The sequence below is a fragment of the Rutidosis leptorrhynchoides genome, chromosome 2, assembly GCF_046630445.1.
Source record: "Rutidosis leptorrhynchoides isolate AG116_Rl617_1_P2 chromosome 2, CSIRO_AGI_Rlap_v1, whole genome shotgun sequence".
In the NCBI taxonomy this organism is placed as follows: Eukaryota; Viridiplantae; Streptophyta; class Magnoliopsida; order Asterales; family Asteraceae; genus Rutidosis; species Rutidosis leptorrhynchoides.
In genome coordinates, this window is record NC_092334.1 from 165,294,769 (window position 1) to 165,366,857 (window position 72,089).

General features: G+C 35.6%; 2 protein-coding genes and 1 long non-coding RNA gene across 3 annotated transcripts; 1 reads left to right on the forward strand and 2 right to left on the reverse strand.

Annotated features, from left to right (window-relative positions):
- The first annotated feature begins 43,262 nt into the window (after nt 1–43,262).
- Nucleotides 43,263–46,541, forward strand: LOC139891551 (protein NTM1-like 9). Its single transcript, XM_071874527.1, has 4 exons — nt 43,263–43,537; nt 43,879–44,171; nt 45,598–45,885; nt 45,962–46,541. The coding sequence occupies exons 1-4, from the start codon at nt 43,387–43,389 to the stop codon at nt 46,448–46,450; spliced, it is 1,221 nt and encodes a 406-aa protein (XP_071730628.1). The 5' UTR covers nt 43,263–43,386; the 3' UTR covers nt 46,451–46,541.
- Nucleotides 46,542–50,657: 4,116 nt separating this feature from the next.
- On the reverse strand, nt 50,658–54,123 carry LOC139891552 (uncharacterized). Its single transcript, XR_011773700.1, has 5 exons — nt 53,756–54,123; nt 52,309–52,368; nt 51,390–51,580; nt 51,204–51,272; nt 50,658–50,839 (listed from the first exon to the last, which is right to left on the reverse strand). It is a non-coding gene; the product is annotated as an uncharacterized lncRNA (long non-coding RNA).
- Nucleotides 54,124–57,823: 3,700 nt separating this feature from the next.
- Nucleotides 57,824–59,117, reverse strand: LOC139891553 (soluble inorganic pyrophosphatase PPA1-like). Its single transcript, XM_071874528.1, has 8 exons — nt 59,018–59,117; nt 58,857–58,885; nt 58,698–58,763; nt 58,488–58,595; nt 58,344–58,409; nt 58,139–58,259; nt 57,977–58,058; nt 57,824–57,866 (listed from the first exon to the last, which is right to left on the reverse strand). Exons 1-8 carry the CDS (start codon nt 59,115–59,117, stop codon nt 57,824–57,826), a joined length of 615 nt encoding a protein of 204 aa, XP_071730629.1.
- Between the last annotated feature and the right edge of the window lie 12,972 nt (nt 59,118–72,089).

The following is a 72,089-nucleotide window of genomic DNA, read 5'->3' on the forward strand; positions in this document are numbered from 1 at the left end:
AAGTTCATCGGGGTTGGAATCAGGTTTCTCTATTTTTATACCTTTTCCCTTATTATTTTCTTTCGCTTTATTAAATTGGGTCTAGGTAATTTCTATAACATCATCGGAATTCTCATCGGGATCCGATTCATCGAAAAATTGGTAATCTTCCCAATATTTTGCTTCCTCGGCGGAAACACCATTGACCATTATTAACTTTGGTCCGTTGGTTGAGGATTTTCTTTTATTTAATCGATTTACTATAGGTATCAATATTTCTTCCTCCGGATCCTCTTCTTCTTCTAGTTCCTCCTCTTCCGATTCCTCCTCTTCTGGTTCTACTTCTTCTGGTTCCTCCTCTTCTGGTTCCTCTTCTTCCGGTTCCTCTTCGGGAATTTGTGAATCTTCCCAAAATATATTCGACTCTTCATTATTATTAGGTGAATCAATGGGATTTGTACTAGAGGTAGACATCTATCACACAATATCAAACACATTAAGAGATTAATATATCACATAATATTTACATGTTAATAATATATAGTTTCCAACAAAAAAAATGTTATGCAATCGTTTTTTTTTTTTTTTTTAAGAAAAACACGGTCGAAATCCAGACTCACTAATGCATCCTAACAAACTCGGTAAGACACACTAATGCAATTTTCTAGTTCTCTAAGACCAACGCTCGGATACCAACTGAAATGTCCCGTTTATATTGATTATAAACGTTCCATATTAATTGATTTCGTCGCGAGGCTTTGACCTCTATATAAGACGTTTTTCAAAGACTGCATTCATTTTTAAAACAACCATAACCTTTATTTTATCGATAAAGGTTTAAAAAGCATTACGTAGATTATCAAATAATGATAATCTAAAATATACCGTTTACACACGACCATTACATAATGGTTTACAATAAGAACATATTGCATCAAAAATAAGTTTCTTGAATGCAGTTTTTACATAATATCATACAAGCATGGACTCCAAATCTTGTCCTTATTTTAGTATGCAACAGCGGAAGCTCTTAATAATCACCTGAGAATAAACATGCTTAAAACGTCAACAAAAATGTTGGTGAGTTATAGGTTTAACCTATATATTATCAAATCATAATAATAGACCACAAGATTTCATATTTCAATATACATCCCATACATAGAGATAAAATTCATTCATATGGTGAGCACCTGGTAACCGATATTAACAAGATGCATATAAGAATATCCCCTATCATTCCGGGAAATCCTTCGGACATGATAAAAACGAATTCGAAGTACTAACGCATCCGGTACTTTGGATGGGGTTCGTTAGGCCCAATAGATCTATCTTTAGAATTCGCGACAATTAGTAGATCGGTTTACTAATTCTTAGGTTACCAAGCAAAAGGGGCATATTCGGCTTCGATCATTCACCCATATAATGTAGTTTCATTTACTTGTGTCTATTTCGTAAAACATTTATAAAACTGCATGTATTCTCATCCCGAAATATTAGATTTTAAAAGTGGGACTATAACTCACTTTCACAGATTTTTACTTCATCGGGAAGTAAGACTTGGCCACTGGTCGATTCACGAACCTATAACAAATATGTACATATATATCAAAGTATGTTCAAAATATATTTACAACACTTTTAATACATTTTGATGTTTTAAGTTTATTAAGTCAGCTGTCCTCGTTAGTAACCTACAACTAGTTGTCCACAGTTAGATGTACAGAAATAAATCGATATATATTATCTTGAATCAATCCACGACCCAGTGTATACACGTCTCAGGCTAGATCACAACTCAAAGTATATATATTTTTGGAATCAACCTCAACCCTGTATAGCTAACTTCAACATTACTGCATATAGAGTGTCTATGGTTGTTCCAAATAATATATATACATGGGTCGATATGATATGTCAAAACATTTGCATACGTGTCTATGGTATCCCAAGATTACATAATATATTAGAATACATATATAATACAATATAAGTTAGCTAGGATATGATTTGTATAGAATTGTTAATATTTCCCGTAGCTACAAAAATCAAAAAATATCCAATCTTGTTTTACCCATAACTTCTTCATTTTAAATCCGTTTTGAGTGAATCAAATTGCTATGGTTTCATATTGAACTCTATTTTATGAATCTAAACAGAAAAAGTATAGGTTTATAGTCAGAAATATATGTTACAAGTCGTTTTTGTAAGAGGTAATCATTTCAGTCGAAAGAACGACGTCTTGATGACCATTTTGAAAAACATACTTCCACTTTGAGTTTAACCATGATTTTTGGATATAGTTTCATTTTCATAAGAAAAATCATTTTCCCAGGAGAACAACTTTTAAATCAAAGTTTAACATAGTTTTTAATTAACTAACCCAAAACAGCCCGCGGTGTTACTACGACGGCGTATATCCGGTTTTACGGTGTTTTTCGTGTTTTCCGATTTTAAATCAATAAGTTAGCATATCATATAGATATATAACATGTGTTTAGTTAATTTTAAAAGTCAAGTTAGAAGGATTAACTTTTGTTTGCGAACAAGTTTAGAATTAACTAAACTATGTTCTAGTGAGTTCAAGTTTAAACCTTCGAATAAGATAGCTTTATATATATGAATCGAATGACGTTATGAACATCATTACTACCTCAAGTTTTGTGGATAAACCTACTGGAAAAGAGACAAATGGATCTAGCTTCAAAGGATCTTGGATGGCTTGAAAGTTCTTGAAGTAGAATCATGACACGAAAACAAGTTCAAATAAGATTTCCACTCGAAATAGGATTGTTATAGTTATAGAAATTGAATCAAAGTTTGAATATAAGTATTACCTTGTATTAGAAAGATATCTTACTGTAAATAAGAAAGATTTCTTGAGGTTGGATGATCACTCTACAAGATTGGAAGTAAGCTAGCAAACTTGGAAGTATTCTTGATTTTATGAAACTAGAACTTGTAGAATTTATGAAGAACACTTAGAACTTGAAGATAGAACTTGAGAGAGATCAATTAGATGAAGAAAATTGAAGAATGAAAGTGTTTGTAGGTGTTTTTGGTCGTTGGTATATGGATTAGATATAAAGGATGTGTAATTTTGTTTACATGTAAATAAGTCATGAATGATTACTCATATTTTTGTAATTTTATGAGATATTTCATGCTAGTTGCCAAATGATGGTTCCCACATTTGTTAGGTGACTCACATGGGCTGCTAAGAGCTGATCATTGGAGTGTATATACCAATAGTACATACATCTAAAAGCTGTGTATTGTACGAGTACGAATACGGGTGCATACGAGTAGAATTGTTGATGAAACTGAACGAGGATGTAATTGTAAGCATTTTTGTTAAGTAGAAGTATTTTGATAAGTGTCTTGAAGTCTTTCAATAGTGCATGAATACATATTAAAACACTACATGTATATACATTTTAATTGAGTCGTTAAGTCATCGTTAGTCGTTACATGTATATGTTGTTTTGAAACCTTTAGGTTAACGGTCTTGTTAAATGTTATAAACCCATTGTTTATTATATCTAAAGAGATGTTAAATTGTTACATTATCATGATATTATGATATATTAATATATCTTAATATGATATATATACATTTAAATGTCGTTACAACGATAATCGTTACATATATGTCTCGTTTCGAAATCATTAAGTTAGTAGTCTTATTTTTACATATGTAGTTCATTGTTAATACACTTAATGATATATTTACTTATCATTTAACATAATTAACCAAGTGTATCAATATCTTAATATGATTCATATGTACTTAGTAAGACGTTGTTATAACGATAATCGTTATATATATCGTTTTCGAGTTTCTTAATTTAATAGTCTCATTTTTATGTATATAACTCATTGTTAAAATACCTAATGAGATACTTACTTATCATAAAATCATTTTAACTATATATATAATCATATATATGTCATCATATAGTTTTTACAAGTTTTAACGTTCGTGAATCACCGGTCAATTTGGGTGGTCAAATGTCTATATGAAACCTATTTCAATTAATCAAGTCTTAACAAGTTTGATTGCTTAACATGTTGGAAACACTTAATCATGTAAATAACAATTTAATTTAATATATATAAACATGGAAAAGTTCGGGTCACTATAGTTTACCTAGTCCGTCCCTCGACAAAATTTAAAATTTGTCGTTTTTAAAGCGATTATTTTAAAAGCAAAGATTTTTGGGTTTTTTAATTTTTTTTGGTATACTTTAGATCAATAAAATTAAAAATAATGATAACAAAATTTTTCGCCCCGTCCTTGGGTAAAGCAATTTCGATTCTATGATCTAGTCTTTAACTTACGACGAATTTTAGAAATCATTTTTTAAACTTAATGAAATAAAGTAAATTTTGTTTTTAAATTGACACAAAATTTAAATTTAAAATGCATATTAATTTCATACAAAACCTATAAAACAAAAATTCAGAATGGGGGGAGAAAACTAGTTCTTTAGTGTCTGCTAGTGGAAAAGACCAATCGGATTCCATTCTCGGAAACTACACGAGAACAGAACAACTAACTCTAGACAGCATTTTATTTTTAGAAAATTTGAATCTCCCCACACTTAGGTAGCTGTGGTGTCAAAATTGTGATTAACTTCATCGTCAATTTCTCTTGGACCATAATCAACTTGCATATCTGTGACTTTTGCTTTAAGCCATTGGTCGGATTCTTGTGTAATATCCACAAATTCAACTAGTTTCGCCTTTTCTTTAGGCGATAGATTAGATACTAACCGGTTACACAACTTAAAGTTCCCCTTAATTCTAGCATCGTAAACCCGTTTATAAAGTTTCTTCATTGAACTGTTAATAATAGGGTCATTTAATTTCATATTAACAACGAGGTTCTTTGTTATCAAGTCATCATTAGGTGTTACTTCATCTTCCCCACACTTAGGCGTTTTATTATTGTTAAGCACTACCGTTGGAGTTGGTAAAACAATATGCTTCTCATCGATCGTTTTTATTGGTTCAACGATTTTCGTTGGTGGAGATTTAGACTTTCGAATCACAAAGGTGACCGATTTGTCACCATCACTAAGTGTGATGCCCCGTACAAAACCATCATGTATGAATCATCAACAACAGGATCATTACAAGGTTAAGTACTATATGCTGTAATTAAAAAAGTTGCATTCACGATAAAATGGTGATGTCATAACCGACATCAAATGTTTTACATTTCAAAAGCATGCTTCACTAAGTTGAAGCAAATAATAAGTGTATGTGACCACAATGGTCGTTACAAGTCATAGTTCAAAAGTACAAATGTTTGAATGCAAAGTAAAGTAGTTCATGCGATAACAACTCTAAGCAGCGGGTTCTACAGCACGACTAGTACACAGCGGAAGCTAACCTCAAGCACCTGAGAAAAACATGCTTAAAAACGTCAACACAAAGGTTGGTGAGCTATAGTTTAAGTATAACAGTATGTATGGTAGGCCACGAGATTTCAGTGCTACAAAGAGCGTTTCAAAACAGTATGATAAAGTATATGTTAACCGTGGGCACTTGGTAACTAACTTAACGTTTATACCCCCTGAAAGTACACTTGGCAAGTGCGTATGTTTACGAAGTATTAAACACTCGTTAAATGCTAGCACGACTAGCCCGAGTGGGGATGTCAAACCCTATGGATCCATATCTAGGAATTCGCGTTCACGGTTCAAAAACCAATGATTAAACGTTACCGAGCTAAAGAGAATGTTTATGCCGTTGTATAACCCACACATATATAAGTTTAAGTACTCGTGCCTAGTATGTAAAACATAAAATCCGCATGTATTCTCAGTTCCCAAAATAAGTTAAAGTAAAAAGGGAATGCTATAACTCACAATGATAATGTAGTCGTAAAGTCGGTTCGGAAAAGGTGTGCAAGTAATCGGTCCGAAGGTCCTCAACCTAAGGCAAATAGTACTAAGTCAGTAAATTGTCTTAATAGGTTTAAAAGTATGTATTTAAGGTCATAAAGGTCATCATCATTCATCATCAAACAAAAGGCGTAAAGTAGGTTTCGTTTATGAAAGTAGTTTAAAATAAAGTCTGATTTCAGTCAGTCACCACGGCCTCTACCCTTACTGAATTAACATGAGACCAGTGACCATGGCTCCGTCTATGAGTCCCTTAAGTGTGGTAAAAATTCCAGAAGCAAACTCGTCTTCGTTTGACCGTGGTGACGGTCTAAGTGCGAGTAGGTCAGAAATTTCTGCACAACGTTAAAGGACATAGTGACGATCGGAGGGCCATAAATCTTAAACCGTAACTCAGATTAAGACGAGTCCTATATGAAAAGTTATCTACTCGAAAAGATCTATCTAAAAATCATGTTTATAACAGCCCAGGTCTGCTGGTCTGTTACAGAAACAGCAGGTCAGTAGGTTTGGACAGAAACAGTAAGTTTAAGTGAGTTCCGGTGGTCTTGGTGCTTGATGTTCATCATGGTTCTCATCCTTGATGCATATAGCTTCAAGTGTACAACTCATTGATGTGTCTACATAATCTTAACCAAGTCTTGACCATCATAACTCTAGTGCAAGTCTAAGACATGAAGCACAACTCACTTAAGAGTTGCATGTAGTTTGATGAACCAAAGTTACATCAAAGTCTTAGGTTTGACACTTACATGAACTATAAGACTAATAATAAGTTACAAACTTGAAAATGAACTTATGAAATCAAGATCTTAAAATGTAGAATATAGTTCTTAGTTAGATCTTGAAGATCCAAGACTCAAAAGTCTAGATCAAGAATAAGTATACAAAGTTATAATTAAAAAGTTTCCTTCATATGTTCTTGAACTTTAAAGTTAACTTTAAGTTCAAGATTAATGAGATCAAAGTTAACTAGTAACATTTGACCAATAATAACATAAATCATGAAATTAAAGTGCAAGTAAATGAAGTAAATAGCTAAGTAAACAAGTAATTAAGTTCATGGTTTGCATACTTTAAAGATTCAAGCCTAAGCTTGATCTTTAAGGAAAGTAAACTTTAAAGTTTATTTCATGAATCACAAGTATGCTTTCAACACATGAACTTATAAACTTTTGAAACAATAAAAGTAGAACATAACTAGTAAGTTAGTCCTTATGTGTTCTTGTTATGAACAAGATAAATGAAGAACAAACTAGTAAGTTTGATTCTTGAAATTAGCAAGTAAATAACAACAACATCAAGTAAGTAAATCATAACAAAGAACAAGTAACTAACAATAATATGAAACAAGTAACAACACAACAAAGAATGATGATGATTTGTGTTGTTTGGTTTCGGTTTAGACAAGAGAAAAAGAGGGAAAGAAACTCACACTTGAGAGCAAAAGATGAGAGAAAAAGTTTGAGAAAATGCAAGTTTGATGTGTGTGTGAAAATGAGGGAATTTTAATGAATGAAGTAATGAAAAATTTGAAACAAAAAGAGCTCTTCCTAGGCCATAAAGGCCACGGCCTGCAGCTCATCAAGGGGAAGGCCAAGGTTTGTTGGTCACTAGCAAGTAAAGCTTCAAAAGTGTGGACAATAGATGGGGTTTCATGGGGATAACAAGTGAACTAGATTCCAATTGATGAAACTAACTAGTTCATGATCTAAATGATACTTACATGCAATTATGGGCTTAAGAGTTCATGAATGAAGTAGGGTGGGCTCTTTAAGTCCACTAACAATAATTAAAGCCCAAGTTTCAAGTAGTAACAAGTTAATCCAATTAAAAGTCCATTAACACTACTAAATGCCCAAGTAATTAACCAACAACCTTAGTTAATTAAAATGATTAATAAAACTTAATCATGAATGCAAATAATACTTGAAAATATTATTCGTGAAGTTTCGTGTGTCAAGTACGGGCACTTAAAAGTCAAGTACGGGCAATCATGGTAACATGTAAATGTAATAACATACATTCGTTTAATCACACGTATTAATAATAATAATTATTAATAAATAGACGTTGGAAATTCCAGGGTCGTTACATTACCCACCTGTTAAAGAAAATTTCGTCCCGAAATTTAAGCTGAGGCAGATGGAGGAGTTGGGAAAAGGTGAGGATACTTTCGCATCATTTGATCCTCTCGCTCCCAAGTAAACTCAGGTCCTCGTTTGGCATTCCATCGCACTCGGACGATCGGAATCTTGTTGCGTTTCAAAGTTTTGACCTCACGATCCATAATTTCAACAGGTTCCTCCACAAAGTGGAGTTTGTCATCAATTGTAAGTTCTTCCAATGGTATGATAAGTTCTGGTGCAGCAAGACACTTGAAAGGACCCGTTCATATACATTATAAACGATTCACAATAGTTGATTACATCGCGAGGTATTTGACCTCTATATGATACATTTTACAAACATTGCATTTGTTTTTAAAAGACAAACTTTCTTTACAACGAAAGTTGATGGCATGCACACCATTTCATAATACATCCAACTATAATTGGCTTAATAATAATCTTGATGAACTCAATGACTCGAATGCAACGTCTTTCAAAATATGCCATGAATGACTCCAAGTAATATCCTTAAAATGAGCTAATGCACAGTGAAAGATTTCTTTAATACCTGAGAATAAACATGCTTTAAAGTGTCAACCAAAAGGTTGGTGAGTTCACAGGTTTATCATAACAATCATTTCAATATATTAATAGACCACAAGATTTCCGTTTATAAATATATGTACACTCGCAAGTGTATAAAAGTATTCTATAAGTTGTAGGCACCCGGTAACAAGCCTTAACGTTCATGTTTTACCCTCTGAAGTACACCAGATCAGGTGTGTTTAAAATAACCTCGAAGTACTAAAGCATCCCATAGTCAGGATGGGGTTTGTCAGGCCCAATAGATCTATCTTTAGGATTCGCGCCTACCGTACATAGACAAGTAGTTTAATGTTACCAAGCTAAGGGTATATTTCTGGTTTAAACCCACGTAGAATTAGTTTTAGTACTTGTGCCTATTTCGTAAAACATTTATAAAAACAGCGCATGTATTCTCAGTCCCAAAAATATATATAAAAGGGAGCAAATGAAACTCACAATACTGTATTTCGTAGTAAAAATACATATAACGTCATTTAACAAGTGCAAGGTTGGCCTCGGATTCACGAACGTATCAATATTGAGATTCAATGTTGCAGGAAAGTACGTAGACGCAACGGAGATGATAAACACTAGATTGACCTCACGAGCATACCCATGAACCATACCCATCACCTCCATAGCTATAACCCATAATTTCCTTAGCTTCGACTCATTCAAAAAAACTATTTTGAAATCACTCGGACAGCACTCCGTCGTAATATTTTATGTATACTAATAATATCTTGAAATAATACAAAGAAAATATATATATGTAATTCGATTGAGAGAGTTTAGAGAAATATATTTTCAAGTTTCTATGAAATAATGAAACCTATTGAATTCTATTTATAACATATTTTTGAATTATTAAAGTGAATTATTAAAGTATGAATTATTAAAATGAATTATTAAAGTATGAATTATTAAAGTGAATTATTAAAGTGAATTATTAAAGTATGAATTATTAAAGTGAATTATTAAAGTGAATTATTAAAGTATGAATTATTAAAGTGAATTATTAAAGTGAATTATTAAAGTATGAATTATTAAAGTGAATTATTAAAGTGATTTATTAAAGTATGAATTATTAAATTGAATTATTAAAATATGAATTATTTAAGTTAAAGTAAAATAAAAGTAAAGTAAAGGTAAAGTTAAAGTATAGTAAAAGTATAAAAAACTATGTATGTATAATACGCGTATAAATATATATAATATTAATTTAAATCGTTATATATATTTAATTAAATAAAATATAAATATCGTTATTTATTATACTGGTTAAGTAATGAGTTGTTAAAACTGATTCTAGATATTTATAAAAGTTTTATACGTTTTAATAATAAAGTTCTTTTTAAACTGAAAACGTCTTTGTACGTTTGAAAATAGATTAATAGAATATTATGGAAACCAATTCTCCACTAACTTTTGTCTAACTTTCGTAAATGACACTTTTTGTTTTTATTTATAAATAGCTTTACAAATTATTCTGAATATCGTTAAGAGGAATAGATTTTCTCAAATCATAGTGGACCTCTCAACAGAGACTTGTAATCATAATTCAATGTTTCTGATAATTCAATCATTTAATATATTTTTTTTGTCGAAAATCATATTGAAACAAATACGTTCGTGTAAAGTATTATATGTTTAATACTTTATTAATATTCTCAAGTTATAATATATATATACATATACATATCTATTTATATATAACGGTTCGTGAATCGTCGGAATTTGGTCGAGGTTATAATGAATGTATGAACACAGTTTAAAATTCTTGAGATTTAACTTAACAAACTTTCCTTATCATGTCTGAATAATATAAAGATTAAAGTTTAAATTTGGTCGGAAATTTCCGGGTCGTCACAGTACCTACCCGTTAAAGAAATTTCGTCCCCGAAATTTGATAGAGGTCGTCATGACTAACAATGAGAATGTTATTATAACGATTATAGAGTTTTATCATGTTCAAGAAGAATGGATAAAATAATTCGATTACTCGAAGCGTATGAGTGAAGTTATCGTAAATGAATGAAATAAGATAATAGTGATTCGTCGTATCTTTTGACGTCATCACGATTGATCTCCGAAAAGAAAATCTTTGTAATCTATATTGGATTTGATTATTCAGCGATTAAGGAAATTATGATCCTCTTCGAATTAATGCGATAATCCATTTTGATTTCTCTGTCGAATATTTCACTATAAATCCACCTCATTTGTTTTCTTACAACTCACACCTTCTCAACTCATATTTTAAAGTATTTGTCAATATGCTTCATCCAGTGCTGATTCTTGATATACTCCTCACTTTCATATCTGTCGCTCTTCTTTTTCATCTGCCTTCGAAAGAATCTATTTACTTCTACTATACTCTTGGTTTTATAGTGTTTTTAGTTCTCCCGTGTCTTTATATTGCTATATGCATTGATATATACGGTTTGTGATTTCTGGGTTGTTGTTAGGTTTTATATCTTCCCTTATATTTCAAATTCCTTGCTTCTTCTATAATCATTGTCATCCCCAATTAATGCTCTCTTTTATTTTCTGCGATTTATACCCCAATTTCTATTTCGGAGTTTTGTCCTTTCGTTTCTTCTTCTTGCGATTAAGCACCGCTTGTAATGGTCCAGAATTCGCATATATGAATTTCGGAATGAACATTGTTAATGTTCTAAGAAGGAAATTGTAATGGCACAATCTTGACTTGTCAAATTACTAGAATACCTCGAAAAAGGCCGAATCATCAAGAAATATTTTCTTGATATTTTAGAGGTTAAAGATAATACTAGAGTCGTGTAACATAGCACATGATGACGTTATGATCTGTGAATCATCACGTTCCATTTAGAAACTCAGCATGACTTACTATAATATAATCACGTTGATCAAGTGTCATTATATTATACTAGTTCATGCTTCAGTTCACAACACTACTTCAAAAATATTCCTATTTTAAATTCGAAAGTTTCAGAATTTAGAAACTAAAATAGTTTCTTTTATGATGTAATACAGACAGCACGAAGAGGTAAATGATTTCAGATAAGAATAATTATGGAAATATCTTCATAAATATGGAGGATATTTATAATGAAAGATACGATGATATCTTAAAATTTCTAATATCAGAGGATGATGAAGAATATTGTCCGTAAGGGTTTAAAGTCAGGAGCAAGGTATTCGTTAATGACTTCAGCAAGTACTGAATCATTTGGATTCTTTGAAGGCAGGTTCAGCCTTTGTGATTTGTCCACAGCCTCATTCATACTTTGCTCAATCCGTTTTCCAGTTCCAAAGCTTCTCTTTTTCTGAGCTTTGCCAATATACTATCCTTTATCATCCAACTTTTTACTGTTAAGGTCGTTTACAGTTTTTGCTGCTTCATCAGCATTTTTCAAAATTTCGAGAACTGGTTCGCAGTTTAGGGTGTTTTTCAGAAATTTCTCATTCAAAGAATGTAAGTCTTGGAGGTAGACGTTGTGTGTATATGTAATTGTTGATGTAGACATGCTGCGAGGTTTCAAAATACTGATTGCTGATTCTCAATAATTGGTATGGCAATTCTTGTTATAAGGTACGAATGAGTATATGATAGGGTTTCGATAATTATAATGATTTTTTTTTTGGAAAGTCAAAGATCAATGAAGTTGTTGGTAAGTTTATTGCTAATGCGGTGAATATAAACGATTCCCCGGTAACGTTGGCGAAAGGGCAACGTATCTATCGAGGTTATAATAAGACTGTTTTGATTGAGAAGTCGAAGATGACTTGCTGGAGCTGTGACAAAACTGTCTATTTTGAAACGGAATTGAAAAGTTATTTTAGCTAGTAAATGCCAAAGGGTCTAACACGGATACGTGTCGAACTATGACTTGGGTTTTGAGAGTTTTTCAGGTGTATAACTGTGGGTAACATGTGGTTGGATCATCATCTCGATTGTTCCTTAGTTGAAGTGTCTTCAGGAATTTCGAAGGGTTTGAGCACATATTGTAATCGTTAATACATATGATGTTCTAACACAGTTTTGAAGTCAAAGTATAGCTTTGAAAGATATAGAAGAGTGATGATACTGGTTATATTTCGAATTGAATTATGCGATTTCAAAATCAGAATATGTAATTGAATTTGAATGAGTATGATTGTTTTGATTTATATGAAAGAATGGATATTGTTGTGAAAGTAGGGAGTATAGTTGATGATTGCTGAATCAGTTTCGAAAAATGTAATATATTAATTGTGAATTTATATATCTCTCGGGTATTACCTACCCGTTAAAAAAATTTCACAATTAATATTTTGTACAAAAGAAGTTTATTACAGTCTTTATGAAAATATATGTGTATATTTTCTTTAGATGTAATATAGATTTAATGAGTTAATATTAAATTAAACTCATTTGTTTTATGGTTGGAACTAGAATTGAGTAATCCCTAAAACTTTATAAATTGCATAAGTATTTCTTCAATAATATTGAAATTATGAATCATTACTTTGTTATTTGTTGGTTTTCGTGAAATTCTTGTGAACTTTGCAAGGTACGAATGATGTTATTTGAAAAGTTTCGAGTACATCGATGATGAAAGCGTAAAATCAAACATATATTCGAATAATACAATTGATTTATTATAAATTGGATTTTTTATTGAATTGAGACAGAGATTGTAATTAACGATGGTTAAGTTGCGGACGAAGGACGTACATCATTGCATATTTGTATTATGAATTAACTGAGTAGTTAAGATTCACACATAATAGCTTAGTACGGGAAGATTTATTATGGTTTAAAAATTTATACATATAAAATATACATATAAATCTTTCGATTGGAAATGAGTTAATACTTCATAACTCGTTGATACAATATATTTGTTGTTGATTCGTAATGATGTCCACAATGATTCTTGAACTGACAGAGTTTGTGATGTTACAGGTGCTGTTGATTCTGACGATACTGACGGCACTGACTGTGTTGATGATGCTACAGTCCTGTTGATGCTGTTGGTAAAACAATTCTAGCTTGTAAATAGTACACCATTTTCGATCAAAGTTTCTACTCTACCATCTCCGTTCACTCATCCGATTTACGGTCAGAATTAAATAATCTCTAAGATTTTGGAGATTACATAACTGCCGCAGAGATATCTCTTCAATGAAGTTTATGAATTAATACTTCATCGTTTGTTGTTGTTGATATTCCTGGATATTTACAGGGCATATGACGTTGATGTTTGAGATACATATTATGATGTTGCGGTATGGGATGTGGATGTTGTTGTTGGTGGTGGTGATGGTACTATTGGTGTTGCTGATGGTGGTACTGTTTATGCTGCTGGTGCTGCTGCTGGTGTTTGTAACCTTTGCACCATATTATCCAAAGCCACTACCCGAGCGCGAAGCTCGTTGACTTCTTCTATTATACCGGGGTGATTGTCGGTTCGGACGAGCGGATAAATAAAATCTAGAATTTGGTGTAGTATGTAATCGTGACGAGATACTCTAGAAATAAGAGAGAAAATGGTGTTTCGGATAGGTTCGTCGGTAAGTGCTTCAGGTTCTTCGCCAAGAGGGCAATGTGGTGGATGGAAGGGATCACCTTCTTCTTGTCTCCAATGATTAAGGAGGCTACGAACCCATCCCCAATTCATCCAGAATAGATGATGACTAATTGGTTGATCCATTCCGGTCACACTGCTTTCGGAACTTGAGTGGGATTCCATTTCGGAATCCGAGGGACTTGAACTAATGACGAATTCCATTTCGTACGATTGAATAAAGAATTTTTCGATATGAAATGATTTTCCGGCTATCGGGTGGTATTCTAATTATATAGAGCAAAAGGTTTCGTAGATTACGGAGGAATTTACGGAATATGTCAGGCAAAGTTCACAGTAACAGATACGCTAAGATATGAATTAGCAGATACGCTAAGATATGAATTTTGTCTATACACTATTCATGCAATCAATGCAATAAGATGTGTCTAGACTAAGAATGATAAGCAGGTAATTTCCGACAAGAATGATGAGCAAAACTTTTGAAATGCAGACACGATCGAAGACCAGACTCACTAATGCATCCTAACGATTATCAGTTAGACACACTAATGCAAACCTGGTTTGCTAAGACCACCGCTCTGATACCAACTGAAAGGACCCGTTCATATACATTATAAACAATTCACAATAGTTGATTACATCGCGAGGTATTTGACCTCTATATGATACATTTTACAAACATTGCACTCGTTTTTAAAAGACAAACTTTCTTTACAACGAAAGTTGACGGCATGCACACCATTTCATAATACATCCAACTATAATTGGCTTAATAATAATCTTGATGAACTCAATGACTCGAATGCAACGTCTTTCAAAATATGTCATGAATGACTCCAAGTAAAATCCTTAAAATGAGCTAATGCACAGCGGAAGATTTCATTAATACCTGAGAATAAACATGCTTTAAAGTGTCAACCAAAAGGTTGGTGAGTTCACAGGTTTATCATAACAATCATTTCAATATATTAATAGACCACAAGATTTCCGTTTATAAATATATGTACACTCGCAAGTGTATAAAAGTATTCTATAAGTTGTAGGCACCCGGTAACAAGCCTTAACGTTCATGTTTTACCCTCTGAAGTACACCAGATCAGGTGTGTTTAAAATAACCTCGAAGTACTAAAGCATCCCATAGTCATGATGGGGTTTGTCAGGCCCAATAGATCTATCTTTAGGATTCGCGCCTACCGTACATAGACAAGTAGTTTAATGTTACCAAGCTAAGGGTATATTTCTGGTTTAAACCCACGTAGAATTAGTTTTAGTACTTGTGCCTATTTCGTAAAACATTTATAAAAACAGCGCATGTATTCTCAGTCCCAAAAATATATATAAAAGGGAGCAAATGAAACTCACAATACTGTATTTCGTAGTAAAAATACATATAACGTCATTTAACAAGTGCAAGGTTGGCCTCGGATTCACGAACGTATCAATATTGAGATTCAATGTTGCAGGAAAGTACGTAGATGCAACGGAGATGATAAACACTAGATTGACCTCACGAGCATACCCATGAACCATACCCATCACCTCCATAGCTATAACCCATAATTTCCTTAGCTTCGACTCATTCAAAAAAACTATTTTGAAATCACTCGGACAGCACTCCGTCGTAATATTTTATGTATACTAATAATATCTTGAAATAATACAAAGAAAATATATATATGTAATTCGATTGAGAGAGTCTAGAGAAATATATTTTCAAGTTTCTATGAAATAATGAAACCTATTGAATTCTATTTATAACATATTTTTGAATTATTAAAGTGAATTATTAAAGTATGAATTATTAAAATGAATTATTAAAGTATGAATTATTAAAGTGAATTATTAAAGTATGAATTATTAAAGTGAATTATTAAAGTGAATTATTAAAGTATGAATTATTAAAGTGAATTATTAAAGTGAATTATTAAAGTATGAATTATTAAAGTGAATTATTAAAGTATGAATTATTAAAGTGAATTATTAAAGTATGAATTATTAAATTGAATTATTAAAGTATGAATTATTTAAGTTAAAGTAAAATAAAAGTAAAGTAAAGGTAAAGTTAAAGTATAGTAAAAGTATAAAAAACTATTTATGTATAATACGCGTATAAATATATATAATATTAATTTAAATCGTTATATATATTTAATGAAATAAAATATAAATATCGTTATATTTATTATACTGGTTAAGTAATGAGTTGTCAAAAGTGATTCTAGATATTTATAAAAGTTATATACGTTTTAATAATAAAGTTCTTTTTAAACTGAAAACGTCTTTGTACGTTTGAAAATAGATTAATAGAATATTATGGAAACCAATTCTCCACTAACTTTTGTCTAACTTTCGTAAATGACACTTTTTGTTTTTATTTATAAATAGCTTTACAAATTATTCTGAATATCGTTAAGAGGAATAGATTTTCTCAAATCATAGTGGACCTCTCAACAGAGACTTGTAATCATAATTCAATGTTTCTGATAATTCAATCATTTAATATATTTTTTTCGTCGAAAATCATATTGAAACAAATACGTTCGTGTAAAGTATTATACGTTTAATACTTTATTAATATTCTCAAGTTATAATATATATATATACATATACATATCTATTTATATATAATGGTTCGTGAATCGTCGGAATTTGGTCGAGGTTATAATGAATGTATGAACACAGTTTAAAATTCTTGAGATTTAACTTAACAAACTTTGCTTATCGTGTCTTAATAATATAAAGATTAAAGTTTAAATTTGGTCGGAAATTTCCGGGTCGTCACAACACTTCTTCAAGTTTGACACATGGAAGGTAGGATGAACTGAGCTCAATTGTGCTGGTAGATCCAAACGGTATGCAACGGGTCCAACACGTTCCATGACTTCAAAAGGACCAATGTATCGTGGGTTTAACTTTTCACGTTTTCCAAAACGGATCACACCTTTCCAAGGTGCAACCTTTAACATTACACGATCACCAACGTTGAATTCAAAGTCTTTACGTTTAAGATCGGCATAACTCTTCTGACGATCGCGGGCAGTCTTAAGTCTAGCTTTAATCTGAGCAATATTCTCCGTGGTTTCGTGGACTACCTCGGGTCCGGTGATTTGCTTTTCTCCTACTTCGGCCCAACAAATAGGAGATCGGCACTTACGGCCATACAATGCTTCGAAAGGTGCAGCATTAATGCTAGAGTAATAAATGTTGTTGTACGAGAATTCGGCGAGTGGAAAATGCCTTTCCCAGGCCTTTCCGAAATCAATGACACATGCACGCAACATGTCTTCCAAGGTCTGAATTGTTCGTTCACTTTGCCCGTCAGTCTGAGGATGATAAGCAGTACTCATGTCAAGACGAGTTCCCATGGCTTCTTGCAAGGAACGCCAAAATCTGGAAGCAAAACGGGGATCGCGATCTGAGATGATCGATAAAGGTACACCATAATGAGATACAACCTCTTTGATGTATAATTGGGCAAGTCTTTCCATTGTATCAGTTTCCTTCATCGCTAGGAAGTGTGCAGATTTGGTGAAGCGGTAAACAATAACCCAAATGGTATCGTATCTGCCCACCGTCTTCGGCATCTTAGTAATGAAATCCATTGTGATCCTTTCTCACTTCCATTGTGGGATTTCCGGTTGCTGAAGTAAACCAGAAGGTCTCTGATGCTCGGCTTTAACCTTCGAGCAAGTCAAACACTTACCAGCATAAGTCGCAATGTCCTTCTTAAGATTCGGCCACCAATACTGTTCTTTAAGGTCATGGTATATTTTGCCTGCTCCAGGGTGAATCGAATATCTCGATTTGTGTGCTTCATCAAGTATAAGGTTTCGTAGATCTCTATAATAAGGTACCCAAATTCTTCCGGCATAACATCGGAGTCCAGACTCCCTAACCTCGAATCGAGAGACAAGTATGTTCAAATGTTCATGAGATATGTTCTCCTCCTTGAGAGCCTCATCTTGAGCTACTCTGATCTGGCTGTTGAGGTTCGAATGGATGGTGATGTTCAGAGCCCTAACACGAAGAGGTGTCGTCCTCTCCTTTCGGCTTAAAGCGTCAGCTACAACATTGGCCTTGCCAGGGTGATAGCGAAGTTCACAGTCGTAGTCGTTGAGCGATCCATCGACGATGTCTCATATTCAGTTGCTTCTGATCAAAGATGTGCTGGAGACTCTTGTGATCGGTGAAAATAGTGCTCTTAGTTCCATACAAATAAGGTCTCCACAATTTAAGCGCAAAGACAATGGCTCCAAGTTCAAGATCATGTGTAGTGTAGTTCCGCTCGTGAATCTTCAATTGTCGGGAGGCATAGGCAATAACTTTTGATCGTTGCATTAGTACACAACCAAAACTACTCTTTGATGCATCACAATAAACAACGAAATCGTCACTGCCTTTGGGAAGCGATAGGATAGGTGCGGAGGTTAACTTCTTCTTTAAAGTTTGAAATGCTGATTCGTGTGCGGGTTCCCAAATGAACTTCTTGCCCTTGTGAGTCAGCGCGGTCAAAGGACGCGCAATCAGAGAAAATCCTTCAATGAATCTTCAGTAGTAACCTGCGAGACCTAGGAATTAGCAAATATGCGTTGGAGTAGTGGGGGTCTCCCACTTGCTGATGGCTTCAATCTTGGCGGGATCAACTTTGATACCCTGGTCGCTCACAACATGACCCAAAAATTGTACTTCCTTCAACCAAAATTCACACTTGGAGAATTTGGCGTAAAGTTGCTCTTGTCTTAAGAGTTCAAGCACTAATCGGAGGTGTTGCTCATGTTCTTCTTCGCTCTTAGAGTAGATGAGGATATCATCTATGAAGACGATAACAAACTTGTCCAAGTAAGGCTTACAGACACGATTCATGAGATCCATGAACACGGCAGGTGCATTTGTCAAACCGAATGGCATCACGAGGAACTCATAATGACCATAAAGGGTTCTGAATGCAGTCTTCATCACGTCACTTTCCTTCACCCTCAACTGGTGATAGCCGGATCGCAAATCGATCTTTGAATAAACGCTCGATCCTTGTAGTTGATCAAAAAGATCGTCAATTCGTGGAAGAGGATACCGATTCTTGATTGTCAATTTGTTGAGTTCACGGTAGTCGATACACATACGGAAAGATCCATCCTTCTTCTTTAAAAACAACACAGGTGCGCCCCAAGGCAAGAAGCTCGGTTGAATAAATCCTCGATCAAGTAGTTCTTGTAGTTGACTCTGTAATTCTTGCATCTCAGAAGGTGCGAGTCTATAAGGTGCGCGAGCTACAGGTGCAGCTCCTGGCACTAAGTCAATCTGAAACTCTACGGCTCTCTGCGGCGGCAATCCAGGCAATTCCTCTGGGAAGACATCAAAAAATTCGTTCATAATTTGAACGTCGTTCACACTCTTCACCTCAGTTTCTACCGCTTTCACATGTGCTAGGACAGCAAAACGTCCTTTCTTCATAATCTTTTGCACTTTCACGCAACTAATGAGGTTCAACTTCGAGGTACATCTCTCTCCATAGATAACCAGTGGTTCGTCATCTCCTTGTGGTATGCGAAGTGCTTTATCTCCACAGATAATATCGGCCTTTATCTTGCTCAACCAATCCATACCAACGATCACGTCAAAGCTTCCCAGTTTGATAGGTATCAAATCAATTTCGAAATCTGCACCAGCTATGTTGATAATAGCTCCACGACTAATATGGTCAACCTTTTCAAGTTTTCCATTGGCGACCTCGACAAGCATACTTTCTTTTAACGGGACTAATGACCAATTAATCTTATCGCAAAAATGTCTACATACATAACTTCTATCCGCACCAGTATCAAACAAGACAGAAGCTAAAAGATTGTTGATTGTGAATATACCTGTCACCAAGTCGGGGTTATCGCATGCATCCCTTGCATTAACATTGAAGGCTCTACCTCGGGGTGGTCCTCCGTCTTTTCGCTTGTTTGGGCACGCATTTCTGAAATGGCCCGTCTGCCCACATTCGTAGCACTTCTTCGGTCCATTGGTGTTCGGTTTCCCATTCAAAGTGGTGACCTTGCAGTCCTTTCCGATATGCCCAGCCCATTGGCACTTCTCACAGACAACATTGCAATATCCAGTATGGTGCTTGTAGCACCGTTTTCATTGTGGTAAGGTTCCTTTGTAGTTCGGGTTGGTGTTGGTGTTGTTGTTGGGATTAGGGTTTCTACCATTGTTGTGCCTCTTGGCGGGGGTCTGATCGTAGTTTCTCCCTCTGTTATTGTTGTTGTTGTTGTTGTTGTTGTGGTTGTTGTGGTTGTTGTGGTTGTTGTGGTTGTTATCCCATTTCCTCTTTTCGCTACTACCAGTTTCAAACTTAGCCTTCTCCGGCTCATCAATAAGAATCTTATTCATGAGAGTATGCGCCATGCGCATTGCTTCGGGAACATTCGGTGGTTTGGATGAGGTGACATTTCCTTTGATGGACTTAGGGAGTCCCGAGAAGTATTTCTCCATGCACTTGAATTCGGGGGTGACCATGGTCGGTAGGGGTGTTCATAATATCCGAATCCGAATCCGCAATCCGAATAATCCGAAAATCCGATCCGAAAATATCCGAAAAATCGGATATCCGAATTTTCGGATATCCGAAAATCGGATATCCGGATTTTCGGATTCGGGTTTCGGATAGCGCTTTTCAAAAATTTCGGATATTCGGATATCCGAATATCCGAAAATGTATATATTAAAAATTAAATAGTTTATATAATTGTAATGGGCTGTATAATTATCTCTCTCTCTCTCTCTCTGTGAGTCACATCTTCATCTCATCTCTTCAGTCTTCATCATCAACCCTAGATCTATATGATAATTTTGCACTTCTAAAAAATCGATGGGTAGTGGATCTAAAAAATCGATGGGAGTCAATAATTAAAGTCCACGATTGTAAATAAGAATTCTAATGAAAAAAGATAAACAATTTAAATAATTGTTCTCAAGGGAAAGAAAAGATACACGCTGCAGGTAAATTAAATAGGATGGGGAGTGGATCTACAATTGGGAAAAGAGCAAGCAACTTCCATACTTCTAGATCCAAAGTTTCGAGAAGCTTGGATAATAAAGGTGTGGTATTTTCATTTAAAATCGAAAAGTTTAATAATATTAAAGAAGTTAAAGATTCATGGAAAAATTGGATTTGGGTTGCAACTGAGAAATCGAAGTGATGATGGACATAAGAAGAAAAGTGGCAGAATCTTGATTCAACAAAAGCAAGATAATTAAGTGTTTTTTAAGATCACTTTTATTTTCTCAATAAAAGAGGTGTTTTTACTCTTTCTTTCATTCTTATTGTTAATTGTTATAGTGATGTTGTTGTGTTGTTTATAACATCATTATGTATATTCTAAGGCGAATCTCACTGTAAATATTGTATTCCCAGGTATATATTTGTAAGTAGTATGATTAAAGTTTGCTTTTCAACAAAAAAAAAAGTTCGGATATTTGGATAATCCGATATCCGAATCCGAATTTTCGGATATCCGAAAATTCGGATTCGGATATCGGATGGCCAAAACCACTATCCGAATTTTCGGATATCCGAAGTTCGGATATCCGAATTTTCGGATATCCGGTTTTGAACACCCCTAATGGTCGGACACATCAGTGCTAACTCCAAAAACCTACGATTGTAACTGTTAAGGTCGTTCCCTACGGCCTTCAACTGCATGAATTCAATTTCCATCTTCTGAATTTCGGTTCTCGGACAATACTCATCAATCATAGCCGCCTTGAATTCCTCCCATGGCATATCATACGCCTCATCGATACCTTTCGCTTGAGCTAACGTGTTCCACCACGTTAGCGCGCCGTCAGATAGCGTGCAAGATGCAAACTTGGTCTTATTGTCCTCCGAACAGTTGCTAACTCGGAATACTGATTCAAGTTTCTTTAACCATCTGGTGAGACCAACTGGTCCCTCGGTGCCGCTGAAGTTATGCGGTTTGCAGCTCTGGAATTCCTTGTATGTACACCCATTTCGAACGGGTGGAATAACCGGTGGTGGTGGCGGTGGAGCTTCGAGATTTCTTTCTGCTAGGGCTGCAGCGACCCGTTCGTTGATCATGTCCTCAATCTGGGCGGCGGTAGGTGTGGATCTTCCGTTAGCCATGGTATTCTAAACAAAAATTTTGACTCAAGTCAAAATCCAGTATGCAAGTAGTAATAATACAGTATATAGTGACCAACACGGAATCAAAACATCACATGTTATTAAATAATGCATCTAGGTACAAATACCACAGAATCATCGTACAGCAATGTAAATAGAACATCGTGCAAGAATTAAATAACGTAAAGTTCCATTCATTAATAATAATAAGTTTCATACATCTGAATAAGTTCGTACAATACATATGAAATACATGAAACTATAGCTAGGTTACATCATGAAATCTAAATACAAAGTCCTACGGTGAAGGCGGGTGAACTGCTCCTCGAGCCCAGTGACTCGAGCTCGGAGAGTCTCAATCTCCCTCATCAGTTCCTCGTTAGAGGGAGCTGGTGGGGCAGGCGGTGCAGGTGGGGCGGGTGGTGCTGATGTAGATGGTCCGGCTCCGGATGTAGACGGTACGTCCCTAGATGTAAGTGGTCTGTATCTAAATCTAGGTGGTATGGTTCCAGGAATAGTCAATACGTAACGGGGAACCTTACATATCTGTGGGTCGGCAGGGTATGGCACAACTCGTTTACGAGCAGTAACCCTATGACGATGGCCAAATGCGTCATTAAAGTACGACCTCCATTTACCCCTGGAATGACGGTGCCGTCAAAACGGTACCGCTTCTTCGGCGGGGTGGAGGGTGCCTGAATAGGTCTATCAGCAGGATGCTCATCATCGCTGGAGTCGTCTGATGATAAAGAATCGGCGGATGATGAGTCATCCGAATCGTGTGGTGGTGACACTGGTGGCTGATCTGGTAATCCGAAGCGTCCGAAGGCGGCCAACATCTGTCTGTGTCTGCCTGGCGGAATCATGACTAAACGTCCGTCGGGAGTGCGTCGGCAAGGCGTGCGCATGTGGTTACGAAACGGCCCTTCCCCGAAATCCGCGGGGATCTCAATACCACCAATGCGGGGCTGTGACCTCGAGGGTCCAGGAGCAGACACTGGGGCAGGTGCACTAGTACCAACTCCGGAAGTAGAAGCGCCGAGATCACTAGTGGGTGCCGGGGCCGGTGTATCGGCAGTAGCAGTAGCAGGTGTAGCAGTAGGTAGGGCGATGGGGTCTGAGTCTGTACTGCCCGAAATGCCAGCAGGTGGAACATCCGACATCTGAACAAGGAAAAATAAATTTTCCATGTCAGTATGTCATAAAGCAAGCAAATAATAGGCCAACAGTTTAAATCATGTATAACGGTAACTAGCATGGCAATAACAGTAATTCGTATGTAAGTAGCATGCAATCGAAAGCAAGTAGCATCATGCAGTAGTGAAATCATGTAGTAGCATACGGCATATAGCGGAAAAAGTAAGCAGTAGCATGCAGTAAATTCAGCGGAAACAAGTAAACTAACAAGTTGTAGATTAGTCCTATTAGTGAATCCTACTCGGGTCGGTCTTAGACTCACTAATGCAACCTAATTCCCTACAACCAATGCTCTGATACCAAATGTGATGCCCCGTACAAAACCATCGTGTATGAATCATCAACAACAGGATCATTACAAGGTTAAGTACTATATGCTGTAATTAAAGAAGTTGCATTCACGATAAAAAGGTGATGTCATAACCGACATCAAATGTTTTACATTTCAAAAGTATGCTTCACTAAGTTGAAGCAAATAATAAGTGTATGTGACCACAATGGTCGTTACAAGTCATAATTCAAAAGTACAAATGTTTGAATGCAAAGTAAAGTAGTTCATGCGATAACAACTCTAAGCAGCGGGTTCTACAGCACGATTAGTACACAGCGGAAGCTAACCTCAAGCACCTGAGAAAAACATGCTTAAAAATGTCAACACAAAGGTTGGTGAGCTATAGTTTAAGTATAACAGTATGTATGGTAGGCCACGAGATTTCAGTGCTACAAAGAACGTTTCAAAACAGTATGATAAAGTATATGTTAACCGTGGGCACTTGGTAACTAACTTAACGTTTATACCCCCTGAAAGTATACTTGGCAAGTGCGTATGTTTACGAAGTATTAAACACTCGTTAAATGCTAGCGCGACTAGCCCGAGTGGAGATGTCAAACCCTATGGATCCATATCTAAGATTCGCGTTCACGGTTCAAAAACCAATGATTAAACGTTACCGAGCTAAAGGGAATGTTTATGCCGTTGTATAACCCACACATATATAAGTTTAAGTACTCGTGCCTAGTATGTAAAACATAAAATCTGCATGTATTCTCAGTTCCCAAAATAAGTTAAAGTAAAAAGGGAATACTATAACTCACAATGATAATGTAGTCGTAAAGTCGGTTCGGAAAAGGTGTGCAAGTAATCGGTCCGAAGGTCCTCAACCTAAGGCAAATAGTACTAAGTTAGTAAATTGTCTTAATAGGTTTAAAAGTATGTATTTAAGGTCATAAAGGTCATCATCATTCATCATTAAACAAAAGGCGTAAAGTAGGTTTCGTTTATGAAAGTAGTTTAAAACAAAGTCTGACTTCAGTCAGTCACCACAGCCTCTACCCTTACTGAATTAAGGTGAGACCAGTGACCATGGCTCCGTCTATGAGTCCCTTAAGTGTGGTAAAAATTCCAGAAGCAAACTCGTCTTCGTTTGACCGTGGCGACGGTCTAAGTGCGAGTAGGTCAGAAATTTCTGCACAACGCTAAAGGACATAGTGACGATCGGAGGGCCATAAATCCTAAACCGTAACTCGGATTAAGACGAGTCCTATATGAAAAGTTATCTACTAGAAAAGATCTATCTAAAAATCATGGTTAGAACAGCCCAGGTCTGCTGGTATGTTACAGAAACAGCAGGTCAGTAGGTTTGGACAGAAACAGTAAGTTTAAGTGAGTTCCGGTGGTCTTGGTGCTTGATGTTCATCATGGTTCTCATCCTTGATGCATATAGCTTCAAGTGTACAACTCATTGATGTGTCTACATAATATTAACCAAGTCTCTACCATCATAACTCTAGTGCAAGTCTAAGACATGAAGCACTACTCACTTAAGAGTTGCATGTAGTTTGATGGACCAAAGTTACATCAAAGTCTTAGGTTTGACACTTACATGAACTATAAGACTAATAATAAGTTACAAACTTGAAAATGAACTTATGAAATCAAGATCTTAAAATGTAGAACATAGTTCTTAGTTAGATCTTGAAGATCCAAGACTCAAAAGTCTAGATCAAGAATAAGTATACAAAGTTATAATTAAAAAGTTTCCTTCATATGTTCTTGAACTTTAAAGTTAACTTTAAGTTCAAGATTAATGAGATCAAAGTTAACTAGTAACATTTGACCAATAATAACATAAATCATGAAATTAAAGTGCAAGTAAATGAAGTAAATAGCTAAGTAAACAAGTAATTAAGTTCATGGTTTGCATACTTTAAAGATTCAAGCCTAAGCTTGATCTTTAAGGAAAGTAAACTTTAAAGTTTATTTCATGAATCACAAGTATGCTTTCAACACATGAACTTACAAACTTTTGAAACAATAAAAGTAGAACATAACTAGTAAGTTAGTCCTTATGTGTTCTTGTTATGAACAAGATAAATGAAGAACAAACTAGTAAGTTTGATTCTTGAAATTAGTAAGTAAATAACAACAACATCAAGTAAGTAAATCATAACAAAGAACAAGTAACTAACAATAATATGAAACAAGTAACAACACAACAAATAATGATGATGATTTGTGTTGTTTGGTTTCGGTTTAGACAAGAGAAAAAGAGGGAAAGAAACTCACACTTGAGAGCAAAAGATGAGAGAAAAAGTTTGAGAAAATGCAAGTTTGATGTGTGTGTGAAAATGAGGGAATTTTAATGAATGAAGTAATGAAAAATTTGAAACAAAAAGAGCTCTTCCTAAGCCATAAAGGCCACGGCCTGCAGCTCATCAAGGGGAAGGCCAAGGTTTGTTGGTCACTAGCAAGTAAAGCTTCAAAAGTGTGGACAATAGATGGGGTTTCATGGGGATAACAAGTGAACTAGATTCCAATTGATGAAACTAACTAGTTCATGATCTAAATGATACTTACATGCAATTATGGGCTTAAGAGTTCATGAATGAAGTAGGGTGGGCTCTTTAAGTCCACTAACAATAATTAAAGCCCAAGTTTCAAGTAGTAACAAGTTAATCCAATTAAAAGTCCATTAACACTACTAAATGCCCAAGTAATTAACCAACAACCTTAGTTAATTAAAATGATTAATAAAACTTAATCATGAATGCAAATAATACTTAAAAATATTATTCGTGAAGTTTCGTGTGTCACAAAGACGTTTCGGGCACTTAAAAGTCAAGTACGGGCAATCATGGTAACATGTAAATGTAATAACATACATTCGTTTAATCACACGTATTAATAATAATTATTATTAATAAATAGACGTTGGAAATTCCAGGGTCGTTACATTACCCACCTGTTAAAGAAAATTTCGTCCCGAAATTTAAGCTGAGGCAGATGGAGGAATTGGAAAAAGGTGAGGATACTTTCGCATCATTTGATCCTCTCGCTCCCAAGTAAACTCAGGTCCTCGTTTGGCATTCCATCGCACTCGGACGATCAGAATCTTGTTGCATTTCAAAGTTTTGATCTCACGATCCATAATTTCAACAGGTTCCTCCACAAAGTGGAGTTTGTCATCAATTGTAAGTTCTTCTAATGGTATGATAAGTTCTGGTGCAGCAAGACACTTCTTCAAGTTTGACACATGGAAGGTAGGATGAACTGAGCTCAATTGTGCTGGTAGATCCAAACGGTATGCAACGGGTCCAACACGTTCCATGACTTCAAAAGGACCAATGTATCGTGGGTTTAACTTTCCACGTTTTCCAAAACGGATCACACCTTTCCAAGGTGCAACCTTTAACATTACACGATCACCAACGTTGAATTCAAAGTCTTTACGTTTAAGATCGGCATAACTCTTCTGACGATCGCGGGCAGTCTTAAGTCTAGCTTGAATCTGAGCAATATTCTCCGTGGTTTCGTGGACTACCTCGGGTCCGGTGATTTGCTTTTCTCCTACTTCGGCCCAACAAATAGGAGATCGGCACTTACGGCCATACAATGCTTCGAAAGGTGCAGCATTAATGCTAGAGTAATAACTGTTGTTGTACGAGAATTCGGCGAGTGGCAAATGCCTTTCCCAGGCCTTTCCAAAATCAATGACACATGCGGCCAACATGTCTTCCAAGGTCTGAATCGTTCGTTCACTTTGCCCGTCAGTCTGAGGATGATAAGCAGTACTCATGTCAAGACGAGTTCCCATGGCTTCTTGCAAGGAACGCCAAAATCTGGAAGCAAAACGGGGATCGCGATCTGAGATGATCGATAAAGGTACACCATGACGAGATACAACCTCTTTGATGTATAATTGGGCAAGTCTTTCCATTGTATCAGTTTCCTTCATCGCTAGGAAGTGTGCAGATTTGGTGAGGCGGTCAACAATAACCCAAATGGTATCGTATCCGCCCACCGTCTTCGGCAGCTTAGTAATGAAACCCATTGTGATCCTTTCCCACTTCCATTGTGGGATTTCCGGTTGCTGAAGTAAACTAGAAGGTCTCTGATGCTTGGCTTTAACCTTCGAGCAAGTCAAACACTTACCAATATAAGTCGCAACGTCCTTCTTAAGATTCGGCCACCAATACTGTTCTTTAAGGTCGTGGTACATTTTGCCTGCTCCAGGGTGAATCGAATATCTCGATTTGTGTGCTTCATCAAGTATAAGGTTTCGTAGATCTCCATAATAAGGTACCCAAATTCTTCCGGCATAACATCGGAGTCCAGACTCCCTAACCTCGAATCGAGAGACAAGTATGTTCAAATGTTCATGAGATATGTTCTCCTCCTTGAGAGCCTCATCTTGAGCTACTCTGATCTGGCTGTTGAGGTTCGAATGGATGGTGATGTTCATAGCCCTAACACGAAGAGGTGCCGTCCTCTCCTTTCGGCTTAAAGCGTCAGCTACAACATTGGCCTTGCCAGGGTGATAGCGAAGTTCACAGTCGTAGTCGTTGAGCATCTCGATCCATCGACGCTGTCTTATATTCAGTTGCTTCTGATCAAAGATGTGCTGGAGACTCTTGTGATCGGTGAAAATAGTGCTCTTAGTTCCATACAAATAATGTCTCCACAATTTAAGAGCAAAGACAATGGCTGCAAGTTCAAGATCATGTGTAGTGTAGTTCCGCTCATGAATCTTCAATTGTCGGGAGGCATAGGCAATAACTTTTGATCGTTGCATTAGTACACAACCAAAACCACTCTTTGATGCATTACAATAAACAACGAAATCATCACTGCCTTCGGGAAGCGATAGGATAGGTGCGGAGGTTAACTTCTTCTTCAAAGTTTGAAATGCTGATTCGTGTGCGGGTTCCCAAATGAACTTCTTGCCCTTGTGAGTCAGTGCGGTCAAAGGACGCGCAATCAGAGAAAATCCTTCGATGAATCTTCGGTAGTAACCGGTGAGACCTAGGAATTGGCGAATATGCGTTGGAGTAGTGGGGGTCTCCCACTTGCTGATGGCTTCAATCTTGGCGGGATCAACTTTGATACCCTGGTCGCTCACAACATGACCCAAAAATTGTACTTCCTTCAACCAAAATTCACACTTGGAGAATTTGGCGTAAAGTTGCTCTTGTCTTAAGAGTTCAAGCACTAATCGGAGGTGTTGCTCATGTTCTTCTTCGTTCTTAGAGTAGATGAGGATATCATCTATGAAGACGATAACAAACTTGTCCAAGTAAGGCTTGCAGACACGATTCATGAGATCCATGAACACGGCAGGTGCATTTGTCAAACCGAATGGCATCACGAGGAACTCATAATGACCATAACGGGTTCTGAATGCAGTCTTCATCACGTCACTTTCCTTCACCCTCAACTGGTGATAGCCGGATCGCAAATTGATCTTTGAATAAACGCTCGATCCTTGTAGTTGATCAAAAAGATCGTCAATTCGTGGAAGAGGATACCGATTCTTGATTGTCAATTTGTTGAGTTCACGGTAGTCGATACACATACGGAAAGATCCATCCTTCTTCTTTACAAACAACACAGGTGCGCCCCAAGGCGAGAAGCTCAGTTGAATAAATCCTCGATCAAGTAGTTCTTGTAGTTGACTCTGTAATTCTTGCATCTCGGAAGGTGCGAGTCTATAAGGTGCGCGAGCTACAGGTGCAGCTCCTGGCACTAAGTCAATCTGAAACTCTACGGCTCTCTGCGGCGGCAATCCAGGCAATTCCTCTGGGAAGACATCAGAAAATTCGTTCACAATTTGAACGTCATTCACGCTCTTCACCTCAGTTTCTACCGCTTTCACATGTGCTAGGACAGCAAAACATCCCTTCTTCATAATCTTTTGCACTTTCACGCAACTAATGAGGTTCAACTTCGAGGTACATCTCTCTCCATAGATAACCAGTGGTTCACCATCTCCTTGTGGTATGCGAAGTGCTTTATCTCCACAGATAATATCGGCCTTTATCTTGCTCAACCAATCTATACCAACGATCACGTCAAAGCTTCCCAGTTTGATAGGTATCAAATCAATTTCGAAAACTGCACCAGCTATGTTGATAATAGCTCCACGACTAATATGGTCAACCTTTTCAAGTTTTCCATTGGCGACCTCGACAAGCATACATTCTTTTAATGGGACTAATGACCAATTAATCTTATCTCAAAAATGTCTACATACATAACTTCTATCCGCACCAGTATCAAACAAGACAGAAGCTAAAAGATTGTTGATTGTGAATATACCTGTCACCAAGTCGGGGTTATCGCGTGCATCCCTTGCATTAACATTGAAGGCTCTACCTCGGGGTGGTCCTCCGTCTTTTCGCTTGTTTGGGCACGCGTTTCTGAAATGGCCCGTCTGCCCACACTCGTAGCACTTCTTCGGTCCATTGGTGTTCGGTTTCCCATTCAAATTGGTGACCTTACAGTCCTTTCCGATATGCCCAGCCCGTTGGCACTTCTCACAGACAACATTGTAATATCCAGTATGGTGCTTGTAGCACCGCTTGCATTATGGTAAGGTTCCTTTATAGTTCGGGTTGGTGTTGGTGTTGTTGTTGGGATTAGGGTTTCCACCGTTGTTGTGCCTCTTGGCGGGGGTCTGATCGTAGTTTCTCCCTCTGTTATTGTTGTTGTTGTTGTTGTTGTTGTTGTGGTTGTTGTGGTTGTTATCCCATTTCCTCTTTTCGCTACTACCAGCTTCAAACTTAGCCTTCTCCGGCTCATCAATAAGAATCTGATTCATGAGAGTATGCGCCATGCGCATTGCTTCGGGAACATTCGGTGGTTTGGATGAGGTGACATTTCCTTTGATGGACTTAGGGAGTCCCGAGAAGTATTTCTCCATGCGCTTGAATTCGGGGGTGACCATGGTCGGACACATCAGTGCTAACTCCAAAAACCTACGATTGTAACTGTTAAGGTCGTTCCCTACGGCCTTCAACTGCATGAATTCAATTTCCATCTTCTGAATTTCGGTTCACGGACAATACTCATCAATCACAGCCGCCTTGAATTTCTCCCATGGCGTAGCATACGCCTCATCGATACCTTTCGCTTGAGCTAACATGTTCCACCACGTTAGCGCGCCGTCAGATAGCGTGCAAGATGCAAACTTGGTCTTATTGTCCTCTGAACAGTTGCTAACTCGGAATACTGATTCAAGTTTCTCGAACCATCTGGTGAGACCAACTGGTCCCTCGGTGCCGCTGAAGTTATGCGGTTTGCAGCTCTGGAATTCCTTGTATGTACACCCATTTCAAACGGGTGGAATAACCGGTGGCGGTGGCGGTGGAGCTTCGAGATTTCTTTCTGCTAGGGCTGCAGCGACCCGTTCGTTGATCATGTCCTCAATCTGGGCGGCGGTAGGTGTGGATCTTCCGTTAGCCATGGTATTCTAAACAAAAAATTTGACTCAAGTCAAAATCCAGTATGCAAGTAGTAATAATACAGTATATAGTGACCAACATGGAATCAAAACATCACATGTTATTAAATAATGCATCTAGGTACAAATACCACAGAATCATCGTACAGCAATGTAAATAGAACATCGTGCAAGAATTAAATAACGCAAAGTTCCATTCATTAATAATAATAAGTTTCATACATCTGAATAAGTTCGTACAATACATATGAAATACATGAAACTATAGCTAGATTACATCATGAAATCTAAATACAAAGTCCTACGGTGAAGGCGGGTGAACTGCTCCTCGAACCCAGTGACTCGAGCTCGGAGAGTCTCAATCTCCCTCATCAGTTCCTCGTTAGAGGGAGCTGGTGGGGCAGGCGGTGCAGGTGGGGTGGGTGGTGCGGGTGGTGCTGATGTAGATGGTCCGGCTCCGGATGTAGACGGTACGTCCCTAGATGTAAGTGGTCCGTATCTAAATCTAGGTGGTACGGTTCCAGGAATAGTCAATACGTAACGGGGAACCTTACGTATATGTGGGTCGGCAGGGTATGGCACAACTCTTTTACGAGCAGTAACCCTACGACGATGGCCAAATGCGTCAGTAAAAGCACGACCTCCATTCACTCCTGGAATGACGGTGCTGTCAAAACGGTACCGCTTCTTCGGTGGGGTGGAGGGTGCCTGAATAGGTCTATCAGCAGGATCCTCATCATCGCTGGAGTCATCTGATGATGAAGAATCGGCGGATGATGAGTCATCCGAATCGTGTGGTGGTGACACTGGTGGCTGAGCTGGTAATCCGAAGCGTCCGAAGGCGGCCAACATCTGTCTGTGTCTGCCTGGCGGAATCACGACTAAATGTCCGTCGGGAGTGCGTCGGCAAGGCGTGCGCATGTGGTTATGAAACGGCCCTTCCCCGAACTCCGCGGGGATCTCAATACCACCAATGCGGGGCTGTGACCTCGAGGGTCCAGGAGCAGACACTGGGGCAGGTGCACTAGTACCAGCTCCGGAAGTAGAAGCGCCGGGATCACTAGTGGGTGTCGGGGCCAGTGTATCAGCAGTAGCAGCAGCAGGTGTAGCAGTAGGTAGGGCGAAGGGGTCTGAGTCTGTACTGCCCGAAATGCCAGCAGGTGGAACATCCGACATCTGAACAAGGAAAAATAAATTTTCCATGTCAGTATGTCATAAAGCAAGCAAATAATAGGCCAACAGTTTAAATCATGTATAACGGTAACTAGCATGGCAATAACAGTAATTCGTATGTAAGTAGCATGCAATCGGAAGCAAGTAGCATCATGCAGTAGTGAAATCATGTAGTAGCATACGGCATATAGCGGAAAAAGTAAGCAGTAGCATGCAGTAAATTCAGCGGAAACAAGTAAACTAGCAAGTTGTAGATTAGTCCTATTAGTGAATCCTACTCGGGTCGGTCTTAGACTCACTAATGCAACCTAATTCCCTACAACCAATGCTCTGATACCAAATGTGATGCCCCGTACAAAACCATCGTGTACGAATCATCAACAACAGGATCATTACAAGGTTAAGTACTATATGCTGTAATTAAAGAAGTTGCATTCACGATAAAAAGGTGATGTCATAACCGACATCAAATGTTTTACATTTCAAAAGCATGCTTCACTAAGTTGAAGCAAATAATAAGTGTATGTGACCACAATGGTCGTTACAGGTCATAGTTCAAAAGTACAAATGTTTGAATGCAAAGTAAAGTAGTTCATGCGATAACAACTCTAAGCAGCGGGTTCTACAGCACGACTAGTACACAGCGGAAGCTAACCTCAAGCACCTGAGAAAAACATGCTTAAAAAAGTCAACACAAAGGTTGGTGAGCTATAGTTTAAGTATAACAGTATGTATGGTAGGCCACGAGATTTCAGTGCTACAAAGAGCGTTTCAAAACAGTATGATAAAGTATATGTTAACCGTGGGCACTTGGTAACTAACTTAACGTTTATACCCCCTGAAAGTACACTTGGCAAGTGCGTATGTTTACAAAGTATTAAACACTCGTTAAATGCTAGCGCGACTAGCCCGAGTGGGGATGTCAAACCCTATGGATCCATATCTAAGATTCGCGTTCACGGTTCAAAAACCAATGATTAAACGTTACCGAGCTAAAGGGAATGTTTATGCCGTTGTATAACCCACACATATATAAGTTTAAGTACTCGTGCCTAGTATGTAAAACATAAAATCCGCATGTATTCTCAGTTCTCAAAATAAGTTAAAGTAAAAAGGGAATGCTATAACTCACAATGATAATGTAGTCGTAAAGTCGGTTTGGAAAAGGTGTGCAAGTAATCGGTCTGAAGGTCCTCAACCTAAGGCAAAGAGTACTAAGTCATTAAATCGTCTTAATAGGTTTAAAAGTATGTATTTAAGGTCATAAAGGTCATCATCATTCATCATCAAACAAAAGGCGTAAAGTAGGTTTCGTTTATGAAAGTAGTTTAAAATAAAGTCTGACTTCAGTCAGTCACCACAGCCTCTACCCTTACTGAATTAAGGTGAGACCAGTGGCCATGGCTCCATCTATGAGTTCCTTAAGTGTGGTAAAAATTCCAGAAGCAAACTCGTCTTCGTTTGACCGTGGCGACGGTCTAACTGCGAGTAGGTCAGAAATTTCTGCACAACGTTAAAGGACATAGTGACCATCGGAGGGCCATAAATCCTAAACCGTAACTCGGATTAAGACGAGTCCTATATGAAAAGTTATCTACTCGAAAAGATCTATCTAAAAATCATGGTTATAACAGCCCAGGTCTGCTGGTCTGTTACAGAAACAGCAGGTCAGTAGGTTTGGACAGAAACAGTAAGTTTAAGTGAGTTCCGGTGGTCTTGGTGCTTGATGTTCATCATGGTTCTCATCCTTGATGCATATAGCTTCAAGTGTACAACTCATTGATGTGTCTACATAATCTTAACCAAGTCTTGACCATCATAACTCTAGTGCAAGTCTAAGACATGAAGCACAACTCACTTAAGAGTTGCATGTAGTTTGATGAACCAAAGTTACATCAAAGTCTTAGGTTTGACACTTACATGAACTATAAGACTAATAATAAGTTACAAACTTGAAAATGAACTTATGAAATCAAGATCTTAAAATGTAGAACATAGTTCTTAGTTAGATCTTGAAGATCCAAGACTCAAAAGTCTAGATCAAGAATAAGTATACAAAGTTATAATTAAAAAGTTTCCTTCATATGTTCTTGAACTTTAAAGTTAACTTTAAGTTCAAGATTAATGAGATCAAAGTTAACTAGTAACATTTGACCAATAATAACATAAATCATTAAATTAAAGTGCAAGTAAATGAAGTAAATAGCTAAGTAAACAAGTAATTAAGTTCATGGTTTGCATACTTTAAAGATTCAAGCCTAAGCTTGATCTTTAAGGAAAGTAAACTTTAAAGTTTATTTCATGAATCACAAGTATGCTTTCAACACATGAACTTACAAACTTTTGAAACAATAAAAGTAGAACATAACTAGTAAGTTAGTCCTTATGTGTTCTTGTTATGAACAAGATAAATGAAGAACAAACTAGTAAGTTTGATTCTTGAAATTAGTAAGTAAATAACAACAACATCAAGTAAGTAAATCATAACAAAGAACAAGTAACTAACAATAATATGAAACAAGTAACAACACAACAAAGAATGATGATGATTTGTGTTGTTTGGTTTCGGTTTAGACAAGAGAAAAAGAGGGAAAGAAACTCACACTTGAGAGCAAAAGATGAGAGAAAAAGTTTGAGAAAATGCAAGTTTGATGTGTGTGTGAAAATGAGGGAATTTTAATGAATGAAGTAATGAAAAATTTGAAACAAAAAGAGCTCTTCCTAGGCCATAAAGGCCACGGCCTGCAGCTCATCAAGGGGAAGGCCAAGGTTTGTTGGTCACTAGCAATTAAAGCTTCAAAAGTGTGGACAATAGATGGGGTTTCATGGGGATAACAAGTGAACTAGATTCCAATTGATGAAACTAACTAGTTCATGATCTAAATGATACTTACATACAATTATGGGCTTAAGAGTTCATGAATGAAGTAGGGTGGGCTCTTTAAGTCCACTAACAATAATTAAAGCCCAAGTTTCAAGTAGTAACAAGTTAATCCAATTAAAAGTCCATTAACACTACTAAATGCCCAAGTAATTAACCAACAACCTTAGTTAATTAAAATGATTAATAAAACTTAATCATGAATGCAAATAATACTTGAAAATATTATTCGTGAAGTTTCGTGTGTCACAAAGACGTTTCGGGCACTTAAAAGTCAAGTACGGGCAATCATGGTAACATGTAAATGTAATAACATACATTCGTTTAATCACACGTATTAATAATAATAATTATTAATAAATAGACATTGGAAATTCCAGGGTCGTTACACTAAGTGTCATTCTATCCTTTCTTACATCAAATAACGACCCGGTGGACGTTAAGAATGGTCGACCTAAAATTAGAAGAACATTTGAGTCCTCTTCTATGTCAATGACAATAAATTCGACTAGAAATGTTAAATTACCCACTTGAACGGGTAGGTTATCAGCAATTCCAACTGGGTGCCTAATGGTTTGAACAAAGAGTCAAACACTCATTTTCGTTGAACTTAACTCACCTACTCCTAATCTCTTATATAATGAAAGAGGCATAACACTTACACTTGCACCTAAATCTGCTAGTGCATCATACATGACACAATCACTAAGTAGACAAGGAACAATAAATTCACCCGGATCACCCAACCTGGGTAGTGGTTTTGGTGGAACTGTCTTCATCGGGTTTACTTCTACAGTTTTTGTTTCTTGCACTTTCTTATTCTTCTTCTTCTTTCCAGAGGTATCACAAACTTTATTACCTATTACTTGCTCATACTCAACTCCTTTTCTTGGAAACGGGATGGGTGGTCTGTATGGTGCCACCACTGGCTTTACATACTCGGGTGGTGGTGGTGATGTTGTAACTTCTTTATTGTTACTTACATCTAAACCTTTCCCATCTTTTGGTGTTGGTTTTTCAGAATTTGTTGACACCATATTAATATTCTCATTCCGAGGATTTACTTCAGTATTACTCGGTAGCTTTCCTTGTTCCCTCTCACTCATCATGCTAGCAAGAGTACCTACGTGTTTTTCTAGATTCAAAATGGAAGCTTGTTGAGTTCTAAATGACTGATCAAACCTCTCATTTGTTTGGGTTTGAGATGTAATAAATTGTGTTTGAGATTCCATTAGCTTTGCCATCATTTCATCCAGATTTGGCTTTTTCTCTTTGGTTTGTTGTAGTGGTTTATACAAGCTAGGTCTTTGTTGATTGAAAGTGTTGTTTTGAGTTGGTTGGTTATTCGGACTTTGTTGGTTATACTAGTTATTGTTGGGTCCATTTGGATTGTAAAGAATATTTTGATTTCGATTGAAGTTTGGCCTTGGCGGTTGATAATTATTTTGATAATTATTTCTCGGCCTTTGGTTCATATAGGAAACATTCTCACGTTGTTCCATCGTTTGCTCAATGTGGCAATCTTTCGTTAAGTGTGTTCCACCGTATTGCTCACAACTGATTCGTATTGCGTAAATATCTTTAGTCATCTTTTCCATTCGTCTCTTGAAAGCATCTATTTTTGCGAAAACAGAATCAAAGTCATGGCTAGAATCGGGTCTAGCCGCTTTAGATGAATGAAAGATATCTTTTTCCTGGTGCCACTCATGTGAGTGGGATGATGTGTTATCAATAATCTTGTAAGCTTCGGTAGCGGTTTTCTTCATAATGGAACCACCAGCGGCTGTGTCGATGTCTTTTCGTGTAGCAACATCGCATCCTTGGTAGAATATTTGCACTATTTGATAAGTGTCTAAACCGTTTTGAGGACATCCTTTCAACAACTTTCCGAATCTTGTCCACGCCTCATATAATGTTTCATTTGGCTTTTGCGCGAACGTAACAATTTCTCCTTGAAGTCTCACGGCTTTAGATGCCGGAAAGAATCTTTTAAGAAATTTCTCAACTCAGACATCCCATGTGTCAATCGCTCCTTCAGGTAACGATTCTAACCAATCTTTGGCTTCTCCCTTTAAAGTCCAGGGAACAACATGAGATAGATCTGTTCATCCTCAACTTCTCTGTTTTTGAATAGAGTACAGATCCTATTAAAGGTTCGAAGATGTTCGTTTGGATCTTCTTTTGGTGTACCACTATATTGGCATTGATTAGTTACCATGTGTAGGATTTGTCATTTGATTTTATAATCTGGCGCATTAATGTCTGGTCGCGTAAGGGCATGTCCTTGGCCAGTGCGTGTAGCTCTCATTCGATCTTCCATACTTAGAGGTTTCGTTATTTCTATATTTGAAATTGTCGAATCCGAATCACTAGAAGATTCTGATTTAACGGTTTGTGGTTCAGGAGGAATGATTAGTGGTTCAGGATTTTGGAATTGTCCTTGAATATCCTCCGGGTTTTCAATTTTGAAGTCGGGTTCAAAAGATGGAATATCGGAAATTTGAGTTGGAGTACTTGTTCGACTAGATGATGATTCTAAAGAAAAATCAACGGCGATAATATTGGCTAGATGTCTTGATCGAGTTACAGGTGGTGAACGTATGAAAGGTGGTGAACGTTTTGCTCGGTGCATTCACTGAATATCTTATTAGTTATAAAGATAAAAATTATATAAGTTATCAAATTAATAGACTTTTCTGATTTTGCCCACGTTTCGAATAGCCAATAGATGCAGCAGGTAGCCTGGACCCTTTAAATCGGAAGCCCACAACTCGCCACTAACAAATCCAACTATTACTACGAACCAGAAAATTTGGATGTCTATCAATTTAATCGCTTAAAATAATTTTTCGTCGAAATTTAAAGAAAATATAGAAAATTCTATGTCCTAAAAACTAGAGCGTAGAAACGAGAAATAAAAAGCGCGTCGTAAAAATAAGAGTCGAAAAACAAACATCGAAAAACAAAAAGTCAAAAAACAATAATAAGAAAGTAGAGCGTCGAAACTTAAAAGTCTAAAAACTAAATATTAAAACTTGTATCTAAAGGAATTAAAGCTTAAAAGGAATTCTATATCTAAAACGGCAATAACTTAATTAGGCACTAAAACCTATTAAATATTAAAGCGATAAATGACGTCGTAAAATTCTAAAGCGCCTAAATCTTAATCTAAAGAAAAAGCACTTAAGGGATTTTACGGAAAAGCCTAAAGATCTAGAAATATAAAATAATTACGGCAAAAACTAAGTTTAAAACTAGTTACGAACGATAAATATATAATTATTTAAAAATATGCAATTTATAAAAACAGAAAAAATGATAAAATTACTTATTTTTATAAAAATATAATTTTTATATTATTATTTTATAAAAGTATTAATTTTATAATTAATAAAACTAATTAAAACTTAAAAATACAAAATTAAATAAACTAAAACTAATTCTTATTAAATATAAACCCTAATTAACTAATTAATTAATTAATTAATAATAATTAAAAACGTAACCCTAATCCGTACGTCAGAGGATTCAGACCTGTCAGACAGGCTCATGCGATCGCATGAGTTCTACGTGTCTGGGCCATGCGATCACATGGCTTCTGGATCAAGCTCAGATCTTGGGCTGCTACAGTTCTCGGCCTGTTTACTCTTTTAATTATATTTTTTTTTGTATTTAATTTATAAAAAAAAATATTTATATTAATTTAAATAAACTTATATTTTTAAAAATCTAAAATAAAAATACTTTTTAATATTATAAATAAACTAATAAATATATATATTTTTTTAAACACTTATATAAATAGATAAATATATATATATATATATATAAATATATATATATATATATATATATATATTTATGTTTTTATATTTTTTTATATTCAAAACTTATATAAAAATATTTTTACAAAAATAACTTAAAAACTAAAAAAAAAAAATTTATAGCGTTTCGCTTATCTTCCCCGGCAGCGGCGCCAAAAACTTGATGTTTGCGAGGTGTAGTACGAAATAGATTATATTTTACTACGAAATACTATTAAATACGATACAATTTACACAAGTTATTTATTTATTAATAGAATGAGATATACCTAAACCTTGCTACAACACTTATAGGCAGTGTACCTAATCGTAGAATAGTGTAATTTTTAGTAAGTCCGGTTCGTTCCACAGGGAGCTAGTTGAGTTTAACGCTATATATATTTTAAACTATATTTGTATAAATATATATATATATATATATATATATATATATATATATATATATATATATATATATATATATATATATATATATATATATATATATATATATATATATATATATAAGTAGTATTCTTATTATTATAAAGGGGGGTTTTTTACCGTTTAATGACCGGTTTGTCGATTTTATATTTTAAGCGTAAAGATAAATGACGATAATATAAATGACAGAATTTAAATTGCGATAAAGTAAATTGCAGTAATTAAAATGACAGTAAATAAAGGTACGATGAAATATGAAATAAAAGTATTATGCTTATTTAAACTTCCGTAATCATGATGTTTGACGTTTTGATTTTAATTAATTGTTACCCGGGTTAATTGTCCTTTGTCCTGGTTTATTTGATACCTATCTGGTTTTTGTCCATAATAATCCATCGGTCATAATTATAAAATGCTCGTCAAATTAACCTTATTCCCGAAGTCAAATATTCTAACTAATTAGGGATTTAGACTGTAACAAGGTTTTAATACTTTGTTAATAATTACACCAGGTTATCGACTGCGTGTAATTCAAGGTTTTAATACTTTGTTAACAATTACACCAATTATCCTTGTATGTAATTCACCCCTATTTTAATTAGTCCATGATACATTAATTTATTCACTCGGCCAAAATGAATAATCAATTATCCAATCCAATTGATTAATTAAATGATTGTAAACGATGTCGTATGAACGTCACTAATTAGGACATTCTTTATCATTTTAATAATTATTAGATTAACTAATTTGAAGATAGGTTCGACAGGTTCCAATGAGTTGTCATTCAATTAGACAATACCCCCATCTATTAATAGTCATAGTCCAATGTCCACAAGTGTCGGTCTTTTGTCCAAACCCAAATTATGGTACAAAATTCAATAACCCCGTCTTAATATTTAGCCCAACATCACGATTATTTCGGCTCAAATAAGCATAATAATAACTTAGTTACGAGACATTAATTTAAAAAGGAAGAACATAGCTTACAGTGCTGATTAATCGCGTAGCGTTACATGGACAGAGTTCCGACTTTAAAACCCGTAAAATATTACAATAACCCAATTATTATTAATCTTAACTTTAACTTAATATTATAAATATAAATATAATTCTTTACAGAGGAAGAAAGAAAAATTGAGGTGTGTATAATTCGCAGAAAACTGACCAATTTATAGGACCTGGCCACCTGTTCCCTGCCATGCGATCGCATGGGATTAAGGCAGCCAGGCCATACGATCGCATGGCCAGCCTGGATCAGCACACTTGCTTTTGTTTTCTAGTTTGCCGACGTTTTATTTTAATATATAATATAATATATATAATTTTATATAATTATATATATTATATTATATTATATTCTTATGCATAGTTGACTCGTAATTTTAGGTTCGTTGTCTCGCGCGTTGATGCTTGGTTTATGTCTTGGTTCCGGATTTTTGAACGTCCTTTCGTACGATTTAATATCTTGTACTTTGCGTTTCGCGACTTGTACTCTTGTCATTTTTGGATGTTTCTCATCAATAAATTGAACCACTTGAATTATATCTTGTACATTTGAGCTTTTTGGTCATTTGCGTCTTCAAATCGTTGTTTTCTTCTTTTGTCTTCGCACTTATTTATTTAAACGATTATTACTTGAAAATAGAACAATTGCAACTAAAAGCTTTACATATTGGAAGGATATTGAGCCTAAATATATGTTCATTTGGAGCATTATCAAAAATCATATCCGTGTTTGCAGTTTTTCCTAAATTAGTGGTGGCGGTGGTCTGAAATGAGGGTTTGTAAGTTGAATCAACGAAATATTGATTTTATTTTTTAAAGTGTTAATTTAGATTTATGAAATTAGGGTTTGTAACATAAAGATAAATATGAAAATGGATGTTGTGTGAATTCAAACGACAACCATCGTCAAACCTCCGGTGGTAAGAAGCTGTCGCCGGAGATGGAGGCGTATGTTGTAGGTGGTACGCGAGGAAGATCGTCCCAAATATGTTTCGTATACAACACGACATTTTTCGAGTTGATTATTACGGTTCCAAGTAGCCACGCCCATTTATCGTTATCCTCGAGCCATTCGAAGACCTTATTTTCGTCATTTCAGTATGCAAAATGCGAAACCTCATCGCAATCAGCGGTTCGCCTTAAATGAACGAATAAATCGCTAACGTAAAGGCCGGTAACCGCCACATCTATGGTATCGAACCTAACACCGTCGTATCGGTCCATGTCATCGGAAAACAACTCGCCGCCGTGAATATCGAACATAACAGTGTTTGTGGAAACCATTTTTGTGTATGAAAATTGAGAGTGAAAATTTGAAAGTGAGAAAATTTGAAAGTGAGAATGTATGATTTTGGTTAAGTAATGGGGTATATATATATGAAATGAGTTGGAAAAAAGAAAAAGAAAAAAAAAAAGCTAACGGATCCAAAATTTCAAAAATTGAAGTGGGCCCCACTTTTTCACTCGTTACTGTCGTTGCAGCAGCCAGTGGCGGAGCCAGTGGCGGTTTGCTGGTGATGGTGGTGACAGGGTGGCGATGGGTAACGGTGGTGGTGGCGGTTCCATTGTATGTGGCCTTAGAGAAGATAAAATTAGATTTGGGTTTTGTGAATCTACCTTTTTTATTATTATTTTAAGGATTAAATTTTAGACATGTCTATAATATAATAGATGTAAGACAAAATTACACGGATAAAGAGCTTATGGAGATGAAGATAAAGGACGTAATTAATTACCCTCATATGAATGACACGTGAAAGATAACAGAATGAATTTAACGTCTGTGAGGTGATTGTAGTATCCACGAATGAAATATAAACTTCTGGACTAAAAGGTTAAAAAGTTAAGTTTGAACTATTTGTGTGTTTTGCTCATAATCACAAGGATTATTCGTGTAATTTTCTCTTTTAAATATTACAGATTTTGTGACTACTTAGATAAATATATTTGCAAAAAGTGTTAAAACAAATCATTACATGATATGAACTAAGTCATGAAATTTTTCAATGACAATCTTAAAGGTTGTCATTAAAAAATTAAGACATATGTGTTTTATTTATACATTTGTAGATACTTGTTCATAGAAATAACTATCATTAATTAATTTTACCACCATTTGATGTACAAATTATCTCATAATGACAACTTTAATATTCTAATATTGTTATTAGAAAAATTTTTGTAAGTCATTGGATCAATATATCTAGTGCTAAGAACTTGCGCCATAGTCTAACGGTTCCCTCATGTACTTTGTATTATGGGATATGAAGAGGTCATGAGTTCGATTTTTAGGGATGACATGATTTTCTTTAAATAATTGAATACCAATAATGGTGATATATATTGACCATATATGGAGGTTTTACCGGATTCGTTCACGGACCTCTACCCTGAAACACTGGCCGAATGAATGTGTTTCCGCGTACCGTCGGTCGGTTTCGGGTTTCCTCCCAAAAGTGTGTGATATGTGCAAATGATGAGGGTCGTTGAAATAAATTATCTACCGATTCCAAAAAATTGTCGTTAAAAAATAAAAACAAAAAAAATCTAGTGCTAAAATACGCAAATGATAATACGATTTACTTGGCGGTAATTATAATTAACTACCTTAAACAAAAGTTGGTTAAGTTAACCTTAATTGGAGTCACTCAGTCACTGTATCCATCTTTTTTGGTAACCATGGTTAACTTTATAAAGAAGCCGAACGTCTCAAAAGTCGACTCCTTTTCCTCCATCTTTTTCCTCCCCCACACCATCATCATTCATACATACATACATCCATCATACATATATCCATATACAGACATACATACACAATTCTAGGGTTTTAAACTTTACTACATTTCACCTTTACATTCATCATCAATGGAATCACTACCGTTAGGTTTCAGATTCCGTCCAACCGACGAAGAACTCATCAGTTATTACCTCCGTCAAAAAATTAACGGCCGTCATTCCGATGTTCACATCATCCCTGAAGTCGACGTCTGCAAATTAGAACCCTGGGATTTACCTGGTATCTATATATCTATCTATATCTATATTCTATACATATTTATATTTAATTTCAATTATTAATATGTAATATGTATATGTATTTAGGTATGCTTTTTATATGTGCTTGTATTTTGAGTATCAGCATATAATTGACTTTGACCTCCCCAATTTAGAATCTAGAATTTGTGCTTATTACTTATGGAATCTTATGATTAATATATATATATATATATATATATATATATATATATATATATATATATATATATATATTCGCTTAGAAAAAAAAAATACTGTATCTTACAGGTTTATGTTAATATGTGATATGTGATTGTTGGTTTGTTATGTTTGTGTGTGTAGGTCAATCGATTATAAAAACGGATGATCCGGAGTGGTTTTTCTTTTGTCCTAGAGATAGGAAGTATCCGAATGGTCATCGATCGAATCGTGCAACGGGTGCAGGTTATTGGAAAGCGACAGGTAAGGACCGAAATATAAAGACAAAGGGGCGTGGTTCTGATGGTAAAATTATTGGTATGAAAAAGACTTTGGTGTTTCATAGAGGAAGAGCGCCGAAAGGAGAACGTACTCATTGGATTATGCATGAGTATCGTGCTACCGAAGAAGATCTTGATGGTACTAACCCTGGTCAGGTAATCGTTACTTTTGTTTTGATTCATAACTCGTATTAGTTTAGTGAAATGTTAAGATGCACGAACAAACAAGGTTGTAAAAGTTGCGGGTCGAGGACTAGCTGGGCGTGACCGTCTAGGGACTAAGTACCCAAGTTGTAGACTAGCCGGGGACTATTCAGACGTTGAACAACTTTTACTCTGACTGTATTTGATATGCTTTGACTGAATAAATCCGACGTTGAACTGATAACTTCGATTTTGACCAATAAAATTGGACTTTTGACCACTTTAATTGTAGGCCAAATCAGGGCCTAGTCGGATTACTTCATATTCTTGACTAGTCGGGGCCGACTATTACAACGATGGGAACGATTCCTAAACATTCAATGCGTCTAATTTTATAAAGTATGATTTGTATCGTATTGTGTACAAGTTTGAGAATTTATTGGTTTAACATTATATACGGAGTAATATGCAAGCAGGGTTCCTAGGTATGTCAAAATCACTCAAACCCAATTATACTGTTATCATATTACACTCCTTATGTTGTAGCATAGAGCCATATATATTAATGATGCACGATTTATCATAGATGCGTAGGGTTTCTGTTACGATATCTACTACTTCATATTCGATAAAAGTTCTGCAGATGATTATGCGAAAATGGAGTATGTGCTACTATACTTATGAAATGATTTTGTAAAAGTTGCTGTTCGAGGACTAGTTGGACGGGACCGTTTAGGGACTAATCAGTCAAGTCATAGTCCAGTCAAGGGATATTCAGATGATGACCAAGTTTGACTTTAACTGTATTTGATATGCTTTGACCAAATAAATCAGACTTTGAACTAATAAATCCGACTTTGACCTGATAAATTGCACTTTTGACCGCTTTGACTGAATAAATCGGCCAAATCAGGGTCTAGTCGGACTAATTAAAAATCCGGACTAGTCGAGGGGGCTTTTACAACAATGGGAACAAATTCTAAGCATACAATGAGTCTAATTTTATACGGAGTATAATTTTTTTATCGTATTGTGTACAAGTTTGAGGATGTATTGGTTTAACACCATATTGTGCAAGCAGGGTTCTTAGGTATGTGAGAATCACACAAACCCTATATTGTTATCTTATTACACTCCTTATATTTGATAATTTGAAGCATAGCGCCATAGATATTAGCGTTGGACGATTTATCATAGATGCGTTAAGGATTCTGTTACAATATGGTATTACATTAAAGCTCTGCAGATGATAATGCTAAAATGGAGTATGTGCTACTATACTTATGAATTGATTTTGTACATGATGCTAATTAACCTCTATGTTTCGGTTAATTTTTTTTGGAGGTCTGTATTGGCATCAGCAAACAATTAAGTACACTAAAATGTAAACATTGTAATAGATTCTTGCATATGTTGAATTTTCGTTCACATCATGCAGGCGCCATATGTTCTTTGTCGTTTATTCAGAAAGGCAGAAGAAAACACTGATGGACCCAAGTACGATGAACAAGAACCAACGAGTTTCTCTCCCATTACACACAAATCATCTCCTGATGATGCATCATTTGATTTCCCACCAGGACCATCACTGCGGGACCCACAAACTGATGTAACAAATACGTGGGTCACTGACACTGCTAATACTCTGACCTATAAACCCGCTCTTCCTTTTGAAACCAGTATTTCTGATTTACAAAAACCAACCGAAAACGTACAAACTGAGAAGGTAAAACGAGTTCAAAATATAATAATACAAATCCAAGTTCTGTTTTATGTACTTAACGTTATTTTTAATATTGCAGATTTGTCCGGATTTAGGGGTGCTTTTAGATTCACGGTTTGCGAATGATTTTGGGAGTGCTAATAACGGACTAGATTTTCAAGATGGCACCTGTGAACCCGATGTTTCGCTCACTGAATTGTTGTCACTCATACAAAATGGAAACGAGGGCTCGTTTAAAGATAAGCAAGTTATGAATTCGGAACCATCAACCAGTCGGGCTGATATTAACGATGATGAGAACTTTAAAACGGTTCGCCCCGAATTCAAGTTTCGGACCCGTCAATTTCAAGCTGACCCGAGTACTGAAAATGTTATGGGGCAAGGGACGGCTTCTAGGAGACTTCGTCTGCATATTGATTCGATAAAGCAGCCATCGATTTTGGTGAAAGCATACTGTAATGGTCGCTTTATTAGGTCTCGGGTGATTCAGATAATGAGTGTGTTTCTTGTTTTGTTTGTTATCTTCTCATTAGGGTTTAGAGAATGCTCTGTTTTTCGTCTTTTTTGATTAGATCAAAAGTTGTAGAAATTAGTCTGTATTACTTAGGTTCATGTTCGACTTGGTGTATTTGAGTTGATATTAATGGGATGTGATGGTTTACTAATCATTTTCTTGCAAGTTTTCGCTATATGAATAATTTGGATAGTCCCAACGGCGCCATTAGACCATTATCTTTGGTAAAATTAGCTGGTAGTTAGTAGTTAGTTAGCTGTTAACTTTTTAAATGTATTTAGGTACTTCGTAGAGAAACTGGAACTGTTAAAAAGGTAAAATTACAAAACGTTAGATTTTTATTTTTTTAAATGGTAGTTCTAGTATAGTAGCTTTTAACTTTTAATTTTTCTCCCTATTTACAACGAAGTTTTTTAATTGTATATGAACATTTTCGTTCATAAATATTAAAAGCTCTTGAAAGCTTTAAAAGTCTTCTTACCAAAGATACCCCTTAGCTTATCACGTGAGACGTTAATCAGTCTTCCAATAAAGATCTTATGAACAAGATGTAAACCTTTTTTCCATACCAATCTTTCGTGTTGTGTTTTATAATGATCTCCTTTTAGCAAAAGTACGAAAAGTTATTTCTAACATTTTAATATGATTTTTATGATATCTATTGTAGAGAAAAATTAGAAAAAAATTATTATCAGTAGGTGTGAAAGGAATATCATTTGGTGGCCTAAACTTTATGCTAAATATACTTTACTACCAAATTAGTGACCTTGTTATACAATTATGTGTAATGTAATATATTTGATAATATCCCAAATCCAACACACATTGATAGATTTTATAATAAAGCTTGATCAAATGATGTCACTAATATGATATTGGTTGTAGAAGTTACTAATATAACTGGTCAATCTTTTTCTTCAACTAAATAATTAATTAACCTCGGGATAGCTCGAAAATGAAAAAACTAAAGGATTGGGATCGGGAGGTTGTGATCAATAAAATCAAATCAAAGTTATCGGATTGGAAGATGCGAACGTTGTCGTTTGGAGGAAGAGTAACTCTTATTAAATCGGTCTTAAATAGTCTACCTTTATATTACTTCTCGCTATTTCTGCTCCCCATTGTGTGCTTAAATTATCAGAGAGCGTGAGGCGTGCGTTTTTTTAGAGCGGGACGGATTCGGGTTGTAAAATTTCTTGTGTTAAATGGGAGGGTGTCATCTCACCTTACGGGCACGGGGCATTAAATTTTGGGTCACTAAAAAGTAAAAACTTGGCTTTATTGGGAAAATGGTGGTGGAGGTTTAAAACCGAAACCAACGCGCTTTGGGTGAAAATTATTTGTAGCATCTATGGTTCGAACGGGGGTTTGGGCTCGGGGGGTGATGGCTTTCGTTCACCTTATTCTGGTACATGGTCTAATATTATTATGGCAAAGAGCTTTCTCGATAGCATTGGCATTCCTTTTTCAGCTTCGATGTGTAAAACAGTGCGGGATGGGGCCTCTACAGCATTTTGGACAGATTTGTGGTTGGGGAGCAGTAACTTTTGCCAAAGATTTCCTAGACTTTTCAAGCTTGAAAGACAACAAGACGCTCGGGTTATGGATCGGGTGTGGGTAAACGGCAACTCAGGTTCGGCCACAACAAATTTCGACTGGGTCAGGGAACCAAATGGGCGTACAAAATCAGAACTAGATGCACTTGAAGAGTTGATAGCGCGTTACAAGTTCGACATCAGCAGTCGCGACGAATGGAGGTGGACACTTGCATTTAACGGGCGGTTTACAGTCAAACAACTTTCTTTGGTTATCAACGAGCAACTTTTAGGAAGTCACTTTTCTACACAAGAAACATTAAGAAACAATCTCGTTCCAAAAAAATTGGAAATTTTCGCTTGGCGGGTTCGAAAAAAGAGGATTCCGGTTCGTACAGAGTTAGACAAAAGGGGTATCGACTTGCACTCCGTTAGGTGAAATGTCCCGTTCATATTGATTATAAACATTCCATATTAATTGATTTCGTTGCGAGGTTTTGACCTCTATATGAGACGTTTTTCAAAGACTGCATTCATTTTTAAAACAACCATAACCTTTATTTTATCAATAAAGGTTTTTAAAAAAAAAACATTACGTAGATTATCAAATAATGATAATCTAAAATATACTGATTTCACACGACCATTACATAATGGTTTACAATAGAAATATATTTCATCGACATATGTTTCTTGAATGCAGTTTTTACACAATATTATACAAACATGGACTTCAAATCTTGTCCTTATTTTAGTATGCAACAGCGGAAGCTCTTAATATTCACCTGAGAATAAACATGCTTTAAACGTCAACAAAAATGTTGGTGAGTTATAGGTTTAACCTATATATATCAAATCGTAACAATAGACCACAAGATTTCATATTTCAATACACATCCCATACATAGAGATAAAAATCATTCATATGGTGAACACCTGGTAACCGACATTAACAAGATGCATATGTAAGAATATCCCCATCATTCCGGGACACCCTTCGGATATGATATAAATTTCGAAGTACTAAAGCATCCGGTACTTTGGATGGGGTTTGTTAGGCCCAATAGATCTATCTTTAGGATTCGCGTCAATTAGGGTGTCTGTTCCCTAATTCTTAGATTACCAGACTTAATAAAAAGGGGCATATTCGATTTCGATAATTCAACCATAGAATGTAATTTCACGTACTTGTGTCTATTTTGTAAATCATTTATAAAACCTGCATGTATTCTCATCCCAAAAATATTAGATTTTAAAAGTGGGACTATAACTCACTTTCACAGATTTTTATTTCGTCGGGAAGTAAGACTTGGCCACTGGTCGATTCACGAACCTATAACAAATATGTACATATATATCAAAGTATGTTCAAAATATATTTACAACACTTTTAATACATTTTGATGTTTTAAGTTTATTAAGTCAGCTGTCCTCGTTAGTAACCTACAACTAGTTGTCCACAGTTAGATGTACAGAAATAAATCGATATATATTATCTTGAATCAATCCACGACCCAGTGTATACACATCTCAAGCTAGATCACAACTCAAAGTATATATATTTTTGGAATCAACCTCAACCCTGTATAGCTAACTCCAACATTACTGCATATAGAGTGTCTATGGTTGTTCCAAATAATATATATACATGGGTCGATATGATATGTCAAAACATTTGCATACGTGTCTATGGTATCCCAAGATTACATAATATATTAGAATACATGTATAATACAATATAAGTTAGCTAGGATATGATTTGTATAGAACTAGATTTATGAGCCCGTGCGTTGCACGGGTACTCATCCGCAACTAATATATTGAATTTAAAATGGTATATGAATTAATGATATTATACGGTCAACATCATTTGCTACTGTTTTCGGTGTTGGTTCATTTCTGGGTTCTATGTGATCAACATTTAAGCATTCCATATAATCAACAATATCAGAATCTACTTAATAAATTTGTTTTACTTAATAGTTAATACCAATGTACTTGAAAAAGATCTTCAGTTCAAAATACCAAAACCTCGCCGCGTACCAAATAGATTAAAAAATGTTGATCCTAAGACTAAACGTGCCCGAGAAACAGTAAGCTTAGACATATTAATCATATAGAAATGTGAAATATAATTAATGCACATATTACCGACATTAGTACGCAAATTTAAATTTAGTATGTAAATTTACCCAAGCACAAACACAACAAAGTACTTGTTGTTTGCCCTAGCAAAAACTCAACTCAACTTGACCCGAGTGGTTATATCTACCCAAAAGGTCAGTTCAATCAAGTGAATCATTATAACATTCATCAATCCACACTAAATAAACGACATCTAATTTCTTATAATGATTCGGATCATCTGTCAAAAAGTGTTGACTTTCACCAATTACATTATAACCCGCGACTTCGCGGGATTTTACAAGAAAACTTTTAAAACAATCACCTTTAACGCGGTTTTTAATTTGTAGTGATGGCTCACCAACAGAAGTATGAAGATGCTGCAAATTAACTTGGCTCCAACACGTTTGTACAAAACATACTAACATAGTTTGTTATATTAGTTATCAAACACATGTACAATTGCTCATACATGGTTCAATTGCTTGCTTGTTGATTTTACCAAGTTTTCCATCAATGATTCAATATAAAACACTGCACCGATTACTGATTTTGACCGAAAGTCAAAGAATAAAATCATGTAACATTTAAATTATGTTAATCCTTGTTGTGTAAATGCTGGAATATATAACCAAGTACAAAACAACATTCTTCAACATACAGACACACATGTATATATAAACAAAAATCAAACCGGGGCATATGTATTTGAATGGAAACAAAATGAATTGTTCCAATTTTCTAATCTTCCATATGCCTTGAACTTGTTCCATACAATGTAACACTGAAAAAAAAAATCATAAAAACAATAAGCATATGTACTTCAGTCAATAAGAAAATAAAAGGGGGCCTTATTTACTCTATCTCAAAATATACAAAGAGCACTGTAAATAAATATGCAAATCAGTCATATACCACTTTAAGCACACCAAAATCATAAAATGTGAGAAACAATTCTAACTTCTATATAAAGGAATACAAAACAGGATGACATCTACATGAATAAGTTAGCAGTTGAACTGGAAAAAATATTGTATTATAAGTGGGTTCAAGCTCAATATAATCATGAAGTACTAAGGTTTCTTATTCTATGCTTTGAATAAGATGGGTCTGACAAAATTGTCAGAATTCTTTGTCAGATAACATACCGGTATTTTCACTATCTGCTCAGTGACTAAGATTCAGTTCAGTCGTATTCTATGCTTTCAGTTCTTGTTCTATATGGAAAACAAAAAAACAAAACAATAACAATTAGAAAAAATTTGGAGAAGCGAATTACTTGCAACAAATCCATTGACCTGCTTGAAGAACTAAAAAAACTATGCATATCATACCATTTCTAGCTAGCATCGAGTAGAGCAAGATTTCACCCACTGAATGACCAACTGGAAGCAACTTCTCATCTTTTTGATTGCATTGTCTCCTTGTGTATCCATCTATTTTGTAGACAGCACTTGATAAAGAAGTTCAAGTGTGATACAAAGATTGCATAATTTACTTCAGTAGTATATCTAATCAAGTATACCTGTTGTTATCGTGTCATATTTTTGTAACGATGGGTTCAGTTTGGCAGAACGATCCACGTTTGAGGCAAAACATAAAAATGGCAAAGTTGGTTAGGTAAAAAATACATGTGAACTTGAGATCGCAGTAGAGATAAGGGTGAGTTTCAGAATAATATACACTCCCTGGGTCCATCACATTTGTTGTATTACGTTTAGTTATCACAATGAACATATTCTTGAAATGGGAGATGGTAACTGCTTCAACCAAAGAATATGAGCAACATCTCCAGCCACCCACCAATCATATATATATATATATATGTAACAAAGAATGCGGTGTTCATCGGAATGGTTACACCAATTTGCCTACTTGAGATCGTGCATTATAATCAATGAGGGTGTGAGTCCACATTTTTGCTAAACTATTATGAAATACATTACAAAGAAGTAGAAGTAGCAAACTACACAAATTGGGTCATGGGGTCAACCTGGGTTCAACATAAATAATGCATTTTTTTAGTATGCAATCCTTATCACAAACAACAATGCCAATATTGTTCGACCAACAAACCCCTTAGGTACACTGATACACTGTATCATATCCATGTCTCGGGCGTCATTAAAATTTATTCAATACAATTAGAATTCATGTACAACTTTAACACACAATTAAGGTCGATGATTAAATCAAAGATCAACAATATTGGCATCACAGCATTGAAAAGCACTACGTTAGGTTATGTAATACCTTTTGTTGTAGTAAGCCTGACGCGCACACTTTCACACCATTTTCCGAAGTATATTGCCTCTGCAGAAAAAGGCAGTCATTCAGTTAGAACCTTTTATGAATAGCTTGTCTAATTTTATAAAGAAGCCTACTCTATGGTTAAACCGATCTTCTGACCATAAAATTATGTATATGATGCCAGTCATTAAAAATGTGATAGACAAAAAAACAACATAGTTACATATTCTGACTGGAATATTATAAGTTAAAGTGAGGCATGCCCTACAGAATCTCAATTATACCCTGCAATTAAATAGTTTTTAAAAAATCATTCAACTACATTCAATAAGTATTGCAAGACATGATAAACAACCAAATAAACATATAAAGACACACAGGATATAAGGAAAGGGTAGTAATACCATTACAAATTAGTGGGGAACGATTCCATATTCATCCAAAGAGTAATCAAGTTGCACAAAGAAAAGAAAAAAAACTTCTATGAAGGCAATTATACTTCAATATGGATACAACTAATTTCTCTATAATCTTAAAAGCAATTAAAATGCATATAATTAATTTATAGAGAGTATTTAGTAATCATGCTATGAAATATATTAACATAAATTATTATTGTGAAAGAAGTAATATATTTACCAAATTTCTAAAACTTTTAATAAAAGCAAGTGGATTTTTATCAAAAAGTGCAATAGTGTCAGTTTCAAAAATGCTTTGGTACATCAACGTTGCAATAATGGAAGGAACCCATCATTTGCAACTGGAATGTTTAATTCCACTTGTAAAGATGCTCTGCATATTTTTTCCAAGATTTTGTAATGCTAAGTATCGCCACCACAATGTCATTCTATCATATGAATCGATTGATAAGCTATCATATTTCATCTACGGAATTATGATTATCTTACTGAAATAAAAAACAAACCCCTAAATAAAAAAAAACTCAACCAATTAAATTAATCTTCATCAGTAATAGTAAAAAATGAAACCAATTAACAGAGATCTTACGCACCTGAATCATGGCACACCTTTGTTGTAACAGTAAAAAATGAAACCAATTAACAAACCTCTTAAATCATTTCAACATTCGCACACCTTTGTTGTAAGCATCAATAAATGGTCTAATTTTTTATTTTACATTACAAGTCGAATCATACTTGGTTCAAATCCAAACATATATTAATAATTATAATATTATATGAATAATAGATATAGATAAATAATATAAACTAAAAACATCAATTTTAAACCAAACCATATCAACGATCCCAACTATTTGATTTTTAATATTTTATCTGGCAAGTGACAGAGCATCACAACTATATACTTTTTGTGTTCATTCTCTTCCCACGATGAATTCAAATTACAGAATTAACTGAATACCAAAATATAAAATAAAATTAAAAGCCCTAATTCAAATGAATATTTACCAGGTGTGTTGGATACATACCAAATCAAAATCGATTTTGTGATTCCAACGGGTAGTTGCCGAAATCGATTTTAAGGTAATTGCACCTGTAAATTAAAATTAGGGTTTCAAGTCGTATGAAGATGGTGAAACTGAAAGAGACGAATTTAGTAATGGATTGCACCGATTCTCTTGTTCTTTGATCCCCGCAACGGATTTAGTAATGGAATGGGACGAAGTGTTGATTAAGATGAGGAAGATCATCCTTTTGATTTGAGTACACACGTAGCAATAAACCCTAGTAATCGGGTTAGAGGAGTGTGTATGTGATTTGAAGGTTGCTTGAACGGAGAAAAAGATGTAGCAGATGGTTTAGGGTTTGTAGCGGTCTAGGAGATAAAAGTTGTGGCTTCTGCGTGAAAATTTTCTTCAGCAAATGAGATGGCCACGTGGAATTTGAATTGTTAATTAGTGTTAATTTGTATTAATTACTTAATTACACATCAGCAATTGTCATTAAGTGTTAATTAGAAACTGACACATTGGATTCATCTTAGCGATTTATACATGGGTAGTGATATCTACACAACCATTTTTTACAAATACACAACCAAACATGCTTTATAGTGTTGTACTGTACAACACTGTAAATCATGTTTGGTTGTGTATTTGTAAAAATTGGTTGTGTATATATCATCACCCTTTATACATATGTATAGATAGATGTATAGATAGATAGATAGATATAGATAGATAGATGTATAGATAGATATAGATAGATAGATAGATAGATGTATAGATTGTTACTATTTCCCGTAGTTACAAAAATCAAAAAATATCCAATCTTGTTTTACTCATAACTTTTTCATTTTAAATCCGTTTTGAGTGAATCAAATTGCTATGGTTTCATATTGAACTCTATTTTATGAATATAAACAGAAAAAGTATAGGTTTATAGTCGGAAATATAAGTTACAAGTCGTTTTTGTAAGAGGTAGTCATTTCAGTCGAAAGAACGACGTCTTGATGACCATTTTGAAAAACATACTTCCACTTTGAGTTTAACCATGATTTTTGGATATAGTTTCATGTTCATAAGAAAAATCATTTTCCTAGAAGAATAACTTTTAAATCAAAGTTTATCATAGTTTTTAATTATCAAACCCAAAACAGCCCGCGGTGTTACTACGACGGCGTATGTCCAGTTTTACGGTGTTTTTCGTGTTTCCAGGTTTTAAATCATTAAGTTAGCATATCATATAGATATAGAACATGTGTTTGGTTGATTTTAAAAGTCAAGTTAGAAGGATTAACTTTTGTTTGCGAACAAGTTTAGAATTAACTAAACTATGTTCTAGTGATTTCAAGTTTAAACCTTCGAATAAGATAGCTTTATATGTATGAATCGAATGATGTTATGAACATCATTACTACCTCAAGTTTTGTGGATAAACCTACTGGAAAAGAGACAAATGGATCTAGCTTCAAAGGATCTTGGATGGCTTGAAAGTTCTTGAAGTAGAATCATGACACGAAAACAAGTTCAAGTAAGATTTTCACTCGAAATAAGATTGTTATAGTTATAGAAATTGAATCAAAGTTTGAATATGAGTATTACCTTATATTAGAAAGATATCTTACTGTAAATAAGAAAGATTTCTTGAGGTTGGATGATCATTCTACAAGATTGGAAGTAAGCTAGCAAACTTGGAAGTATTCTTGATTTTATGAAACTAGAACTTGTAGAATTTATGAAGAACACTTAGAACTTGAAGATAGAACTTGAGAGAGAGATCAATTAGATGAAGAAAATTGAAGAATTAAAGTGTTTGTAGGTGTTTTTGGTCGTTGGTGTATGGATTAGATATAAAGGATATGTAATTTTGTTTTCATGTGAATAAGTCATGAATGATTACTCATATTTTTGTAATTTTATGAGATATTTCATGCTAGTTGTCAAATGATGGTTCCCACATGTGTTAGGTGACTCACATGGGCTGCTAAGAGCTGATCATTGGAGTGTATATACCAATAGTACATAGATCTAAAAGCTGTGTATTGTACGAGTACGAATACGGGTGCATACGAGTAGAATTGTTGTTGAAACTGAACGAGGATGTAATTGTAAGCTGTAACACCCCAGCTTAACATGACCACAATATTGTCCGCTTTGCCCGCAGGAGCACGGATTTTTCTTGGCGACCACACACGAGAAGCACTTTCCCAGGAGGTCACCCATCCTGGTAGTGCTCTCGCCCGAGCATGCTTAACTGCAGCGTACTCGCACATCTGCTCTGCATGTGGTCCCAAAACGCGTTGTGTCATTTAAGCGTGAGTATTACCTTATAATCTCATGATCACTCATGTTCGTGGGCGATGTGGGATTTGCTTAGGGTGTTACATTCACCCCCTCTTAGGGACTCATCGTCCTCGATGAGGTTTGCCCCACCACCCCCAATGGCACATGAGTGGCTCTGATACCATTCTGTAACACCCCAGCTTAACATGACCACAATATTGTCCGCTTTGCCCGCAGGCGCACGGATTTTTCTTGGCGACCACACACGAGAAGCACTTTCCCAGGAGGTCACCCATCCTGGTAGTGCTCTCTCCCGAGCACGCTTAACTGCAGCGTACTCGCACATCTGCTCTGCATGTGGTCCCAAAACGCGTTGTGTCATTTAAGCGTGAGTATTACCTTATAATCCCATGATCACTCATGTTCGTGGGCGATGTGGGATTTGCCTAGGGTGTTACATAAGCATTTTTGTTAAGTAGAATTATTTTGATAAGTGTCTTGAAGTCTTTCCAAAGTGTATGAATACATATTAAAACACTACATGTATATACATTTTAACTGAGTCGTTAAGTCATCGTTAGTCGTTACATGTAAGTGTTGTTTTGAAACCTTTAGGTTAACGATCTTGTTAAATGTTGTTAACCCAATGTTTATAATATCAAATGAGATTTTAAATTATTATATTATAATGATATTATGATGTATGAATATCTCTTAATATGATATATATACATTAAATGTAGTTACAACGATAATCGTTACATATATGTCTCGTTTCAAAATCATTAAGTTAGTAGTCTTGCTTTTACATATGTAGTTCATTGTTAATATACTTAATGATATGTTTACTTATCATAATATCATGTTAACTATATATATATCCATATATATGTCATCATATAGTTTTTACAAGTTTTAACAAGTTTGATTAATCAAGTCTTAACAAGTTTGATTGCTTAACATGTTGGAAACACTTAATCATGTAAATAACAATTTCATTTATTATATATATAAACATGGAAAAGTTCGGGTCACTACATTAGGTGCCCCTGTTGCGATGACGACGTAGAAACGGTTGATCACTCCATAATATTTTGCTCTCACGCGATCGAGGTATGGAATCGGGTCTTTGGGTGGTGGGGACTTGGTAACTTCACAAACTTTAGCATCAATGAAATCCTTTTGGGTAAGGCTTCGGGTCACGTGTCTCCACTTGGCGAAAAAATATGGCAAGCAATCGAATGGGTTAGTGTATACTTTATTTGGAAAACCCGCAACAACAAGGTATTTCGCGGGAAATCGTGGACCGCTCCGATGGCTTTAAACGAAATTCAAACCAAGTCATTTGAGTGGATCTCTCAAAGAATTATCGGGAAGAAAATCGATTGGCTCACGTGGATAAGAAATCCAAACGTCTACTTTAGATTAGCATAAATCGTGTATTCTGCTTTGTGTGGTTGTTTGCCAACTCGCAAACTCGTTTTCTTGTAATATTGTAATCGTTGTATTGTTTCGAGTCTGGAAGTTGTGTTCGGCTGTTATGGTCACAACTTCATTGTATCACACTTTGTATCACACTTTGTATTTGGTTGATTAATATATATAGCGTGCTTTTAAAAAAAATAAAAATAATTAATTAACATTATTATCAATAAAAATGAAAATGAAATTATGTCATTTTTAGCCACATGAAATTGTAACACCATCAAAGAAATTAAACTCATCATCCTCTGCACATGATTGATCACGTGGTCATAAAACCACAAATCATCTGCATCTGCTGCATTTTATAGAAAGCAATCAACTGGCCATTTATCTCTTCAAGGTTTGCATAATGTACTCACCATAAAGGTCTCTGCAAATCAATATAACATCAAACATGATTGAATTAAAAATTGTTCTGCAACATAAGTATTCAAAAACAAATACTAATAACCATTTTTCGTGCATGGTGAACGAACTTACATGGAGTGTTGAATGCGTTCCTGAGCTTTTGCCGCAGGCAAAAAGTCATCGACTGCTACTTCTTTGTTCTCTTCCTTTCTATCTATTTAGAAGTCAAGAAAATTCGTAATCTATATTTTTAAAATCGAACAATTTAGAAATTATATAACTCAATAAGGATACAATCTTCAAAGAAACGGCGAATTTCAGCTAGACGATGTGGGGGTAACTGGTGTATATCATTTAGGCTACGATATTCTGGATCATCCGCACTAACTGCAATAATCTTGTCATCTCTTTCTCCCTAAATGAATCAAAAACACATAAATCAAGATTACTAAAATACATAAAAATGGTGATTTGAAGTATAATATATAAGAAGTGTGACCTGATCAATCATAGGCATTAGTCCGACGGCCTTGGCTCGAAGAACACATCCTGGAACCACTGGCTCCTAATCATTGTGCTAAATTTAATTAGCTAATTAAATATTCGTTGTTTATGGGAATATATAATGTGTAAATTTGTGTACCTGCATAATGACTAGTACGTCCATTGGGTCATTATCTTCACATAGTGTTCGAGGAATGAAGCCATAGTTGGCAGGGTAGACCACAGACGAATACAATACGTGGTCAACCTGATTGATCACCAAATATGCACTCCTTTATTCATGTCCGTCACAACAAAAATAAATAAATAAAAATTGGCAAATTTGTTTGAAAATCTAGTTAAGTACTACCTTGATGAGACCAGTTTTCTTATCAAGTTGATATTTCACTTTGCTTCCCTTTGCGATTTCAATAACCTATACTCCAGTTTTCATACGGTTATGTAACATTATAAGCCACTCGAACCAAAGGGATAAATAATAACTACAACTGAATATAGACTAACATACCACATTGAAAACTTCAGGCGCGTCGGGTCCTACATATCATTACACAAATGCATAATTCATAAGTTATAAGTTAAAAAAAAAAAGTTTTCACTGTTCATGTTACCTGTAGAGCGATTTCAAATTTATGTTATTACTTAGATGTAAGAAAAATGTAAACGTACCGATATCAAGATCATGCCAAGGATGGGCTGCTGCGGATCTCTTGGATAATGAAGATAGGATCCTTTCATTCAATCGTGGGGTACCCTTTGGTTCACTCATGTTCAACTAGACCAACACGATCGCGTTTCGTTATTATGTTCTAGTTTTGTATCTGTTTAAACAATGAAATTCATGTAGTTTTGATGGTTAACAGTTTCAAAAAATAAAATAAAATGAATCCTATATATTCATGTATTCAAAGGGAAACATATGTGATCATTACATACCTTTAGATTGGTTGTTAGTGTGTTTGTTTACTATATAATGTGAAATGTTGCATAGAATGAGTGGCCTTTGCTATTAAAAAGGGGAAGATCCGAAGAAAATGTATTCAACAATGCAGAGGGTCAAAATCGATACCAACGTCGCACTCGGGCCTGTCCAAAAGATCCGGGTCTTAAAGAAGGACTTCTTACCTTTTGTTTTTATTATATTATATCCTCCGTAGGACCGTAACTCTTTTTTAAAAAACATTATTACGCGGACAGTCCCTATGGTTTGTTTAAATTTGCGGATATAGTCAATAAACTTTTCTAGCAACATTAGTCCATGGTTTTCAGTTTATGCAGGGTAATCCCTCTATCTAACTATCGTTAAATTTCTTCGTTAAATCCAGTCATATACTCATATACCATGTGAGGGTATTGTCTTCTTTTTATCTTTTCACAAAAATCAAACCCTATAGATCAAAGAGACAATAAAAACCCTATAGATCAAAGAGAGACAATAGCTCATTTCTTGGGACACTATCCTTTAGCAATACTCCTGAGTGTTAAAATACAATGCAAATTTAGAATAATATGGAATTAGTAAATGTATATGTGTAAAATATCTAGATATTAATATGTATAAGAAAATATCTAGATATTAGAATATGAGAGAAAAATCTAGAAATTGAAATGTAAAAGAAAAATCTAGATATTTGTAGGTTGTAGAAATATCTAGATATTTATATATCCATGGAAATATCTAGGTTCTAGAATGTTCCATGGAGTAGTATAAATATGAGAGGAGATTTCATTTGTGTTGTGTGAAGTTGTGAAAAGAGTGAGTTAAGAAGTAGAGAAGAAGTAAGAAGTGAGAAGAGTGTGAGTAGAGAATAAAAGCTTGTAAGTAAGTAATATTGTAATTGTATTTTGTATTAATAAAAGTGTTCTTTGTTAAGTTTCCCGGTTAAGCCTTAGTTTGTGTTTAAGTTCTTAGTGCACTTGTGTTGTTCCTATTATATGGTCGGCTCTGCCGCCTAAGTGATACATGGTCGGTTATACCGCCTAAATGATATATGGTCGACACTGTCGCCTAAGTACTATTGTGCACTAAGAATTCATAAAATTAAAGGCTAATCAACGTCAAAGTGTTGGTGTAGTGAGTCTAGTATAGTCTAGATCCTCTATAGTGGGTGTGTTGGGCTCGTCGAAGCTTCCAACAATTGGTATCAGAACGGGTCGTTCGGGACCATTTCTAGTGGAGGAAATCGGTAAACGTTGGACGTTTACATCGGCTGGTTTTCACCAAGGTGTAATGACCCGGATTTTCCGATCATTTTATACATATGAGATTAATATTTACATAAAATAAACCTTACCAACATGATAAGCAATCCAAACTGTTGAGACTTATGTTTTTGAAAAGAGTTTCACACAACGTTTGACCGTTCAATTTGACCGATGATATCACGAACTATATAACACACGATAATTATACGATTATGTATATGTACATATCTATACATATTTAACATGATTTAAGGATGGTTTAACATTTCATTGTGAACTAACAACAATGAGTTATAAGTATACTTTGAGACCACAAACTTAAGTTTTCAAAACGATAACTATATGTAACGTTCTTTTACATATATACTTACAATCTATAATGTGTTGGTAATCTATGTCACCAATATGATTTAAGTGTAATGGGATTAATTTGTAACCAAAATAATCTTGATAAATATCGAACAAGTTTCGGGAAGTGTGGAGTGCACACTTGTTTGAACTTATCTTGATTATGACGGGGGTTCGGGGGCAGCGCCCCCGATAAGCGGGGTCCAAGGGGTGGCAACCCCTGGCGGGGTCCAAGGGGCAGAGCCCCTGGCTGGGGTCGAGCTGCCAGGTCAGCTTGGAATTTTTTTTTTGGGCTAACATTGCTTTATTAAAAATGTCTTAAAATTTTATTTTGGCCCGGTTTGACCCAAAAATAAAAGCCCAGTTTTGAGCCTCTTTTACAATTATAAACCCGTCTATATTTGAATTCTCGTTCCGATTCCTCAAAATTTCTACAAGTATATCTAGGGTATATGTAACCGTATCATACCCAGCTTCTATACGTATTTACTATTGGTATATACCAACAATAAACTTCAATGATCAGCCACTAGACATGATGTTACATGTGGGAACCAGCCATTTAACCTCATGTGTGACTTTTGTGCAAGAAAACAAACTAAATCTCCTATATATCCATCCCATAATCATGCTATTTTGCACACACACACATACAATTTCATTTCCAATTTTCTTTCAAGTGAATTCACTCCCTAATCTCTCTTCATTTACCTACTCAAGAACGTATCAATATAGTCATCCGATTTCAAGGAGATTACTTCCAATCTTTCAATCCCACTCCACCACTCTTTTGATTCCAAGATTTTTCTTACCTTTTCCAGTAGCTTTGTCCAAGTAACTTGAGGTAGTAACCTTATTCATAACCTTATTCGATTCATATTTATATAGCTATCTTATTTTGTGTTATAAAATTATAACAACAAGAACATAGTTTGAGTGATTTCAAACTTGTTCGCAAACTAAATAGATCCTTCTAATTTGATTTTTAAAAACACTTCAAGACCTGTAATATATCATATTATGACAAAATCGGATTAATCATATCTTGGCTAATTAACATAATATTTAATATATATTTACTTATGATTTTATTTTATATATTTCAGGACCACCCGTAAACAACACGAGAAGATTAATCATAAGACCTCATGATTGTACGCAACACGTCATTTGACAACACGGTACTTTATGTATGCAACACGTCATTTGACAACATGGTACTATGGGTCAAGATTAATTCTGATCAACATGAATACGATGGGGTCTTTATTTATTTTATTTAAGCAACTAATTGTGGACCACTAACATCGGACTGCTAACTACGGACTAAGAAAATATTAAAAGTATTAAAAGTATATATATATATATATATATATATATATATATATATATATATATATATATATATATATATATATGTATGTAACGATTACTTGAAAAGAAAATATGTTGATATATTATATATGTATATGGTTAGGTTCGTGATATCTATCGGAGACCAAGTCGAGTTAAATACCTTCAAGACAAAAGTGAGTATATAGTCCCACTTTTAAACTCTAAATATTTCGGGATGAGAATACATGCATTTTATGATTTACGTTATGGACACAAGTGATTAAAAATATATATTCTACGTTGAGTTGTACCACTGGCATACTTCCCTGTAACTTGGTAACTACTATTTACATGAGGTATTGTAAACGCCAATCCTGTTGATAGATCTATCGGGCCTGACAACCCCAACCGGACTGGACGACCAGTATTCAACGGTTGCACAGTACTTCGTTTCGGTGACTACACTTGGTACGGTGTAGTAAGATTTCATAATAAAGGGAATATGCGACGTTGATTAAATGTTAAGTATGGTTATCAAGTGCTCAACAACTTAGAATATTTTTATTAAAACGTTTATATATGAAATCTTGTGGTCTATATTCATAACGCTGCCGGCTTTAAACCTATATCTCACCAACTTTATGTTGACGTTTTAAGCATGTTTATTCTCAGGTGATAACTAAAAGCTTCCGCTGCAACATGTTGAATTTAAGCAAGATCTTGAGTATGCATATTTGTGTCAAAAATAAAACTGCATATCGGAGGATTTGTAATGTAAAATATGTTGGAGGTCATATTGTTATTATCACATGTAAAGTTTGTAAGTCTAAGATTATCGCTAAACGATAATCATTATTAAGTTGTTTAAACCTTGTATTTGTAATAAAAGCTATGGTTTGTATTGTAAAAACGAATGCAGTTTTTGAAAAATGTCGCATATAGAGGTCAATACCTCGCGATGAAATCATATGTTATTGTATTCGTCCTTATGGTTAAGGTCGGGTTATGACACAAGGCTCTAAGGAAGATTCTGTCGGAGCACAGTTAGGAACTGTGAAAGCTCATCGGTCAGGGACCAAGCTTATTGGACGTTGGACGTCATGATGGCAGATCTTGCAAGTACGAGTAGTGGAATCAAGAGTCTCAATAACCACAACTATGGTTATTGGCGGACTTGCATAGAATCCTACCTACAAGGACAGGATTTATGGGAAATAGTTGCTGGCAGTGACACAACGCCTCCACCGAAAGAAAATGCTGAAGCCTTGAGAAAATGGAACATCAAGGCCGGGAAGGCTTTATTTATATTGAAGACTACAATCGAGGAGGATCTATTGGAGCACATCCGTGACGAGAAAACACCAAAGGCAGCTTGGGAAACTTTTGAAAAATTATTTTCAAAGAAGAATGAAGCACGCCTCCAGCTCTTGGAAAATGAGCTCGCGGGTATCTCACAAGGAAGTCTGTCTATTTCTCAGTATTTCACCAAGGTGAAATCAATTTGCCGTGAGATATCTCAACTTGCTCCTGAAGAGAAAGTGAGTGATGCAAGGATGAAGAGAATTATCATCCACGGCTTAAGGTCCGAGTATAATGGATTTATAGCCGCTGTGAGAGGATGGCCTACTCAACCATCATTAATAGAGCTGGAGAATTTGTTGGCTAATCAAGAGGTATTAGTCAAGCAGATGAATGAAGTAACCATAAAAGACGGAGAAGATGCACTCTTCACCAATAAAAAGAAAGCAACATCTCGAAGACAAGAGGCGATGAAAGAAAGTAAGACATATGGGTGGAAGGGTCACCCAAAATCAAAAGGCAACGCTTCAGGGGGAGCTCAACAAGGAAGAAGAGATCATCGCCAACAATACGGGGAAAATGATAAGAGAAAGAATGGTGAATGCTTCAATTATGGCAAGAAGGGTCATTTTACTCGAGAATGTAGATTCCCCAGAAGGCGAACTTTCGAAGGAAATGTGGCCGCCGCAAGAGATGAGAAGAAAGAGGTCACATTCGAAGCAACCATTAATGAGGAAACATGGGATGCAGAAGCAGGACTCTCCGTTGAAGCTGACATGGATGATCAAGCTCTTGCAGCAACCTTAAAGTTAAAAATAAACTACAAAGATGATTGGATCATTGATTCTGGGTGCTCAAATCATATGACCAATGATGAGACGAAGCTGCAAGAAATGGAGGATTACAAAGGAAAGAGAGTCGTGTTGACAGCCGACAATTCAAGGTTGTCTATTTCTCACATTGGAAAGACAATAATTCCAAATGAAGGCGACTCTCATAAGCTCCAACTCGAGAAGATGTATCTTGTCCCTGGCCTAAAGAAGAATTTACTGTCAGTACCACAATTGACAGCAGAAGGGAACTATGTGCTATTTGGACCAGAAGATGTGTCCGTATTCAAGAGAGTGAAGGTGGTTGGCAATCCAATTATGCAAGGAATAAGAATAGAGTCGGTCTATGTACTATCTGCTGAAACAGCATATGTGGATAAGACTCAAAAAAATGAGACGGCTGATCTTTGGCATGAACATCTTGGGCATGTGGGCTACAACAAGTTAAAGGAGATGATGGTAAAACGCATAGTAAATGGGCTTCCTCAAATTGATATCCGAACAGATACAATATGTGCTGGATGTCAATTTGGCAAAGCTCACCAATTGCCATTCAAGGAGTCAGCGCATCAGTCCAAGACACCACTAGAGCTCATACACTCAGATATTTTCGGCCCAGTGAAACAAACATCACTTGGAGGTATGAAATATATGGTGACATTCATTGATGACTTCTCAAGATATGTGTGGGTTTACTTCATGAAGGAGAAGTAGGAGACTTTTCTGAAGTTTAAAGAGTTCAAGAACAAGATAGAAAGTGAGCTCAATACTAAGATTCGATGCTTACGCACAGATAATGGAGGAGAATATTTATCAACCGAGTTCAATATCTATCTTAAGAAGCACAAGATCAGAAGGCAATTAACTTGCCCTAATACTCCACAACAGAATGGAGTGGCAGAACGTAAGAATCGTCATCTTGCTGAAACCTGTCGAAGTATGCTTCATGGTAAGAATGTACCAGAAAAATTTTGGGCCGAATGTATGAGGACGGCTTCATACGTGATTAACAGACTCCCACAAACAAAGTTGGGATATATTTCACCATATGAAAGATTATGGAAGATCAAGCCAACCGTCAACCATCTCAAGGTTTTTGGATGTGTATGCTACGTCTTCGTACCAGATCATCTACGAAGTAAATTTGATAAGAAGGCAATTCGGTGCATTTTTGTCGGTTATGATGAATCAAGAAAAGGATGGAGATATTGTGATCCAAATACTGGGAAGTGTCATACTTCAAGAAATGTGGTATTTGATGAAGCTTCTTCATGGTGGTCACCTCAAAAGATAGAGCTTCCAGAATCTCATGGATTAGAAGAAGTTCCAGAAGAGAAAGAAGAACATAAAGAGCACATATCGGATCCAATTAAAGAAGGAGATGGATCGTACTATAAGGAAACGAGTCCATGGAAAACTGGGGTACATCAATCTACATTCTAAGAGGTTCGTCCAAGCCAAATGGATGCCGAGGAGCATGTGCAAGAATTACGGAGATCAACAAGGCCGAGGCAACCTAATCCGAGGTATGCCAATGCTGCTCATGTGGATGAATTAATACATATTGAGCCTTCCACTTATGAAGAAGCAGCACAAAGTCAAGAATGGCAGAAAGCGATGGAAGAAGAAATTAATGCACTAAAAGAAAACCAGACATGGAGTTTAGTTCCAAAGCCAAAAGATGTAAAACCAATATCTTGTAAATGGGTTTACAAGGTGAAGACTCGATCAGATGGCTCCATTGAAAGGTATAAAGCTCGACTTGTTGCTAGAGGTTTTTCTCAACAATATGGGCTGGATTATGAAGAAACGTTTAGTCCAGTGGCGAAGATCACAACAATTCGAGCTCTACTAGCTTTAGCCGCTAGCAAATCTTGGAAGCTGTGGCAGATGGATGTCAAGAACGCTTTCTTACATGGAGAACTTGACAAAGAAATTTATATGGAGCAACCAAGAGGCTTTGAGAACAAGTCCCATCCTGACCATGTCTGCAAATTAAAGAAAGCACTATACGGCTTGAAGCAGGCTCCAAGAGCTTGGTACGGGAAGTTTGGCGAGTTCTTAGTGCAAAGTGGTTTCACAGTTGCTCCTTCAGATTCTAGTTTATTTGTGAAACAAGATCAAGGAAAACTAGCCATAGTGCTAGTATATGTGGATGACTTAATCATCACGGGAGATCACTATGAGGAGATTCAAAGAACAAGAGAGAATCTGTCTATCAGATTTCATATGAAGGAGCTTGGAGAACTCAAACATTTTCTTGGACTCGAAATAGAGCAGAAAAGAGAAGGATTATTTCTGGGACAATAGAAATATGCGCGAGATCTTTTACAAAAGTACGGAATGCTTAATTGCAAACCTATCTCAACTCCGATGGATCCGAATACAAAACTACGAGCAGATGAAGGAAAAAGTCTTCAAGATGTTACCATGTATCGAAAGATGGTCGGAAGTCTTATTTATCTCACACTAAGCCGGCCAGACATATCTTATGCAGTTGGAGTGGTTAGTCGATACATGAGCAATCCGAAGAAGCCTCACCTTGATGTTGTACGACGCATCTTAAGGTATGTTAAAGGCACTATCAACTTTGGTATTTTATACAAGAAAATAAAAGTATGTCACGTGACTGGATATTGTGACGCCGATTACGCTGGAGACTATGATACACGACGGTCAACAACTGGATACATGTTTAGTCTTGGATCGGGAGTAATATCATGGTGTAGCAAGAGACAACCAACATTATCCTTATCAAGCACTGAAGCAGAATATCGATCGGAAGCATCAGCAACACAAGAAATTACTTGGTTGAAACAACTAATGGAAGATCTTCATCAATCAACAGACTATCAAGTAGAGCTTTTCTGCGATAACCTATCAGCTATACGTCTAGCAGAGAATCCAGTCTTTCACGCAAGAACAAAACATATAGAAGTACACTATCACTATGTTCGCGAGAAGGTCCTTGAAGGGGAGATCAAGATGGTGCCAACAAAGACAGATGAACAGGTAGCAGATATATTCACCAAGAGCCTAAGTAAACTGAAGTTTACAAAATTCAGAGAAGCACTTGGAATGGTCTGCAAGACATCGTTGGAAGAAAATTTGCATTGAGGGAGAGTGTTAAAATACAATGCAAATTTAGAATAATATGGAATTAGTAAATGTATATGGGTAAAATATCTAGATATTAATATGTATAAGAAAATATCTAGATATTAGAATATGAGAGAAAAATCTAGAAATTGAAATGTAAAAGAAAAATCTAGATATTTGTAGGTTGTAGAAATATCTAGATATTTATATATCCATGGAAATATCTAGGTTCTAGAATGTTCCATGGAGTAGTATAAATATGGGAGGAGATTTCATTTGTGTTGTGTGAAGTTGTGAAAAGAGTGAGTTAAGAAATAGAGAAGAAGTAAGAAGTGAGAAGAGTGTGAGTAGAGAATAAAAGCTTGTAAGTAAGTAATATTGTAATTGTATTTTGTATTAATAAAAGTGTTCTTTGTTAAATTTCCCGGTTAAGCCTTAGTTTGTGTTTAAATTCTTAGTGCACTTGTGTTGTTCCTATTATATGGTCGGCTCTGCCGCCTAAGTGATACATGGTCGGTTATACCGCCTAAATGATATATGGTCGACACTGTCGCCTAAGTACTATTGTGCACTAAGAATTCATAAAATTAAAGGCTAATCAACGTCAAAGTGTTGGTGTAGTGAGTCTAGTATAGTCTAGATCCTCTATAGTGGGTGTGTTGGACTCGTCGAAGCTTCCAACACTGAGCTCCCAATAAATTCTTCCAAACTTTTTGGATTATCTTTTACAAACTCAAAAAGCTAAAAACACTAAAAAAAAATTATTATAAAAGAACACATGAACACGACCATCGTCATCTCTCTGACCATGGTCAACCAAAATAAACCAAATCCACCATCTCCGAACATGAAAAGACCATATTTTTTTGGGTTTTGTTTTTGCTTTCGGATCTGGACTGAAGATCTCCAACCACTGCCGGAAAATGGCACCGAAAAAAACTCATTGGTGGTGACGAGGTGCGGTGGTGCTTCGAAATCGGCGGTGCTCATTCAAGAGGTTTAACAGCTGGCAGACCACATCAGACGATAACCGCAATTAACAACAGTTGCTGCAAGTATTATCACTCGAGTACGATTTAATGTCTTGTCATACCAAAAATTTGCACCACAGTTGCTGCAAGTATTATCACTATTACTCCCCAGATCAAGATAAAATGTAGTGACACCTGTAATTAACAAATTGATTGTAGAAATTTAGCAAAAAAGAACATTCCAATAGCTGGTAACCCTGAAGACATTATCAAAAGATACATCAGTATACAGACAGACAGACAGGATCAAACAAACCTTCAGCAGTCAACATGCGTGACTCGCCAGCAGCAGTACTCGTAGAGGCACGTGCATCAGCAATAGCAACTGAAACTATATATATATATATATATATATATATATATATATATATATATATATATATATATATATATATATATATATATATATATATATATATATATAGAGGCACGTGCATCAGCAATAGCAACTGAAACTATATATATATATATATATATATATATATATATATATATATATATATATATATATATACACACACACCTTGGAAGAACATCTCATTACCGTCAGTAACACATGTGGCCACTATCGGATCAATATGTGAAGACGCACCACTCGTCAATTGTTAGATATGCTACCAGACCAGCAGCACCTGAAATAGGGAAGTTGAAAACATAACATGGTTGCATAAATAAGATCTGAATGAATAAACTAGAAGGGTGCAGCGTATAAATCGCAAACAACAACCTATCCTCCTCACCTGAGACACACATGTAACACAATGTGTCGATGAACTGTCAACGAAAGTGGAACGGAGGGAGCCAAATCCACAATGTTAACAGATTTCGTCCCAGCAACAGCAGATGAACAATGGGCAGTAATACTGTAACTGTTTGTATATTTACAGTGGACGCCTTAACATGTCCGCCCCTAGTAGCGGGCGGTGGTCTGCCTGCCTCGAAGAAGAAGAAGATACAATGGACACAGTAATGAGAACGATCGTTTTTCAATGCCATCATCATCGTTCAAAAAGCAACGTTTGTCTTGTACTGTTACTGAAGAAGAAGAAGAAAAGGGAAGGTAGCAGAATATATATAAAGTTATCAAAAGCAATCTATCTATCTATCTATCTATCTATCTAAAAACTAATAAGACGTGAACAACTTAATAATATAATAATAGACAAATCTATCTACCTACCTACCTACCTACCTACCTACCTACCTACCTACCTACCCCTACCTACCTACCTATCTATCTATCTATCTATGAAAAATCTAATAGGATTTTACCGGAGCCAGCCAGCCGTATGAACTTGTTGATTATCCTTCTTTTCAGTAATATCGTTGGCACAGCCGACCTCTTCCGACGACTTGTGCTTGTCACTAAACTAATATCGACCATATAAGACACCCCAATGTGCGTACTGACAACAACAATGTTACCCCACACAAACCAATAAATAAATAAATAAATAAAATATTACGACAACAAGCACTTGCAAATTTTGAAACGCTAGCTGTTTAATAGCAAACAGCTTATATCGAAGAACTTCAACAGAAAATCGATCCACAGCAAATGTACACAATCCCTACAAAAAAATAAAAGCATCAGTTCGAATAAGGAAAACGAAGGTAAATACACTTGATTAAATAGACATACGCGTAAAAAACAACAGCATTGATTAATATACTAAAGAATGAAGATACAAACAAAGATCACCTGTATCGCCACCACCAGGTAATTCGAGTTTGTTAAAATTGATATTTTTGATATTATCAGAATAATAATAGGCCCCAAACGTGTATCCGTAGGGTACACGTGTGAGTATTATTTATGTGTAATTAACAAACACAGCTTTAGAAGCAGGGGGAAAAAAAGCAGCCAGCAGAACACAGAACACAGACTCGGTGAATAAACCAACGAAAACCAAGAAAGCAATCTTCTTTAATACTATAATAAAACCTTAGCCTACGGTTACAAGAAGTATTTATAGATAGATAAATATAAAAAACATTAATAATAAAACATAAATATATATATATATATATATATATATATATATATATAAGTGAAGTGAATAGTAAGTAATAAATAATTAAGCTAATAATAACTCCTCCAAGTTGGTTGAATCCAAGCATGAGCATTTTTATGACATATAGTTCCAAGAAAATCCGCGTAACTTCCTTGAATCGCATTTCCGTTAAACGCATGAAACTTGTGTGTTTCGAGTGAATAGCAAAATATGTTGCCGTTGTTCCAATGTAGGTGCGGGAAGTAGATCTTGTCGTTCATTTCGGGGTTTTTGGCTTCAACGCAAACAGACATTTCACCACAAATAAAAATCATGTGATTTCCGATACTATGTGTTTCCTCCCATTTATATGATAAATTATTCCACATGAATACCTCAACCACTTGTCGAAATATACCCACAATACCTCCTCCTCCTCCCCCACACATCTCTCTCGTGATATTATTAGGTATTGTTGTTTTCACAAGCACAAGATCATGTTGATCACATTTCATTAGGAAACATTGTGCGCTGGAATAACTACTTTCCGCTTTAACAATCGTCCTAGAATAATTTTCTTCACCTAAATCTTTTAAAACAATAACTCCTTCGGTACCCAAGACATAAAGATCTCGGCCGCAGAATGTTGACGAACAAAAGGAATACAGATCCTCACGCACACGAAGTACACGCCAGATTGATTCCCCCTGATTTACTTTGTGGAAAACAACACGCCACGTATGATCTGATGCTCTTGTAAATCCAGCAACTACACAATCTGTGCAAGTAGGGGCCGCTGAAAAACATAAGCCTCTTAAATTGTGATGCAATTTAGGAAGCTTAATGATCATATGATCAGGATCACTATTTTTGATCAAGGGGTTGAAAAACACCAGACATTCAGTCTCACTACTTTTAAACAACAACCAACCAAACCTAGAACATATTATTTCGTCATGAAGGATCGATATCTTGTGTGAATTTTTTATAAAGTAGTTGTCACCCGATATCGGATCTGTACAAGTGATAATGCCTCGATTTTTATCTACAACCACTAGCCATGGTGAATCTGGTGGTGGTGAATAATTCAATCTCCTCCTCCATCGTATAAGTGGAGCTGCTAGATGACAAAGTTTGCATGTAGCACGAAACTTCATATATTCCACACCAACACACTTGTCCATAATCATCTCCAAAACATCAAACGGAATTTTAACCACCAATGATTCATCATTATCAACTTCAACCTTCTTTTCGTCATCATTATTATTAACTGCCACGTTTTTGGCGGCGGCGGCATCATCATCATCATCATCATCATCATCATCATCATCATCATCATCATCATCATCAAAGAAAAAATAATAAATAAATAAATAAGTTCCTTTTGATAATAAAATATAATATTAATTAGTATATATATACAGTAAGTAAGAAAAGAATTATAGAGGGCCGGGAGGGAAATCAATCAATTCGAAAACAACAAGTTTAAATAATTACCTGCTGGTGCCTTCCCACATGAAAACATGGGTTGTTGACACCACCCCTAGAAGGCATTGAGAACGGGATGATGGTTCTATCTTTGACATGGTACAAGTAT

Excerpts from the sequence above, each read along its gene's own strand:
- LOC139891551 (XM_071874527.1), top strand. The coding sequence starts at position 43,387 with ATGGAATCACTACCGTTAGGTTTCAGATTCCGTCCAACCGACGAAGAA. Across the intron at positions 43,538-43,878 it reads AGAACCCTGGGATTTACCTG|GTCAATCGATTATAAAAACG; the intron begins GTATCTATATAT and ends TTGTGTGTGTAG. Across the intron at positions 44,172-45,597 it reads ATGGTACTAACCCTGGTCAG|GCGCCATATGTTCTTTGTCG; the intron begins GTAATCGTTACT and ends CACATCATGCAG.
- LOC139891553 (XM_071874528.1), bottom strand. The coding sequence starts at position 59,117 with ATGAGTGAACCAAAGGGTACCCCACGATTGAATGAAAGGATCCTATCT. Across the intron at positions 58,764-58,856 it reads CGCCTGAAGTTTTCAATGTG|GTTATTGAAATCGCAAAGGG; the intron begins GTATGTTAGTCT and ends ACTGGAGTATAG. Across the intron at positions 58,596-58,697 it reads AGAAAACTGGTCTCATCAAG|GTTGACCACGTATTGTATTC; the intron begins GTAGTACTTAAC and ends GTGATCAATCAG.